Here is a 72,089-nt window from a genome sequence, read left to right as displayed (position 1 = left end):
TCTGTGAACTGACTGAGAGTGAGCTGAAACCACTCAGCCAAATCATTGATGCAGGTACAAAACAGGACTGACCCCCACACTGAGCCCTGGGGAGCCCCCAGAGTGGCTGAGTGCCAGCTGTGTTTAGTTCCATTCACCACCACTTCAGGGCCTGGCCAGCCAGTTTTCCACCCAGCAACAACTGCACTCATCCAAGCCATGAGCAGCCAGTTTCTCCAGGAGAATGCTGTGGGATGTGGCGCCAAACGCTTTACCAAAATCTAGTAGGCAGCACCTGCAGCCTTCCCCTCATCTGCTGAGAGGGTCACCCCGTCTGAGGAGATCAGGTTGGTCAACAGGCCCTGCCTTTTGTAAACCAGTGCTGACTGGGCCTGATTCTCTGGTTGTCCTGCATGTGCTGTGTGATGGCACTCAGGATGATCTACTCCATGATTTTCCTTGGTACTGAGATCAGGCTGACAGGGATCTGCTCCATGACCTTCTTGGTACTGAGATCAGGCTGACAGGCCTGTAGTTCCCCAGATCATCCTTCTGACTCTCTTACAGCAGGATACTAATTAGCTAATTTCCAGTCAGCTGTCAACCAGGACTGTTGGTAAATGACTGAAAATGGCGTGGCATTTTTTTTGCCAGCTCCCTCATTACTCTTGCATCCCATCTGGACCCATACACTTGTAGGTGCCTAACTGGCATAACAGGCATAATCCTTTCTTTCTTCCCCATCACTAACTTCCAGCTCTGGGAGCTTGGTAACCTGAGAACAACTGGTTTTGGTATTAAATACTGAGGCAAAGAAGTCATTAAGTACCTTAGTCTTTTCCTTATCCTCAAATGCTATGCTACCCTCTGCATCCAGCAAAATATTGAGCTGCTCCTTAGCCCTCGTTTTGAAGCCAAAGTATTTATAGAATTTTTTTTTGTTTCTTCAACCACAGTGGCTAAATTGAGTTCCAATTTTATCCAAAAGGCTGAAAAGAAGCCGAAGTATTTTGAGAAAGTCTCTAGAGTTTTAAAGAATACAGATATAAACTAGAATTTATTTCCTTCTACTCAGAAGGCAATTTATCTTTGTGACAGTGAAATATTTTCCAAGATGTGAAGGGAGGTGTAAATCTGCACATTCTTAATAAACACATTTATGTTTATTAATTTATATGGCTTGCCTGAAAACACCCTTCACAGTCAGTCTCACATGAATAATTAGATACACCCTCAACCTGAGTCCTTTGGTATAGGGGAAATACAGAAAATCAATCCTGAATCCTTAACAGGTCCTACCTATCTCAACACTATTCTAAGTATTTCTGAAATACTCACTATTTAGAAGCATAACTCACTTCAGAAAACTCAACATCATCTTCATTTGAAGAGTCAGGGAGTTCCATAAATGAGACAGCTTCACTAGTAGGTGTGGTTCATATATGCAGGAAGATCATGTGTACAGTAATATGCACAGGATCTCTTCTAATCTCTTCTATTGCTTTCACTAGGGACTCTGTATAAGATATGACAAATTCAGGTGCAGATCACTGCTTGGTGAAAACCTGAAGATATATTATTTAATACAGAGCACCCATAAGTACACATCCACCCTTGTGAAACTGATCCAAACTTGTGAAAATCAGTTTGAGTAATGCATCCAGCTCTGGAGTCCTCAGACAGGAAAGACATAGACACATTGGAGGAGGGCCACAAAAACAATCACAAAATTAGAATATGTTTCCTATGAGGACAGGCTGAGAGAGCTGGGGCTGTTCAGACTGGAGGAGAGAAAGTTCTGGGGAGATCTTACAGCAACCTTTCATTTCTTGAAGGGGCCTTACAAGAAAGATGAGGACAAACTTTTTAGTAGGGTCAGTAGCTACAAGACAAGGCATGATTTTAAACTAAAAGAGGGTAGATTAAGGCTAGGTACAAGGAAGAGTTTTCTTACACTGAGGGTAGTAAAGCACTGGAACAGATTGCTCAGATTAGGGGTATATGTCCCATCCCTGGAAACATTCAAGATCAGGTTGAAAGGCTCTGAAGAACCAGATCTAGTTAAAGATGTCCCTGATCAATGCAAGGTCTAGATGACCATTAAAGGTCCCTTCCAACACAAAATATTGTATTCTGTAATTCTATAATCCCCCGATTCTGTCCCAACCTCATATCACCACAGCCCCTCATCACTTGAAGAAGGAGGCAAAAAGCTTTCTGGAATCTTTAAAAGCAGCATCCTTCAAGCAAGGCATCTGGGCAATGTTTGCTAACAACCTACCACTCCATCAATATGCCTTGGAAGCCTCTCTGTCAGTCTATTCCTGGCAGTTTCAGTGAGACATCAGTTACTCTGAACACTTCTTTTGCTTACAAGAAATCAACAGGGACTTGGTATCAATCTGTTTCAGGTACCCAAAGGAAAAGTTACCTTTCTTTCATGTACAAAAGCAGAAGTATTTGCAGGATGAAGTCACAGAACTACAAAAATAAATGTTGTTTTCAACTGTTTTTAACATGTCAGCATTTAACCTCTAATCACCCAAATGTAACATCTTTCTCACATAAGAAGTACCTAAATATAAGAAATGATGGTCACTAGAATTATTACAGCTAGCTACAAAAGGGCTGGCAAATGGTAATATATGATGCCATATGGCCTGTATTTCTTCTGCATTATAATTTTATTTCACTTTCAAATTGGTATTGAAGGCTGTTTCCTCCCTAAGAAATTTCTGTACTCATCTACATCAGAGAGAATTTAGCTAGCTTTTCCCTCCTCCTTTTTGCTTCTGAGGAGTTTATGAATTGTCCTGTTCTTTGAGGTTATATGACTGGGAATGAAAGGAATGTGCCTCTGCATGCCCCAGGAGTTACACATGTTGTCTCTATGTTTGCTGACTGTGTTTGACTTGTGTCTTGTAATTCTCTTGTGGATTTTTTGAGTTTTAACATTCTCTTTATCAAAAATAAAGTGGATGCTCCTCCCAACTGATTGACAATATTATCAAGTGTGTATTTTATATATATATATATATATATATATATATATATATATATGTAAAATATTGCAATTTTTGGGCCATTTGTGTTACTGTGCTTATACTGTGCTGTCATCATTGTGGTAGCTCAAAGAGCTTCATTTATAGGATGTCACTGTGACAAGTATTGCACAGAGAAAAGGGGAAGAAAGCTGTAAAGAAAACATATCCTAACAAGGCCACATGTTTAAATTTAAATTCTGAAGATTGGGAGTGGCACTGACTTGCTTTCCCTCATGCCTGCAAGTCCCTTTTCATCCTGGTTGTCCATGGAACTTACATCATCTGGGCACTTACAGCATTCCTGTGACAGGAAGCATAGATGCTATGGAAAAGATCAGCAGTTATGCATATATAAAGGAGACAATTTGAAGGAGACGATGACAGAAATACCAAAGATAGAGATGTTTTATATTGCCTCTCTAAGTCTTGTGCCAGTAAGCTACAATCAGAAAATTAAAGAAAAAATAGTTTACCACTGAATGCTAAATATTAATTCAAAATCTCATCCTCTAGATCACAGCAGGAACTATAAAAGAGTTGTGAAATGAAGAGGAGAAAAATAAGAGGCCGTGAACATGTCATGGAAGTCATTCTCCATGGCCTCATCTCCCCTGACAGAAATGTGTATTGCAATCTGTCAACCAGGCAGTGGCCATTTTTTAAAACACTCTCCCAGGCCGCACACATCTGCAGTCTGTGTGCACAGAACTGCTGCTCACACAGAGCTGGAAGTGATTGGTTTGGAGGACAGAATCACACTGCCCTTGTTAGGACACGTTGAGATGACACAATTTCTCTTCTCCCACTCTAGCTTTGTACTTTAACTCCAGAAAAGTAACCTATTCCAGAATTTTATATTATCAGTTCAGTAAATTATTTTATATTTATCAGTTCAGACTAGAATACAGAATTAAAGATATTGAAAATAACGTCAATTTTTAGTCTGGCAGCTGAACCACAAAATAAGGAAATTACACATAGCTCAAAATCAGTCCAAATCAGAAAATCATTGTATTTTTCAGTTATTAAAAAATTAATGGCTATAAAAGTTGTTTAATGGTACCCAAAGTTCTTTCTTTTCCTTTTTAAAATACTCATCTCTCTTTGAGTGATATTTTAAAAGCAGAAGCTCAGCTTGAAGTGAAAATACTGTTTTGAAACAGAAAGTTTCAGCTTGAAAATAACAAAATAAAATGTTTTGCCTTTTGCAAAACATTTCTGTCGTCTCTTTTCTATCTTTTGATGAATTTAAGAATTTGTTTTGATTCTTGAGAAATGTGACCATATGGGCAGATTTAAAATTTTAGTTTTGTTTTTTTTTTTTTTTTTTTTTTAATCTGTTACCTGTCTGGGATTGGTTCCTGTAACAGTTCAGTTGAAACACATTAATTCATGCATTCTGTCTCCCTCCTTCTCACTGACTAGTTCTCTTTTTGGAAATGAGCTTGTCTGAATTCTTGTGTTCAGGTACCCTTAAACTTTGAAGAACCTTGCAGTTTGGCATCCCTCACTGTTGCCTGATCTCTTAATCCAAGATCTGAGAAGACTCAAGCTTTTGAAAAATTGTGATGCAAACTTAACTCCACAGCTTGATGAGTGTTACCTCTTCATCCTTTGAACTTAATTAGAATTTGATTGCAAGACATGCACTTTACATTCATTTCTTGTAAGTACACTTTGGGTTCATTTTGATTACTTTCCCTCCTATCTAAAAGCTGCCTCTTTTTCTCTCCCTGGTGTGACTCATTGCTTGCTTTGCAATGCTTCACCATAGAAATATGCTCTCTGTATTAAGTTTGATGTGTGATATCCTTTAAGACCGACCCACATTTAATGTCAATGTAAAACTGACACAGAAATGCCATAAACAGACACAGGGTAAGATTTTTTTCTCTTTCTCTGGCTAAATTGTCCCCAAACGCCCAGTAATTTTTTTAAATAAAACTGAGGTTTTCATATAAGAACAGACTTAAGGAGCTAAGGCAGAGAAAGAAGAGATTATTCAGTGAAAGAGGCCTCTTCTCTCTTTCCAATGTTGTTACTATTAACAAAGTCTTCAGTGTCTGCAAATGCATCTGTTTGCACATGAAAAAACTACGACAAGCATTAGTTCAATAGTGCTCTTGCTAATAAGTATGAACACTTACATGCAAATCAAAATAACTATCAGTTTGTGCATGCAATTACTTGATTTATGCATGCAAATGTCTGGTTGAGGCCAGATCTTAACCTGTTGTAAACTGGAATAAGTCCACGGGCTTCAGTCAAACTATGCTGGCTCATGTTTGCTACAGAAATAGTCAATTTTTTTTTTCTGGCAATTTTCATTCTTGTGGAATTATAGACACAGTTATAGATTTGCTTTAAAAAGTTGACTTTTTTCACTCCTGGTAAAGGCAGTGTCTGACTGTAATGATGATCTGGATTTAGCAGTGTCTACAAGTTCTGCATGCTCCCTATGAGCTCAGACTATGCCCTATAACCTGCACTCTGTTTCCAAGTCTGGAGTGAATGCAACTGCAAAATGAAGATCTGGAAAAGGCTTAATTTTTCAAATATTTTTCCAGCTTAAACTCTACCCTAACAGTGAGCAGGCTATTTTGATGTAGATGTTGATTCCTTCTGAGACTATTTCCATTGTGTCACTATGGACCATGTTGCATTTGATCAGGGAATGTTGTGGTCCAAATGACATCAATGTTGTGGTCCGAAAAACATGTTTTTGAGGTTTTTCTAGGTTTTTAGCCTTCTAGAGGTTTAAAGAAGGAGTTTCAAAATCATTGCTAAAAGCTTTGCTGTTGATGTATTGCAGAGCTCATAAAACATAAAACGTCATTTTTCTTGACATGAGATAAGATTAGTCTGACCCTAAAGAATACAGAGATGTTCCATTGGCACTGTTGGGTGGAGAAGCAGGCCTTTTAAACAAAAGTCAGTTGTAAAATAACCAGAATATGATATAAGCTCTCATTTGAGGGTCAGCTGTAGCAGGTAATTTGGTTATGGCAAATACTGCTGGCCAATAGATACACAGGAATTCTTCTCCCTCTTCAACTATTCACCATTCTAAATGTGCACCCTAAACTGCTGCCCTGGTCACATTTGTAAGCACAGTCACTCCCACCCAGGGAAGTGCATGTCACTGGTGTACCATGGACCCCTTGAGAATGGTTTTCTGTGAAATGACTGAAATAACCTGCTGAACCTGGCATTGAGATGGCCAGAAATGGGCCCCCAGAATAATCATGAGTACTGGGATACAAGAGTAGGAGACATACAGGTAATTATGGACAAAAATTATTATTTTTAGCCAAATTTGCTTGTTTGATCTTAGGTAATAGATTTGGCAGAAGTAAGGATGCAAGGAACAGCATGGAAAGCAGGCAGTGACAACAGCCTCAGAGACACATGAAGAATGAAGCCCAGGACACACTGCCAGAAATGTGTAGAAATGCTTCCTATTTTCTCAAGCAAGGTCTGGGTTCAGAGAGACTTTTGGCTGTGATACTCAGACACCCTGAAAAAATCGGGACTTTATGCATGTTGCAGTGAGATTTTTCTGTAGCAACATGCAGACAAGACCTGAGGAATAATCAACTTGACCTTCTAAAAGATCTGATGGAAGCAATGTTAGCATCCAGAGGTGACTAAATATATCTTTCTGCTCCCTGGCAAATGAAACAGCTATTTTGTCCATGAGCTCTGCTTCTTAAAATTACTACTTGATTTACAGCTGTTAAGTCATTTTAAGGACCTGATTAATCATTTGCTCTTGGCAGGCAGAGTTACAGCTGCTAAAAATAAGAAACAATGTCTTGTGTCTTAATCAGCAAAATGGGGATTGTGGCCAAACAGTGGAGATTCTTGCAAACCTTCTGGGCACATATATGTATGATGTATGTTGGGAATAAACATAGAAACACTTACTGCAACATGTTTGGTTAGTTGAGCCAGTTATTAAAAGGAAGCTGAACTCCATTCCCACTGCATTTTAGTGTCATGATTGGTCAGGGAAATTGTGTGAGAAGACAGTGTTCAGTTTACCTAGCAAAGGTTTCCTCTGATTCTGACAGGTGCACCAAAAGGTAGGTAGTTAGCAAATGCTTCAAGTATCATTCTTTACCATAGAAATTGATACAATAACATTGAACTGGACAAGAGTATAATGTAAATAGGACTATTTACTAATAATTTGGGTTTTGTTTTCAGTAGTGTGCTTGACAATAACCCACTCAAGTAAGACTTTAAATTCTATACACCTGAGCAATGTTCATAGAATTTCTCCCACTTTCCTATAATGAAATCCATGCAAGAAAACAACTGTGTGTGTACTATATTTCCTTTTGCATTTATAGGCACTCTGCCATTTTTACATACTCTACATAGGTTATTGTAGTAGCCTTTAGGAATAGAATATAACAGGTAAATTCTAAAGGGGCTGGATAAAGACAGTTGCAAAGTCAAACACCTCTTAGGTCATGATCCCTCAGCGGTGGAAACTGAAGCTGTCCCAATTTAAACAAGACTAGAAACTACTTCTTCTAAATCTTATTCTATTAAACATAAGAATTATCTGCAAAACTTCAGTGATTAGCAAAGAATTATTAATGTAACAGAAAAAACATTTGGTTCCGAGTCCCCTAATTACAATTCTTTAGTACAAAAAATAAAAACTTGCAAAAAAAAATGATACTGATTTAATAACTCACTGAAGAGTGCTGGACTTCATGAATTTTATACAATTCTCAGTCACAGTCTTGACAGTGGAATAGAGAAGGGAAGAAAATACTATATGAGTGATAATTTCCAGATTGAGAATGAACACTCAGTATAAAATTTTTCAAAGCATTTGTGTTGCAAACTCTGTAAAAGACATTGGATTCTAATGTGCATTTTGAAAGAACATCATCAGTGTGACAATATGGACTTCATTAGCTCCAGCTTCAACTGCAGAAATAAATTTGCGTTGAAGACACAGTCTAACCTCTCTATAACAAATCACCACTGAGCTCAGATAAATATTTATGATTTCAAACTGTTCAGGGTAACAGGGTTTGGCTGTTTGCTACATTAGAAAAAATGGAGAAACTTGCAATTTGAATTAAAGATTTATATATAGTACTTTTATGGAAATTGTTTGCCACTCATTAATATTTAGATGAAATCTTAAAAAGGAAGCCCAAATTAAATGAGAATGGAAATAAAAAGGATATTTCTAGATCATGTACAACACGTATTGGGGAAATTTTTTTGTAGGTTTATATTAAGATTAATTTTGCTTTTTTTTTTTCCTACAGACTGAAAAATAAAATTAGTTCACTCTTGCTGTTAGGAAAATTAAAGCAGAATGTTCAGTTGAAAGTTAGGATATCAATTCAGGAAAAAGATTATGTATACATTGAGTATTTCCATAGGAAAAACAGCAGTAGAGTAGAAACACAGAAATAGAAATCGATTATATGTAGCTTTGTTCAAAATACGCAGTCGTCACAGTTTTGCTTAGACCTCACAAGAATACTTTGGGCTTATCTACACTGAGTATATGTATTTAAAATACATTAGATATATATATAGGTACATATTTCAGTCACAAGCAGGAAATTTTTTATGCACAAATTTTTTTTGTGTAATACTTTTAAGGTTTCTTGACCATGGCTTTGACTGCTCTAAGTGAGATTTTCTTACTGCCAGTTTTCAGTTTCTCCCTCCTGGATCATCAGTCTTCCCTATTTTATAGGTATGTGGGGATCCTGGTGGACCACAAGGTGGGCGTCTTGAGCAGTGTGCCCTGACAGCAAAGAGGACACCAGCACAGGGGACATGATTAGTGAAGGAGGGCAGTCAGCAGGTGGAGAGAGGCAATTATTCTGCTCTGTTCAGAAACTGGGCACATGTGAGGAGCTGTCAAACCCTTGGTTTGGGCTTCCCACTGCAAACAAAAAAGGCATTGACATTCTTCAAGTGAGCCGCACAGAAGGCTACAAAGACAAAGAGGGCTCTGGGAAAAGCTGTATGAGAAGTTACTGAGATGGGGAGGGAAATGTGTGCTTGGTTTGGAGAAACCAAGTACAATGATTGCTGTCTCCAACTGGGAAATGGGAAGATCCAGAGCAGCTGGAGCCACATTCTTGTCAGGGGTGCATAGTAAAAGGATGATGGGCAGAAGATGCCAACTACACAAAGGAAACACTGACTGACTAATAGGTGCACAATATTCACAGGGGAGTGGCCAAGCAGTAGCTCAGACTGTCCAGAGGGGCTGTGGGTTTGCCAGCTCTAGGGATATTCAGGAGAGTGTTCAAGAGCCCTGAGTAACCTGACCTTGTTTCACAGTTCTCTCTGCTTTCAGCAAGGGTTGGATCAAATAAAATCACACAGCAGTTTAGGACTGGGGCTGCGAGTCTCTCTGTTGAGAAATACTTCTGTTTGCACTAGGGGATGCTAGAAAAATGAATGATTTATCAGTGTAAATACAACAACTGGAAGTTGCAGACTCCAGGAATTCACTTTTAGGGGAAAATAAAATGAGCAAAAGCTTCTTATGTTCCTGAGACATAGCAAAGTGTACTCCTGGGAAAACGTATTCTCAAGTATACTGTAAAAGCTCAGTCATTAATTCTTCATACTTTCTAAATGGGAAATGTGCCATATATGTGCCATATATGTGCTAGGACTCAATACAACATTAAAAAACTATGTAAAGAACAACTATTTTGAGTAGTAGAACCCATTTATTCCTTCCCTGAATGAAGCAGGAGCACATTCAGGACCATTTTGAGCTCAGTCATATTCTTTTTAAGCTGAGGGATTAAACACCAGGGAAGTGATGGCAATAATGTTTAATAATCAGTCTGAGAAACATCTCTAACTGGTATTTCCCTGTGTTATGGATAATCAAAGACTGTTAAAGGTACTTAACATGTTACTTTACTGAATTTATTTTTCAATTTAATTATGGTAATAAAGGTAATTACTTTACACCTTCAGCAAGTATGATGCAAAACAGAGGACCAGGCCACTTTCAAACTGTGGCCAGTGCTCACAGAGCAGTAAATGATCCTTCACACTTTAATTTTATTATCTTCAGACATAAGAAATAAAAAAATAGTTTGAAATTACAGTTATTTCTACATTTTTAGGATAAACTGCTCTTAGTGTTGTCTTCAGCAGCAGGAGGAATCAAACAGAAGGATCCTGAGGAAGCAGAGAACAAGGGTGAGGATACAGGTATGAATCATTTCATAATGCTGCCTCAGGACCACAAATAGCAACAGAATCCAACCTTAATAAATGTGCTGTATCACTGACACTAATTTTAGTAAAGGGAAACAGTCCTCCTGATCAGTACAGAAATAGTCTTGACGTGTTCTTCTGAAGAAATGACATCAGTGTGAAAGGGGAAGTGGTGTGCAGGAGCTCTCACCAGCTGTTGTAAGTTCACAGAATCTTGCTGGTCAGAAGGAGCCTCCAGAGGTCATCCAGTACACCCTGCACCCAGAGCCTTCTGCCTGGGGCTCACTGCTTGGAGCTTCACCTGCTCCAATAATGGAGATTCCACAGTTACACTGCTTGGCAGTTATTTATTCTTTCCATATTAGTTGTTTTAGGGTTCAGTGAGATCCCTGGACCTTTTAGCCTGTGTGGTTCATTACTTTTTGCAGGGTTTATTCATCATCTTCTTCTTATGGAGCATGATTTCTCTTTTGCTCTATTTGGCTTCAAACTGTTGATACTTGATCCAACCTTAGGATCTTCTGTGGTCACTGGTTCCTCTAGTAACATCCATTCAAACCAATTCAAAGAGGATAAGACAAGAAAAAAATTCAACCAGTCAGAAATGTATTGTGTGGGTCACTGAAGCTCTGAAAAGTGCGCTGATTTCTCTTTGTAGTTTCACATAAGTATGCTAATATTCAGTTTTAGATTTATTCATCTCACCAAATTAGCCTCACTTCTAAAAGCTATTTCTTATGGGACCTGGTGATCTTAGATGTCTTTTCCAACCTAGCAATTCTATGATTCTATATAACACTATAAAAATTTCCCTTATTCATTAGAAATCCACATACAAGTCTACAGTATAGAAAAAAAAGGGCAAACATGTTTTTTAAAGTCCTAGGAAAACAGTACTTTTTTTTCCTCAATGGGATTAATTCTGTTAATTAATTAATTAACCTTTGAAAGGTTCCTACAAGTATCCATTGACTACAATGATGTAAAAATTCCTTAGCACTTCTTCAAATTACCAAGTTTGCAAGCAAACAATAGATTCTTATAACCATTGACAACTTTTAATTCCATTTCCTGGAATTTTGTCAAATTCTTGCTGAAATGCTTTTGGTGGCTGCTGCAATTTGCAAATACCTTTTTGTCAGTGTCTACAGTCTACCAAAGCTAATATTAAGTCAAGTAGAGCCAGATTTCACCCTTAAAATTTTGCAGTCATTTTCTTTGTGAGTCCTAGTTTTAGCCACCTTTCCCCCCACAGTTTTAGTTCTAGACAGTATGCCTGAAAAACCCTGGCCAGAGCACACTGACAGCAATGGCAGAAATACACCTACCAAATACTTCCACTTGTACTTTTCATTTTGCTGTTAAAGGTAGATCAGTATGGAAAAAGGGTCCAAACTGTTAATATTTCTGCACAAAACAAAAGATGGAATGTTTTCTGCATCCTCTTGGTTTTGGCTTCAGTTTGGCTCCTACATACACATAGGGCTCAGAATTACAGCCTCAGCTCTTTACAGCCCAGTCTGAACAGTGGAAACCTTCACCCACACTTCTAACTGAGACTACAGGCAAAATTGTTGCCACGATATTGCAGAGAAATGATATAAAGAGATGCAGTGTTATTTGGAGGTGAGTTGATTTTGATATCTCAGTACCAGGCAGCACTGACATCACAGCAACAAGGGGTTTTCCTGATGATGGTCATGATGCAGCTGTTAGGTCTCTATGTCCACGTGTCTGTGTGTCACTTCAAAGCACATGCCAGATTATGCTTGAATCATGGGTCATTTTGTATTTTGAAGGTCATCTGAGACATTAAGAAATTTGCAGAGTCACAGTGGTCCATACAAGAAACCAGCATTTGTAAAATTGCTGTGTGACAAATGTATCTATGCATGATCATATTTCCAGCTCCCATATCTAAAATATGGCTCAGTAGGGATTTGATCCATGATATATCTAGCCTGCATACTATGCAAGCAATAAAAGCAATGAAAATCAACGTACCTGTGAGGCTACAAGCGAATAATATGGCTCCTTTTTCTCCATCAGCTTTGTGTGCATTCCTATTTCAACCACTGTGCCATGCACAGTGTCCACTGTTACAGCCACAGTCTGAGCAGTGGAGAGCCAATGAGCAATAATAAGAGTAGTTTGACCTCGTGTGGCCTGTAAACAAAACACCAAACTGTAATTCATGTCCCCTGTTGTTTGGTAGTTTGAAGTAATTCCTCTAATTTGTCATACTGATACTTTTGTTACATCCCATTGATCCCATCTGCTGAATATCCGTATAATCCATTATTCTCTCCCAGCTAACTTAAATGACAACCTGCTCCTTTCCCTGGCAGACTGAAGTCATCACCTGTTCTCTCTTTTGGTTTATTGTCTGCTCCTGCTTTCCTTGGAGTATGCTTTTTAAAATGCTGTTGAAAAGCCCAACCAAGATGTTTAAAGTTGGGAGCATTCCCACAGAGAATGGCTCACTGGTGAGAGACACGTCTGCTCCCAGTGTCTCACACATTCTAACAGCATGACACCAGTTATTTGCCACTGCTAAATGTTGCTCAGCATTATCTGGTTGAAGGCAATGTTTGCCTTAAATAGGCAGCTTTGGGCTTCTTTTGCCGCACAAAAAAATATAGAGGTTATAATTTGGCAATTTATGGAGGAAAGATATTCACCTCACATAAGTGCAAATGACGAATTTCCAGGAGTAAACAAACATACAGGTTAGTACCAGCAGACCACTTATATAACCAAAGAAGAGAGACAAAGACCTTTTCCAAAATGCATCTTACTCAGTTTTCTTCCTAATGAGTTCTTGGGAATTAAATGCTCAGTGCAGTTAAACTGTCTGGGGTGTTGCAGTGAGGGTTCCTCCCGTCTCAGGGCCATGATGCCAGCCCAGCCCCCAGCTAGATGAGCCAGGTGGAAATCATTATTGCAGTGGTGGTGAGGTGGAAGAGATGAGAATATTGTCACAGAAGAACAGTAGGCAGCTTTTTGCCCTGAATGGGAAATAATCTTTGTCCTTGTTACAAACCTGTCAAGGAAAATGATAACTGTCACTTATATCTTCTCTCTGAATTTAAATTAAATTCATGATTGGAGAAAAGAAAAATGAGAGACATATCAATGACAAAGCAGTTATTTTCCCAGTCCAATAGTGAGCTAGCAATGTCTCACTTATATCTAGAGCAGATGCAGGGTTATCTAGTAAGAGAATTTTGGGACTGTACACTAAAGCTCAATCAATAGCCAATTCTGGTTTCTGAACACTGATTTCTGCAGATTTCTTCTTTCAACCAAAATGATAGCACATTTTGAGAAAAAGGGTACAATATCTATCACTTTTTGCACTGTGAACAAATAATGTCTAATAGGACCTAATTGAGCATTAAAATCAATGGCAAGATCCCCTTTGATTATGCAAAGTCCAGGCTGCAAAGGAATGGGATCTAAAAGTAATGTTTTCTTGCTAGGTAACATTTTCTCCTAAAAACTGAACATCAGTGAAAATCCACCCTAATTCAGGGTGTTTTCCCACTGGCAAAACTCCTCATGTGTGAGCAGGTCTCCTGGCAGCAATAGTAACATTAATGAGCTTTAAGTCCCTTGGGTGCAACACCTTGCTGAAGCAGGGCACTGGGCTTTCAAAAACAGATTTTGAGAGCTGCATTTTCCATTTTCGACACAAGGTGGCTGCAGAAAATCAGTTTGTGGCCTTAATTCCCACACACGCCTCCTATCCCCCTGTGTTTTACTGGATTTGCAGAGAGGCAGATGTGACCCACTTGGGATTGGTATATAGCTCTCTTTTCCCGTCCGATGTCCCTCCAACATTTCTACTGCATTTACATTCACTCAGCCACTCTGTAGCTTTGGACTTTGTTTTAATTACCTAGCTGATCTTAATTTCTCTATTCCCAGTGTGCATGTAAACCCCTCTGTTTTCATTTCATTGCATGTAGAGAAAAAATAGAGATAAACTGGTTTATAGACAAGCACACAAAACTCCACTACACACATGACAAAACCCCCAGCTCCTATTCAGTACTGAACTTCATTTCAATTAATTTCCAAGGAAGAAATATATTTGAATGTCATAACAGAAGATCCATTAAGTTAACCTAAACATGTTCTTCTGTTGTTCTAGTTACAGCTTGTCCATACATTGTGTTTTCTCGGCCGTGACTTACACCTGTTTTATTAGTTGTACAAAAATGATGGCTGCCTGTCTGACCATGCCTATGAGATCTCAGAAACTTCTAATACAAAATGTTTTTTAGGTTATGTTCCTCCAGGATGATCTACAGAAAACTCCCCACTTTATCAAAGTACGAGATTCTATTTTATGACCTTTCACCTCGGGATCAGGCTGATATATATATATATCATAGGGCAATCTGATATCAGAATAACAAGTCATTAAGTAATGTTTCCTTTAGGTAGGTGTTCAAATATGCCTGCAAATAGTTAGACATCAAAATACTGGATGGATGGCTAAAGCTAGGTAAAATAATGCCCACATGAATTGTAAAGATGATTAAGTTTAAACTAAAAATGTTTTATGGGCTGAAATGTTAGAGACTGGTAAATAGATTGCTTTCAGGATTACTCATCTCCTGTGGAGAAAAAGTGATTATCACAAAAAGACAACAAGAAGGTAATTCTTAAATATTTATCAGCTTAAAAAAGTAGTTATTATTACAACAAGTTTTACATTGCCTACATTGTAAACATCACTATTTGATCTATAATCTTGCATCAACTAGCAAATCAAGCTTCACTTATGTATGTGAACGTGATAGCTATTTCCAAAAATTGTTTGTCTTGTATAGTAATACTGGACCATCCATGTCTTTTTGTGTAATTTTCCCTCAGTTTATCTGTTTCAAACATCCAGGAAAGAAGAGTTTAAAAGCCTGAATGGAAGTTCCCAGTTTTGTCATGCACTTCCTTTATTCTTCCCTCAAAGGGGAAATACTATGAATGAGTCATCTCATACAATAGACACTTTCTACAGCCCTCAAATATAAAGGCACACATTTCTGCTGTACCAAAGGGCTGCAAACATGAGGAATCACACCATATATAGGCAGCACAGCGTGAAGTTTGAGAGGGTTTTCCAAAGGCATCCGGAATTGCCCAGGGATGAGCAGGAGCTGTGCAGCAAATAGCAGCTACAGATAATTTCAAGAGAAATATTAGTTCAACTGCAACCAATTTCCTGCTTTTTGCCTTGGGACACTATCTTGCATTAGTCTATTTTAAACTTGGGTTATTTCTTTACTGTGTTGTGGTAGCTGCAGGCGCACCGCCTTCAGTTTGTCAAAGCAAACATTAACTTGGAAAAATGGACTTATTCAGACTGCATATATACGGAGAAATAATACTGTTGCCTTTTATTTTACAAGCAAAAAATCACAGCAAAAGACATGTTAAAGCTGGTGCGAAATATTTTGAAAGTGAAGTCTTAGGCACTGATAAGAAAAACATAGAGAAAGACCAGCTTCTCTGGCAGATACAGCCTGTTATGCCATCCATGCCAAGAAAACCCAATTTAAAATAAAATCCTCCACCCAATAGTGTAAGGGGGCACTTCCAAAGATTGCTTCTTTGGCACCCTGAGCCTCTGCTGCTGACAGGAGTTGAGGGTCCCTAAGAACTCCTGAGGCTGTCCTGTGACAATTTAAATTTGAGGGCTGAAGGATCCCTTGAAAACAACCTCTTGAGACCATTTGCACCTCCAGATCTGCATTTTCTTACCTCTGTATTTTACCTCTAGAAGCAAATAAAGCCACAACACCACTCCACAGCATTGTTTCAAGGAGTATGTTTATGCTAGTTGTGCTAGGAGGCCAGGGGCTGCCACCAGCTGACTGTGAGCTAAAAAAAACTGTGAGAGGTGTAAGGGTGAAGAACTGGCAGGGCTAAGCAGGTCAGTACAAAAATTGACAAGAAAAACTGGTACATTTCTTGCTTCCAAGTCTACTGTAGGGAAATGAGCATGGGATGGAATCTCCAAGACAGAGGATAAAATGTGGTTGAAGATACTTTTAAAATATATGACAATACCTAACCCATGAACTTCACCACTGAAGTACTGCAGATCCATACCAAGACAGAAAGGAATGTAGTCTTGAAAAAGTTTTCTTGAATTAATTTTAGGATGATTGGCAACACAAAGTTAGCAATAGATGGGATGTTTTTAAAACTTAAAGACGGATTAATTTTCCAACCATCCTATGCCATTCCTCCATTTAGTTCACCTGTTATCAGGATCATAAATATGCTAACTGAAAAAGTTTATTATGAATTTGTATTCAGGTGGATTGAATATCCAGCAAAGTCAATTGGGATATAGAGGTCAGAGACTTAATTTGAAAGGTTCTATTCAGAAGAAGCAAAAACTAACAAGAGTTAAACTGCCTTAGGCCAAATACTCATCTCAAAAAAAAGAATACAAGTGAACAAAGAACCTGAAAAAAAGGGAAAAATATATTTATCACCAAATGTAGGTTTATTTTGGATGTCAGGATCATAAAAATGAAGCTTGAATAATGTCAAATCAAGCAGACAGAGGTGCTGCAAAAAAATTAAACCAAATATCAAGTAGTTCTCAAGACACAGAGAGAGAAAATGAAAGGAGCAGCAAGGCCATTGCGAATAATTGCCTCCGCCACGACTGCATAATTTAGGCATTAGGTAACTACAAAGTCATTACCTTGTCTCAGCTTCCCAGGAAGCTGATGATGTCATGGATGTGGGAAAGACAGAATCACAAAGGGGTCAGACAGCATGGAAATGGAAATGACCACGGTCAGGGAGCTTGTGGGCTCAGCTTGGATAATCTCTGTTCCGGAAAGGAAATGACATCTGTGATTCTGCCCAGAGGCAGCCACTTTGGGACAATCTGGGTACAGCAGAGGTACATTGCATGCTTTACTTGGCAGAAGATATCACAACTTTTTGTGGATGTGAAGAAACTGATTAAAAATGACTGAGTCATATTCCAGGCTTATGCGAACAGTTTAGGCAATCCTAAATTTATTTTACTGAATAAATAGTATGTGTAAGACAAATCAAGGGAAAGTACAATTTTTATTCAAATTGATGACCAGTAATTTAACTTAATGAACTCTTCCCACATCAGCAAAAAATTGAATTTTAAATCACCAAGTTAAATAAAGAGAACTTTCCAATATGTAGAAGGAGTTTTTGTACAAATTTTCTGTGTTAGGCCAATGATGAGTATGACCTGTAAATCCAGAAAAAAAACCCTTTTTACTGCTGTAGAATAAAGACTGGCCACTGCCACCAGCATTCATAAGACAGGACAAAATAAAATCTGTAACTCCTTTAAATTCATTATATTATAGCTTATGAAGTTCCTGTTTAAGGCTAGTGATTGATACCACTACTGTTGGATATAAAACAGATGCTCAGACCAGAAATTATTATTTCACTGGTGCTTTTATCTGGTATTAGAGCACCTCTAGGACTGCTAATGCATAAATGCACACATATAAATATAACAACATAAATGCTGCAATTCACATGAGGTGTAGAGAACACAACCTGATTTACAAAGAGCTATGGTTATAAATACACTCTTCTGAAAAATGTTTCTATTTGAAGTAGTGGAGTCACCATCCTGAAGTGTTCAAAAAATGTATGGATATGGCACTTGAGGACACAGTTTAATGGTGAGCATGGCAGTGGCACTAGATTGAGAGTTAGACCTGATGATCTTAAAAGTCTTTTCTAACCTTAATGATTCTATAAAAATTTTGCGAATTACTTTAACCTACTTACACACTGCTATGTATTTGCAATGAAATAAATACTACCACATATTTATGATACACTTTTAGGACATGTAAATATTAAACGAACTAAATGAGTCATTGCATATGGCATATGTATTTATACACCTTGTATGTGCTATAAAATTAATATTTTCTTCTGTCTGAAGATTTGTTTCTCCAGGAGTACAAAGATTTGGGTCAGTATATGGTATTTTCTTCATGAATTAATAAAATTCTTGATTTTAGAGTATAACTTAAAATAAGAGCTATGATCTCTTTTTTCATGTTGTGCTTATAGGCTTGCTTTTGACTAATGAACATTGTTGTTTTTGCACTTTTCCTTTGAAATACCAGCAAATTATATTTCTTTTCTGAACAGATTCCACACAGACCTTTCCTGTCCCTATCCCCAGGATTAATAGTCTTGACTCCTAGAGCAATTCTGCCAACTCTTCAATTAATGTATTGAAAGGGTTTTCTTACCTGTGTTTCTTGGTGAGGCATTTGAACCTGAGCATATAATCAATAGTCAGCTAAAACATAAGTTCAGTGGGATATCTTCTCAGTTTTATCCAGAAACTTTTTTGAATTAAAACTTTTTACTTTTCTTTTCTTTTTCTTTGTTTTCTTTGGGTTTTTTCCCCCCTTTTTTCCCCTCTAGTTTTCTTCTTTCTTTCTTTTTTTTTTTTTTTTTTTTTTTTTTTCCTGGGTTAGTGAATTTACAAGAAAATTCTGATGGAAGTAAACATTCCCATGCTGACAAAAATGAATAAAAAGTTCATGACCATACACCATAAAAACAAGCTTCATATTTTAACATATTTAATTTGAAACGATGGAAGGAACACGCCTGAAGACAGCTTGGAGCCTGGAGCAGGAAGATGTTTTCTGAAACAATACAATTATTTTTAAATGACAAGCCCTTTTTTTCCAGAATTGGGAAAGCTGCTATACTTGGATAAAGGATAGATATGATACATTTTGGAGAAGATTTGTTATTTAGGACATTTCTCCTACAATTTTTTTCATCTCAGCCAGACACGTGTGTAAGCATGGCTAGAGAGGGACCCTGTGTTTCAACCCTATAAAACAACATTCTTTGCAGAACATATTGGAAAAAGCAAAGGAATTAACAAAATACAAGCACCCAGAGTCTATTCCAGCTCTCCAAATTCATCACACATGTCAAAACCTGTCAGGATTTCATTTTAGGGACAAAACCAAAGATTAGGACTTCTTTCCATGCCTAGGCTCTGACTAGTAATGGTGAAGTCATGGGTTTGATGCTGTATGAGCCATTCACTTAAAACTCAATGATCCTTGTGGGTCCCTTCCAACAGAAAAAATTCTGTGATTCTGTGAGTAGTAGTTTTGACACCTCAGGAAAAGCCACCAAGTTAAATTTGGAGCAAAGTAGAGAACCTGTTGGACCACCCTTTTATTCTATGGGGTCTTTTCTCTGCACACTTGTCTCCATGTTACTATTTCTTTAATATTAATTTCACTGGCTGGTCCCCCTAATCCTCATGTTGCTGATGGAATGCTTTGCTTGATGGCTCCCCAGGCAATGCTGTGCTGGAAAGCTTTGTCAAGGAAGGACATGTGTGCCAGAAAGAGGCCAAAGAGGGAACAAGAAGGGTTTTTCTGAAGTCCAGCAAACTGTCTTTTCTGCCAGATATTGCTGGTTTTGCTGCAGAGACTTTTAAAAGCCAAGTTTATCTGCATAATTGATGAAGAAAGTATTGCAATTTAATGAACATCTTATAAAGAAATAGAGGTCATTAATAAAATACCTTGCTCACTCTGGCTTCTTCCCTTTGCTTTGTAATGGTGGATGGTGGATCATCTAATCTGTGTGTGTCATTGTAGCTCCTAAAACAGTGACTCAGTTTACAGTCAGGATCAAGAGCCACGTCTGAATTCACAAATATAACCACTTATGAGATCTGTAGAAAGCACTCAGATATAAGCAATATTTTAATATTAATAAGAAAAAAAAGAAGTGAATGAAGCTTTGTGAAAAGCTGAATTTGCTCTCCCTTGCCTTTCTTTGGTTCTGGCTCCAGGGAATCCTCAGCAAGTTGTTACCTAGCAGGATGATCACTCATGGAAAGAGGGAAAAACTTGATAATACCAGGGGGTATTATCATGTCCTGCATGCATACAACTTTTCACTCAGGACAGCTCTGATGCCACTGACAGCCCTGACTGCTTGGTGGGGGTTTTTTGCATTGCTATGCAGGAAAGCTACTCTCTTCTTCCAAAGGCAGAATTTGTCTCTGCTTGGGCTCCATTTTTTTAGTCATTAGCAGTAAATGCATCAGTTATTGCTTCTCCTGAGAAAACAGCAATGGAAATCCAGTCCTCTTACTGTGCTCGCCTTCGCTTCTTTTGGTAGAGAAGATTTCCTGAAGTTCATGATGTGCAGTCTTACTCAGCTTAGGTTTCTTTACAGACAGCTGGCTTGGAGGTGAGAAACCTAAAACTCATTTATATAACAAAACTTGTCAACACTTTATTACCAGAGACAGGTAAAATGGAAAATCAGTTTTATAGGATCTCTTCTCTTTTTTCCCAGATTTCTCTGCTGACAGAAGCAAAGCAAACCAATGTTTCTTGATTTAAGCAAATAATCCCTTAAATTTTCCCATCTCTTCTGATCCACGTGGTAGTAGGTGAATTCCTTGCAAATCAGATAATCAGAAAATAATGTCAGTGAAAGAAGTCTCAAAAAACCCTAAAAACCTAGCAGAATAGAAGATTTGAACTGACTCAATACTCCTAAAATACTAAAGCACACTTTATTCCAGGAACTAAGTTTATCTTCTTGCATTGAATTACACAGTGATTATGTAATTATGGGGAAAAAAGAGGAAAGATAACCAGAAGCTAATATCTATTAAACCACATACTCAGCTAAAACCATTATTTTGGTGTCTCAGTAAGAAGGCAGTTTCAGTTAGAGCAAACCTCCAAACACTCAAAGCATGCCACCCTAAATGAGAAGAGTTGAGACTACAATGATAAGCAAGAAATAAAACCACCTGCTTATTGTCCACAGCCAGGCAAGGAGCAGCAGAAAAAGTCTCCAATGCCCGTGTGCTAACTATTGCCTTGACTAAAACTCCTTTCTCCTCTCAGTGAACAGGCTTATTGACAAACAGATGTACATCTGACTGCAAAATTCCCTGGGATTCTTCCTCAGGAAAGTTATTACTGTGGTGCAAATTTTGCTTTTTGAATATATGGGCATGGCAAGTCAAGTGATCTAAAAACCCCAACCCAGAACTTTCAAAATTCAAAAGCTAATAATTACCTCTTGGGGTGGGAAATCAGAAGGTTGAAAAACATTGCAGTACCCTGCAATGGCTGGACTTACATGTAACCTCAAAGATTTTACATCTAGAGGGACTAGTTTTACTAGCAGTCTCATTTCTAACTTCCTGGCCCTTGGAGAAGCACTGGGTTTCCAAGAGAGAAGAGATTCTTGAAGTCTTTCCCCAGAATACAGCATTCCCCAGAATTCCCCAGAACACAGCATGTTACAAGACAATGTTGTTGCTACAAATGGATGTTTACACAAATAGAAATGTCTTAAAAAAAAAAAAAAAGCTGAAAAGAGGGGGCCCACTGTGAGTGGGGGTTGCAGAAACATGGACTCTGCAGTTCATACTGTGCAAAGGGAATAAAGGGAATAGGCCATTCACAGTCTAGACTGAATTTTTCAGTGTCTTACTGGCAGGTTATCCCAGGGGCTGTTTGCAGGGCAGCTCTGCCAGTTTGTGGGGCTGTGCCCTGGAGTGGCAGAGTGCTACTGCAAGTGTGGGCCATGCACTCACAGCACTGCTAATGCAGCTAAAAATATTGCCACAGAATAAACGAGCAGAGATCAGTACACAGTTTGTTTGCCAACAGATGTCAGTGTTACATATCTTATGTTGCTTTACAGTTTTGGCAAATGCTAGCTCTGCTGGGAAAGATCTGTGCATGTGTCCTGTTTTGTTTCATGGGCTCTTGTCTAGGCTTTCTTTTTTTGCATTTAAGCCTGTCCATATGACAAAGAGCAAGTAAGCTGGGGCATCTGCTGGCTGGTTCTTCATCAGTTAGGTAGCTATAAATAAGTTTTATCTGTCAAATAACAGTAAAAGCAGACTTCTTTCATTGATCTGATTAAATTTGCAGGCCAGACAATTAGCAATACCATCTGCAATCCTGTTGCTAATCAGACTTCAGAGAGAGAACAGAGGTGAAATGGAGGAGCTGCAGAGCTGCACAGAGCAGCCCACAGCTGCTCTGATGGCTCAGTTGGTGCTGCTCATGGGCTGAGTTGTTGTGGGCACATGTAACTGAGAGCAGGACTTGGCATGTATTTTTGGCAACCCCTGGGTCTGAGTCATGCTCTAAGAAAAATACCAGAGCACTCCTCTGCTAAAGCACTGGGAAAAGGTGCCTCTTCCTCACTGGACACATCAGCGGGAGACTCCACTATGCAGGAAGGAGAAATTTTCAGGGGTTTTTGTTCTCTCACCAGGGGCTTGTTTTCCCTTACTTGCCACATCATTCATCCTGGCCAATTCCTTTCCACTGCAGCCCCCAGTCATGCTCCTGCATCAGTGGTTATGTAGCAGGGGAATCACAGAAAATGTTACTATAATTAATGTGCCACTGCAGGATCCTGTCCTGCCTGTGCTCTCATTCTTGACTAGTGACTCAGCCCTTCTTTTATTCCCCCTTATGGCAATCAACACACATCAGTGCCTTTACCCCAAATGGAAATGTTTTGATGAAGGACAGCTGGTGCACCCCTTGCTCGGCAATGCCAGGTAGAACACAAGCAGATTTGATACTACCATCACAGCAGAAAATTCTGAGATTTTTGGGCCTCCTGAATTTCCTGCGTCTCATTAGACTGTCCAGTGCACATCTGTAACAGTTCACAACCAGGCCTGTCAGCACATGGTTCATTAAAAAGCCAGGGCTGGCAATTTCTTTTGGCTGAAATCCTTCCCTTCAGCAGTAATACAAACACTGCTCTGTGCACTGCATACCTTCCTGGGAGCTTGGAGGGGGGGAAAGCAATCTCTTATCTGCCAGTTCACTTCTCTGTGGGGGGTCAGTGTGTGCTCATGTGCAATAGCCTCTGCTCTCCTCAAGAGTGGGGAAGTTGAAAATCCCCGAAGATGAGACTCTGACCTGAGGAAGTTGCCTTGTAAATTACACAAAAATGCCCTATGGGTGAGAGGTTTTGTTCTCCTGAATTTTTTGTTTGTTTTCCTTTTCTTTCCTCTCCCCAGTCATATTGTATGTCATGCAACTCACAACTGATATACTCAAAGATAAAAAAAGGAAAAAAACAGATGAAAATTTAAGTCAGGGCTATTATATCCAATTATCCTTTTCTCTGTCCAAGTTAAAAAATCCTTTCTGATAAATTATTGGAATTTAATTTAATTATTGGAGCATGTGAGCTACTAAACTTATGTCAGAAGCCAGAATTCCTTAAGCTTAAGCTGCCTTGAAACCTTTCTCATCTCAATAACAAGACCCGGACGTGCAGACTGAGTATCATCACCTTGCCCTGTTAATGCTGCTATTCTTCAGGAATCTCAGATATATCCTGCATTGAGGATCCAGACAATTTCACATTAAAATGTAGCTCAAGACCTATTTTGGGTAAAAACATTGATTTATGGCAACTTAAAAATATTTGACTGCCTGCTGAAGCATTAAAAGGCCCTGAGAGTTCTTGGACCTATGTTAAGGAAGGAGGAAAGGTGGCACTTCACCAACAGGAGGAAATTGGGTGTTGGTTTTTTAATAGTAAAAGTGTTAAAATCCGAAAATCAAATGAAATCAGGATGAAAGCATAGGTGACAGCTTTCCTGCCCCAGACCAGGGGCAAGGCTTGCTCAGAAGGTCCACATGGGCACTGCCAGCAGCCTCCCATGGGAGAAGGGCGGGGAAGGAACAGCACTGTCCCTGGGACAGAACAGGTGGTGGCTGTGCTGGGCAGGCTCAGAGGGGCGCAGAGACCCTCATCATGACAAAACCAGTTTTGGTGTGGTGAGCACTGGGAGAGGCACACTGAGGGTTATTATTGTGTTTCTTGTGCTTGAAAGTGTTCTGGCAGGACTGAAGCTGGACGGTGCCAGTTGTTTCACAAACAACCTGGGGAAATTCCTCCCCCTCTCTTGACATGCTTGACATTTATTCTGAAGCAAGATAGGACAAGAGAATATGATGAGCTGAAAGAAGGAAGGCCATGGGAGAGATGGATGGCTAATGTCCTTGCAGAACATAATTTACGCCTCAAGCCTCATGAAATATTTCCAGAAAACACCCACATCTGACTATCATTCAATTCAACCTTGAATGGTTGCCAAGTTTTTTTTAAAGGTTAAAATAGTGCAGAGTCCTGAGAAAGAATTGAAGACACTTCTGTTAGTGTGTATTTACCTATCCATGCCCTTCAAGTATTTAAGGTTTGGGGTTTTTTCCTGTTTTATTTTTTGTTAGATTGATCTCGTTTGGGAGAGGATTTTCCTTGCCTCATCAGAACAAGGCTGGTACATTTTATAGGCAATTGTCCAAATAATAAATATGGTAACAATTATAGTAAAGTCCCATCTGACCCTGACTTGCCATCAGACTAGGTTTACATGCAGTAGCTGCATCTCAGTACTGGAAGTTCCCAGACATTTCCAGTTCTAACTGTTGATCAGGACATCTTTATCTCCCTGCACAGTAGATAAAACAGAGCAGGTCACTTTTTGTGAGCCTCTCTTTCCAGAGAAACATTATTTCAAGTAATGTCTAACTAAATGGGGCCATGCTAGTCTTAGTGAAGGATGGAGCTACCAGGATACCTTAGTTTCTTCCTATGTGGCACCTTTTGCCACTGAAGCACTGACTAAAACCTGGGGCACTCTGAGAATAAATAGTGGAGATGAAGGAAATTCCATCAGATTTTGGGGAAAACAAATAGAGCTGCTGGTATTAAAAACACCCCAAATGCCTATATATGTAATGCAGTAGGTTGTTTTTAGCAATGTTCTGCTATTTACTTTTAATCAAAGAACACAACCTTTTATATCCAACATTAAAAAATCAATGTCTGTTCCTGTACTTTGTGGTTTTTTTGTAAAAAATCTGAGTTTCAGACAAGATGTGACTAGTGTTAGCACAAGCCTATTATAAAGACCTGTGGATGTTTATGCAAATATGCCACTCCTAGTAGCATTACGATTGAGTGTACTTAACATGAAAGAGGATAAAATGCAGTTTTATGCAAACTATGCTCCCCCTCAAGATGAAAACAAGCAAAAGAAGTCACAGCAAAAGCTGAACTTCAATGAAATGTATTTTAAATATCACTACACAACACATTTCTTCACTGGTGCTTGGCAGCGCTGTGTGATGATGACGACGGTGAGATAAGCTGTGCTGCCATTGGCTTGACACAGTCTTTAAGGACACTCAGTGTGAAGGTGTTTGCTGTGGTGGGTGGCACTTCTAGGTTCCTTCTGTGCTGAGCATTTTCTAACATTGAGTGGGGTCCTGAGCAGCTGCAGGGCATTTCTGTTCCCCAGTTGTTCAAGAATGATGTGTAACTGTAGGATGGATGGGAAATAATGAAATATGAAGCCTTCACAGGAAAGCTATGCTTTCTGGAAGAAAAGAAGCCTCTGGCAAAGCAGAGAGATGAGGAAAGGTTTAATTTTGCTGTAAATATTTTCAGATAAGTTGCTTTGAGTTGTGTAGTCTTTTCATAATACCGTCTCTCATGAAAGCCGGGGGCAGCTGGACAGACCCTCTGCTGCTTTCATAGTCTGAGCTGTCTGGGCTTTTCAAGTGCAAGGGGTTTAATTGCTTTCTCAGGAGGCACAGCTAAAAGGCCTAGACATAAAACTAACAATGGTTCATCTACTGAAAAATTGAATAAATACGTGTGAGTCACTGGCATCATGCGGGCAAGTGCAGTATGTGAGTCAAGGGAGAACTTAAGAGTCTGACTAAGCTGAAAAGAGAAATTGCATCATCCAAGCTTGATGAGAGAGGTTTGCAGGAGAAAAAGATAGTTTTGACTCTGCAAAATTGAACTAAAATGCTGACAGCAAATGGAAATTTCCCATTATTAATTTGATTTTTTTCCTGGATAATTTTCAAACTTCTGATTATAAAGGAATCTACAATGTAAAGAAGTATACAGTAATATATATTTTTTATGTATAGAACTATATAACCTTTTAAGTATACTCTCGTATATATTTGAAAAATTTCAGCTTTCCTTTTTTTTATAAATGGGGCAGATTAGACATTTTTCTGTTAGAAAAAGCATATTCATAATTGTGTTTATTTGTTAAACACAATTATGAAGTGATAGATCCAAAGATTAAATGGTGGTGGTGAGTGCAGAGAAATTTATCAAAATCAAAACACACTATCACTGTGTGCATCTAAATTTATGAGTGTAAATAATTGAGGCCCTAAGATATACCCTAAAAAAAATGAAAGAAAGAAAGATAGATGGAGTGAGAAAGAAAAAGAGAAAAATAAAGTAAGTATTAAAACATGACACTGATTGAGTCCCAAAAGAATTGTCATCAACTCATGGAAAAAGTTTTCCCAGGTCTCAAAGTATATGTGATAAAGGAAATTGAAGAAATAATGTAAGCTTTTATTGGGAATCCTATTTATTCAAACTAAAACTACATTACTGAATACTGAAAAGCAAACCAAATTACAGGTATCTCTTCATATTGCTCTGGTATAATAAAAGTCACCCATTATAATTTTGTTTCCATATTCAGTGTTGCTGGTATACACTTCATTTGAAGTAAATACATATAGTGAGTATGTAACCAAACCTATTAGTGCTGTATAAAGTGATAATTTTTTGCTTGAGTTTGAAGAAGCATACATGCTGCATTGTCAGGGATAGGTTCATATGAGTAACAGATGTGAAAATAGGAACTCTACTTATAATTTTTAGTGTGATTTCATAAAAGGCATTATATGTAAATGTTGGAGACATCAGCAATTTTGATTCCTGAAAATGTTAACTCCTTGTTTAAAATTTTCCACATGCCATCCAAAAGGGAAACAATGCAGATTCTCCTAATTCAGTCATGGTTAAAAGTTGGTTTGGGTTCTTCTGCAACCTCTATGTTTCCTTTCCATTTTTACACTTTCTGGACAAATATTTCCTGGTTCCTGAATGTTCTTCCTTCACTCCAAAGCTTCTTGCACAGCTAATATCTAGATGAAGAAAACTTGGCCTTGTTTACTGCACTTTTGCTTGAAGCACTTGGCTGCAAGACTGGCCTCCCCAGTGTCTTATCTGGAGAGGCCTGGAGATCCCAGGTAAAGATCTCCAAGAATTATTTGTGGGAATGATAAACTAACCTAGCCATCTCTTTAAGAAAGATAAAACATTCGGAGTTGGACTCCCTTCACCTGACGGAAATGTAGATGCATACTCTGACTAAAAACTGATACCCTTCTTTTCAATTTATGGTAAGAAATAGGCACTTCCCTGACGTAGTTCACTGTCTGTTCAGGCAGACATTTGGGAACAGAAGAGTCATGTCCTAGAGGACTTTAAAGGCAATCTGACAGATTGCTTCAGACCCAGATGTCTGCAGTTAAGTGCTAAATGCCCCACAACCACGTGTCTTCCCCCTTGCTACCCTCTTGGTAGAATAACATGTGCATTCTCCATGAACGCTGCTCACATTGGATCAAATACTGAGGATATTCTTTTCTCCTTGGGGTGAACTTGAACAATTATTTCCACAAAAATAACATTATTCATATAGTTGTTCTTTCAGACTTCAAGGACCATAACAAAAGGGACTAATGCAGTGGTGATTGACTGCAAGGTGGTTTTGCTTTGGATAACATGGGGGAGAGAGGGCAGTAAAAACACATTCTGTTCATAAGGATTAGAAAGAAATGAGAATGTTACTCCTATGGAAAGAGCAGTGCAATGAAAAGTATGTTGGTCAATTTATGCAAGTCAACAAAATCTATTTGTTGAGCAAACATGACTTTAAAACATCTTTCTGTGAAAGCATTCAGTAAAGACTGGCATCTTCAGGAGAAATACAGGAAGGCTCAGCAAGTTTGCTTTGGAGCTTGTGATACTGATGTCACTGAGCAGGCTGGGGATAACTCCAGCGGAAGTGTGAGCTTCCCTAAGGGCAAAAAAAAAATAATTATGTCCAAATGGAAAGATATACTTCAGAAAATAGTTTCTGGACTTAACTGCTGATGAACCAGGTAGGCAGTAAAATGCTAAAATGAGCTAATTACTTGGGTTTCAGGTAGATGGGAGCTGCCTGCACTCTGGATAACAGAGCACAGCACAGACGCAGATGAGAGCAATCCAGTGTAAGTGATTAATTTACTGAATGCAGTGACCAGATGAGAAATTTTTGTTACTTTTAGAAAGTAATCCTTTAGCTTTGCTATTGTTTTTGTCACTTCCCCTATAAGTCTCTGTGTGTGTTTTGCACATGGTGCTGCATCTGTTGTGTGTGCTAGGCAGGGTGCTTGAGGAGGAAAAGCAGCCCAGGTAACTGGAAGAGAACAGTCAAGGAGAGCCATAACCCTGGAAAATGTCAGGGCGATGGTCAATGTGTAGTGAAGCTTATATATAGGGCAGCTGGAAGGTGATAAATGATAACAAGGCAACTGGATTCTTCCACCACTGCATCTAAAACTACCAGTCATTTACAGGTACCTAAGGATCAGGACTAAAAAAAAATAAACGCTTCAAGTACATTTTGTAAGAAGAAACTACACAGATGCTGTTTGTGGCCTTGTTGCCCAGCTGTTTCTCCTCTTTACTACATTGATGATCTTAGAAACACTTTAATGTCTCAGACACGGAGAAGATGCGTTTTACAGAAGTCTGGTTTGTTTACATGCAGCAGCAAGGACACACAGAAAGAGCAAAAGCACAGGCTTTTATCCATTGTTTTGTCCAGTTTATTTGCAATTTGGGTATAGTTCTAGTGATTGCCAGACCACATTCCTCTAATATTATCCAAATCCATTGAGGAACAGAAGAGTTTGGAAATACCTTGGAAAAGCTGGCACTGTATTTCCTGCTTCAGCAAGACACAATCACAGCTCCAGATGAACTGTGGTAATTTTTCAGCTCTCCATGGAATCAGAGGTTGGTTTGGATTGGAAGGGACATGGAAGACCATCCAGTCCCAGCCTCCCCACCATGGGCAGGAACACCTTCCACAAACCACTTTGTTCACAGCCCCATCCACCTTGGCCTTGAACACTTCCAGGGGTGGGGCATCTGCTCTTCTCTGGGCAGCCCATGTCAGTGCTTTACCACCCCCACTGTAACGAATTTCTTCCTAATATCTGCTCTTAATCTACTTCCTCAGTTTAAAACCTTGGCCTACCACTGCATGTCCTTGTAAAAAGTCCCTCTGCAGTTTTCTTGTTGGTCTCCTTTAGGTAAGCTGCGTGTTTCTCCCTGGCAGAGTGCCCATGGTTGCAGGTAGCAGATGAGCCCTAAATGGGGGCCGAGCTGGAGTATTGCTACAACAAAACCACACTTACTTGACCAGAAAGAACTTCTTCCCAGAAGAAACTGTGTTTGCCCCACACCCAGCAATGATGATGAGGTGGTAAAGAATAATCTTTGGGTCCTGGCCAGGCCCCCTCCTTGCTGCTGCAAAAACTAACCCTATGCTGGCCACATGTTCATAATGACATTTTTTTTTTTTTTTTCTGAAACGTTTGCTCTGTGCTGCTTTATGTTCCAGGTGTCAGAATTAAAAGTCTCCCCTAACCTTGCACAAGGTGTTCTCCAAACATGCCCACAATATGGTGAGTCACTGCTGGTGTCACTGGGGACTTCAGCCCTGAAATAACTACCACAAAAATAGGGGTGAAGGGAACATATTGGCCTGTGCTTGTCAAGGAACACCAAAGGCTTCATTCATGACTAGAAGAGAAGTACTTAGCTCAGAAACTTGCTTAATGGCAGCACTGATCTAAGTCTTCTAGGGAATTATTAAGATACAGCTTCCCAGAAAAGAGAGTGAAGACTTCAGAGAAAGCATTTAGAAGGCTTTTTGAAGGAAAAATTGTGTGTCTACTTAGTAGAGCCAACAAATCCTCTGTCAACGTTGATTCTTTTGATCTCTGTATCATATATAGGCCCTGGTCCTGAAATAGGTGCTTTGACATACATTTCTCCCTTAATTTAGGTCTGCTTTTAATGAGTTTGCAAGCTCTATGGGCATACCCAACCAGGAAGGTGACTTGGATGGTCTGAAACAAACTATCAGAGCACAGAGTTTACTATTAGTGCCTAGAAGCTGAACATATTTATCTCTTTATATCTCATGGAGTCAGTAAAGTGACCCAGCTCAATCTGTGTGCCAGTGGGCAGGCACAGCAGTGTCCAAGGCCTAGGTGTTTGCGCTGGTCCTGCTCCAAGGAGAGGGTTCCTTCCATGGCACCAAGGGTGCTCTCTGCTCATGGAGCCCCCGAGGCAGAACAAAAGAGCTATCAAAGCAGCTTACACCTCCTCAGCCCTTTGGCCATTGATGCAGCATCCTCAGATCCCCGAGGATCAGGCTGGCTGTTACAGAGGTTGAGGTCTGGTAAGATCCTCAGAATGGGGAGCTGTTTCCAACCTCCACTACTGGAAAGCTCCAAAAAAATTGAGACTGGTAATGGGAAAGGGAATTGAGCAAAAATTACCCACTGCTAAGAAAAGTAATGGTTATTTCCCATTTTTATTTTCAAAACTGTGAATCAAAATCTAGTGCTTGTAATTTTAACTGCAGTGCAGAAACAAAACAGGGAAAAGGGAATTAATTGGAGCCCACATTAGATAATTGGAAATGTAATAAGGGCAGCAGTTCCATAGCATGTGCCTATCACAAGAAAATTGAGAGATCACACAAGAGGGATGCCTGAATGAGTAAAAATTCCTCTTGAAACAGTCTCTGAGAAAAACTGTGAGGGAGAACAACTGTATTTATTTTGGCAAATCTGAGATCAGATTTTTTTGTGTGTGTTTTATTCCCCTTGCAGATCCTGATAACGGAAAATAATTGAAATGAGCAAAGGAGCTGGTAATTACTGTAAGTTTGTCTGCTGCAATCTGGAAATTATAAAGTACTGCAGGTTGCTCCAGGCTATAAATCCTAACCCAAAGCCACGCGCAAAGCCTTGGAAAATTGAAATGCTGCAATTGGGTTTAACCAGCCAAAAAACCCCAGCTGCTGAGTCACTCTGACTACATAGTACATATTCCTCAACAGTTAAAGGAGGATGTCTTGCAGCACCCTGAGGAATATATCAGAGGACTAAAAAATTATTAAAACACATGTATAAACAAGCTTTGCCAATTCTTAATTTTTTTGAAGTTATTCATAGAATAATAAACTCATTTAGAATGGCAAAGACCCTTTAAATTATCAAGTCCGAATGTTAACCTGACACTATCAGGTCCACTACTAAACCATCACCCTAAGTATTATGCCTATTAAAAAGAAAGGAACTTATATTGAAAGCAACTTTTCCTTTCATCTTTATTTTAAAGAACAGCTGTTTACATGGCTGACAAGATTCCACTCCAATAGATGCCATCCTAGCTCCCCACAAAACTTTTGAAATTATCTTGATGGAAACAAAGAATGACTAAATTCTGTTAGGTCAGCATTTGAACAATACTAAAGAAAACAATGGTATCTTTTATGCAATTTATTTTGACATGGAAAGGTTGTAACTATTATAATTATTGTCTGAATTAGAGTACTGAATATCCAAGAAATGTGTGAAGGACAGTAATATGAGAAATGTGGCAGAAAGCAGGGGAAAAAACCAAACCCATGCATCAACATCTTTCTCTTTAATGCATTTTTTTTTGGAATCTCAGTTTCTTTAACTAAAGAAGCCTTTATGACTTCATCTGGCTGATGAAGAAACCTAAAGAGCAACCACAAGCACCAGCTTTTTGTTTATCCATGATGCTTAACTGCTGTCATACTCTGTTGTCACCTTGGCCTGTGGCAACTGCTGTGGGCCAGGGTTTGGGGGGACAGGGAGAGCACGGCACCCACCTGAGCGGTGGGTGAGACTACACCAGGTGTGACACCCTGCAGAGCATGTCACACACCAAACTGCTCAACACATTCAGTCCCTAGGACTCCTCTGTGCCCCTTCTGTGACCCAGCGCTGGGCATGCACTGCTCATCCCCATGGATGTATGGACCAAGGGCTACACTGGATACAGCAACCAGGCTGCAGCACAGCTCCTGCTCAGTCAGCATAAACACAGCCACAGTAATCCTCTGTAGAGATTTTAATGTCTTCCCATTAGAAAATCCAAAACAAAGTAAAAAAACCCAACAACTCAGTAAGTCATACTAATTAGAGACTTGTGCATTTACAAGGGCATAGTAGTGTCCTTCCTTGGCCAGCAGCTGGCTGTGGGTGCCCTGCTCGACCACCCTGCCATTCTGGATCACCACGATGATGTCGGCTGTCTGCACGGTGGACAGGCGATGAGCAATGACGATGCAGGTCCGACCTTGCCGGGCGTTATCCAGCGCTTTCTGGACAATCTGTCCACAGAGAACACAGCAAAACTGTTAGCACCTGAAAAGCCTTCCCTTGTCCGAGGAACTACCTTTGATTTCTCACTCTCTTATCGCCTGAATACATGCCCCACAGATATACAGGTCAGGGCAAACAGGAGACCTTTACTCAACAGGATTGCTCACTGAGGTCAGTGAGCCAGATCAAACAAATGTGAGACCATGGAGAAGTGGGTTCTTGGGCTCCCAGCTTGGGTCAGAAGACAAATTCAGTATTTACCATCAAATACATCTGATAGGAAGACAACTGACGCATATCAGATCAATGTGGAGTTTTATACTTAAAGTGTCAGGTTTTTTCTACTTTTATTCAGTAAATATAAACATCTTTCTAGTATAGTTCAATTCAAACCTTTCAGGTGGAAAAGCTACTGTGATACCCCTGGCTTGTTTCACAATTGAGCATTTGTAGCATGTTTTCTTTAATTTTATTCTACAGAAAGCAACTAGCCATGTACATAGGCATAAGTATTTCACAAAGTAATCATTATTCACCTTTTCACTTTCAGTGTCAAGAGCAGAGGTAGCTTCATCCAGAAGCAGAACAGCAGGATTACGAACCAAAGCACGGGCAATTGCTATTCTTTGTTTTTGACCTCCAGAAAGTTGTGTCCCTTTCTCACCCACCCGTGTATTATATTTCTGGGTGTTAAACAAACAAAAAAGATCACCAGTGAATACTTTTAGAGAAGGAAGATTAGAAAAATAAAATTTATTCACAGCTATAAAATTAAGCATTTTCATCTTGAAAGAAAGAATAGTGCAAGTGGTTTTAAGAAAGCTAAGGCTTTATAAACATCTCCAGTACAAGCAATTATATATACAGCCACACATACTTATAGCCAGTCTGAAAATTTACTCCCTCAAAGGCTGGAATAGGTCTTGAATGGTACCAGAAGTGAGGCATCCAAAGAGCGTACGTTCATAAGGTTAACTAACAATTTAATTCTTACTGACATATTCACAAAGAATTTGAAGTTGCAGTGCCTGTGAATAAAGAATCTCAAAAATTATTAGTAGTAATGAAAATGAAATATTTTTCAGCATTATTGCCTCAGTTTCAGGTACCCTGAACTACAGTGAAAGCAAGATATCAAAGCATTTTTCCTTGTTAAAACCAAATTCTTGTCAGGCATGAATGTCAAATGCCATGCTATTTACTTCTGATTTGCTGCCCCTTTTTGTTTATTAAGAAAGACTTTCTGTGCATATCCATTCAGTTAGAAATGGAGTACTTTATTTTACTGAATTTTTAAAAGAAAAATAAAATGTTTTTATCAGAGTAACTTGGGGAGTTTCTGCTGTCAAAGGAAAAATATATAAAAAATTATTATGAACACTTATGCATAGAACATTCTCTCATTTCCCTCTCCTCACCCCCCCAATATTGTGGGTTATATACCACTGTAATTATGAAAACATTGGCTTTTTTTTAACAAACTACAAGGATTTTAAGCTTGAAACACACTGACATTTAAAAACAAAGACTATTATATTAGGGAAAACAAAAGTGAGCGTTGCCTTGATATCTCTATATCATCCCAAGTATATGATCTCACTGTGAAGAGAAGATCACTGTCTCTTACCTCTGGCAGTTTTTCAATGAAGGCATGAATATTTGCTGCTTTAGCTGCTTCTTCAATTTCCTCCTGACTAACCACCCTACTGTTGTCTCCATATTGGATATTTTCAGCAATGCTGCAGTCAAACAAAATGGGCTCCTGTGACACCAGGCCCAGCCGGGACCTCAGCCATTGTAAATGCAGAGATTTGGTATCAAATCCGTCTGCTAGCTAGAAAAAGCAAGAGAAACATGAGGCCAAGCTGGCTACTGAGCTCATCCACACATATCTGCTGTAAACAGGAAATTCTAAGACAATGTGAATTCTAAGACAAAGCCCATTATGTGTTATTTTAGCAGATGTAATCAGGTAAAATTTTGCATGCTAAATGAAAATGAACCAGCAGAATGGACAAAATATTTTCTTGCATTAGTTTTTAATTTTGTGTTTTGCTTCCATTTGCTAGCAAGCAGAAACAACCTGCAGATAAGAGATGGTTCTTGTGGTCCTTCCAGCCCCACTGACCACAAGAAGCACCAGGAAGCTCATGGGAAATGCTGCCCCTTGCCCCTTAAGAAGCTGAGCACAAAAATAAATATTCTCAGCTGTAGGCCTTTTGATCTTGCAACCTTCAAAGGAGGTTTCTTTCCACCTTTTATACCCATTAAGGGTTGTATCAAAAAGCCCATTGGGACTTCCTGTTGGTGAAACAATGACATCTAGTACATTTGTGTTATCTGAAGCATGTGTCTGTCTCTAATGTGTTAGTTCATATCAGCAAGAAAACTTACACACTGTCAAGCAAGATACATTAGTGTTACGCCCCGTCTGACCAGGGTGTGAGGAGCCTTGGGGAGGAAATGCAGCCAGACCTGGTTGTTCCTTTCCCAGGCAAGACCTGTGACCTGAGGATGCACACTGTGCCAGCATGGATGCTACTGCTTGTACATGTGGGCAAATGCACAGGGCAGGCCATGGCAGGGGTTTGGGGATCAATCCACTGGAGGCACAGCCTCTAACTCACACCTCTGAAAAAAGACATCCCAACAGAGGGACTGCCAGGCTTGTCAAAAGCCTCTGAAACCTTGGCAGATAAAGAGTTCTGTAGCTCTAATTACTATTAATAGCCACACAAATCTATTCTTACCACTTGTCCTTCCACAGGGTCATAAAATCTCTCCAAGAGCTGAATGGATGTGCTTTTGCCACAGCCGCTGCTTCCTACTAATGCCAGAGTCTGTCCTTTCTTAACTTTCACATTAAGTCCTTGCAAAACCCGAACTTCTGGCCGTGTTGGATATACAAAATGGATGTTTCTGAATTCAATGTTGCCTTCAAAATGGCTCTGAAAAGGAGTAGAGAGTTCACATGCTCATATTAACATTTATTAGCCTTAACTAAAACAACACTTGTTAAGACTTGGTTATTATAGTGAGAGACACAAGAAAATTTGGGAAGGTGTTTTCAAAAGTGCTTTTGAAATTCTTTTAAATGACATATTGGACTGAGCATATAGTATCACTAGTTATAGGATGATCTGTAAGTCACTACATCCTTCTGGAGAAGTTTTCTGCATTTCTTGTGTTTATTTTTCACTTAATCTTTGAAAAGAGTATCACAGAAGCACAGAATAAGCTGAGGTGGAAAGGACTCTCCAGGATCAGAGTCCATCTCCTGGCCCTGCACAGCACCATTCCCAAGAATCACACCACGCGCCTGAGAGCATTGTCTAAACACTTCTTGAACTCTGTCAGGTTTGGTGCTGTGACAGCTTCCCTGGGAAGCCTGTTCCAGTGCTCAACCACCCTCTGAAGAAAAGTAGAAAATATCCAGATTTTTCATTTCTAATACATTTAATTGAGATACTTCTCCTTGTGATATAAATGTGTGTCATTTGCTTTCCTGATCTTATCCTGCAGGTAGCACAATTTGAGCAAATATAACACAAGATCAAAATCAGAGATTAAGATAGCAGAGCCAAATTCTTCAGTCAGTTATTCACGAGCACAGAGGACAAGCTGTGTTTAAAAAAGCAGTGATGGTTAATTGGACATCCTAGGCAGGCTGATATTTAAGTACAAGTGGAAGAAAGGGGGACATGCCAAGACTGTCCTGTTCTTTGGGGTATGAGCCAGCCCCCTGTACATGCCAGCAGCACCACTAACACGATGCTCTCACAGCAGGTAATAACCTAATTTGATGGACTCAAACATTTTCTTTGCTAAGTCATAGTCATCACTGGCAGTTAACTTCAGTCTACAATAAAAATGTTTTCACTTAAGTTTTATTTTACTGAAGACCTTCTGCCAAGTCTTTCAATGTCAGAGAAGCCTAGTTCAAGAAAATATGCAAGCATGCTAAGAACCTTAAAGGCTGAAAATCCTATATATAAGCTTGAAGTTATAGAAAACTGGATTATGTCTTCCTGAGTAGGAGCTACTGTCTAAACCTACATGGGAAGTTAATTTTAAATTTAAATGAACCTGGATGTGCCATTGTAATCCTTCCAGAACATGTAAATTGAAAGCATTACATGCAGAAATTTGACAAATGCTGAGGTCAGGCTGCTTAATGACAAGGCTCATTGGGGATTTTTGAGTATTTTCTGATTTTCACTTTTTATTGGTTTTTGCTTGTTGTCTTTCCTCCCCCAACTTTAGAGCAAACTAAATTATTCATTAAGCTTGTTTTGACTTCACAAGAGCACATTTTTAATTGTAAAAGTTTCCACAGATGGAATAGGATGGCTTTTGGCAAAGTGCCTGTCTGTAAAGGAACTAATCTCTCTTATTTACATAATAATTAGAAAAATGCATTAGTATTTTATTTCTCCTATAAACTCTTACAAAGACAACAAAACTTTTATTGGAAGTGACATTATCAGTGTTTTGCTGAAGCCATTTACACTGTGAGTCAGTAGAATGAAAAGTATTTTTTTAATCATTTAGAGAAAAAACTATCTTAAAGGCCATACACTTTTGTCCGAAACCCAGAAATAATATGGTCCCTAAATAAGTGAGTGCCACTATATAGTGTCTGTCTTTTGACAGAACCATAGAATGGTTTGGATTGGATGGGGCCTTAAAGAACATCTAGTTCCAACCCCCCTGCCATGGGCAGGGACACCTTTCACTGGACCAGATTGCTCAGAGATCCATCCAACCTGGCCTTGAACACCTCCAGGGATGAGATATGCGCAACTCCTCTGGGCAACTCATCCCATCCTCACAGGAATCTTTTCTACTTTTTATCGAGTATCTTATCTGAGTCTCCTCTCTTTCAGTCTGAAGCCATTCCTCCTTGAACCATCACTACATGCTCTTGTAAAAAGTCCCTTTCCATCTTTCTTGTAGGTTCCCTTCAAGTCAAAATTATGTCAGTCTAATTCAGCATCCTTTTGGGATACCATAAGAAATAGGCACCTGTGAATACAATTGCTGAAAATAATTATTAATTTAGTTTGTTACAACGTTTTTTTCCTGTGAAAAAAGAACACTCCTTCCAAAAAAATGTACCCAAAACCCCAAAGAAACAGATCTCTAATATCCTGCCAAGCTCCCATGCAAAATAACACTGATCCTTACCAATTTTTCACCTTGTTCACTGTAACTGTCAATTAGAGGTTTTCTGTTCAAAAGCTGAAAGATTCTTTGAGCTGACATTCGAGCTTTGCCATAGTCTGGTGCCATGGAAGAAGACTGCCCAACATTTATAGCTGCAAATATGACAGCAGAGTAGACTCTAAAAAGCAAAGGACAAAGCATGATTCATTCCAGGTTGAACAATGCATTCGCTTCCCGCTGCATAGAACATACCTTCAGAATAAAGCTTTTTAGCATCTGTAGGTTATGATATTTCTGGAGTTCTTCACACTCCAAGATGTCATCCAGTACTAGGAAGGTCAGCTTGCTCCCATAGCTACTTTATAGCTGGACAGCAGTATCATATCACTTTTCTTTTCAACACCCTCTGCCTGGAAGGGACATCAAAGGGCAAAGGCTTCTCCAAAGTAAATGTGCTGCTCACTTTTGCTGTTTCACTGCCCAAAGGAGCACCTTTCCCCAAAACAGCCCTTATGCCCTAAGAAAACTTCCAACCAGACTGAATTCCTGGATTCCCATGCTCCATTACCTCTGTAATTTGATAAAATAATTTGCGTGCATTGAAATCACTACACTGCGTACTAATTTTGATATTTTTTCTTTGTTTGTTTTATAAAGTATACTCACATAAAGACACTTTCAAAGTTGGTCAGACAATTAACAATGAGCCATGCTCCAAATCTGAAGACTGCTGCATTAATAAAGTACTCTGAACTTTGAGATATTCCATAGGTAAATCCATAAAAAGGAGCTTTTCTCAGAGATTTTCTGATAAAAGAAGAAACTTTCCATAAATGACTTGTAAAAGAGAAACAACAGACACTGGTTCGACTTCTGGAATAAAATCTTCAAGCAATCCCGCTCACCCTCAAAACCACAACAAATCAGCCCACAACACACTCACTCACAAACAATCCTTGCCAGACCCTAAGAGCCCCTGGCTTCAGGACATAAAACCTCCGTGAGGACAGAAGGCAATGAAAACCTTGATCCTCAGTCATGTTAAATTGAATCCCCTTCCTTTGCTTTTATAGCACGACAGGTCACTAGAGCAGTTAGTTCAAATGAAATGATTAGTAACTACCCCATATGACCCATTTTATTAAGAAAACAATTAGGCTTAAGCCTGGCCTGAGAGCTGCCTGCAGGCTTCCACCAGCTCATCCCATCTGAGCAGAGCATGGACACATTGCTGGGTATCCCCACTAGAATTCAGACTATGCCATGATTTCTCAATCTATCCCTCTGGAAGCGTTTCATTTTGTGTAGCTAATTGAACACACACCAAATAAGAATCTGGTGAACTCTCTGTCCTCATTGTTTAGGATGCTCTCAGAGGAAGAGGAAATCTCCTTTCTAGTTTGAGCTGTAAATCAGACCTGTGACAGTCCAAGCAAGCATCCTGCCCAAATCCAGGCTCTTAGCAGTTCACCAGACATTGAATTTTGATACTATTTTGGTTAAGGACAGATTGTGGAATACATCACTTTCAATTCCTTCTTTTACATTAGAAGTAATTTCGATTTTGGGCTATTTTATTTAAATAAAATGGAGCTAGAAACATCTGGCAACTGAATTGATTCAAATGCATTTCAGTAGAGAAAAGACAGTGGGATGTAGTGGATCAAACAAGGGAAATGTATGAAGTTCTTTTCAAGGTTCCGAAGTCATGTGGGGGGAATAAAACTTGTGTATGCTATAAAGGGTGTGGTGGAACTGTCAGTTCCTGCACTGACATAGAGTGAACATATATCGCATATTGTAGGCAAACACAATATTCTATAACACATATGCAGAGAATGCAGCTTCTTGTTTGCATTATAAAAGACAAATCCTGCAAATGCTATTTCACTCTACACTTAATAATGTATATTAAAATACAGAGATTATACAATTCCAAAGTTATATGAACAACTATTGATATTCTTCCCAGTCTTTTGAGTATTGGCTAGGTTCCAAGAAAGGTATTTACAGTAAATCTGAAAGATTAAAGTGCACTGTAAAGAAAAAAAACCCACCTATATGTATGATTCAAACAAGCAACATATCTTTCATAAAATGCTTCTTCCTTGGTCAGTGAAGCTACAGTTCTTATGTTTTCAACGGATTCTGTTGAAATCTAAACAAATAAGAGGTAATCTCTTACAACTGCAATCTGCATGATATCTTCTGAACACTTGATTTCTTCTCTAGCATTTATTATTTTAGATCAGAATGTGCTTGTTTAAGAGTAGTGATGAAGATGAAGGAAAGTCCTAAGCAATGCAAGTATTCATCAGCAGTGTCTTCCCTAACCATGGGTTGTGGCCCTCATGAATTAAACCAAATTTAATAAAATGGGGACAAGCACTAAGAATCTGGACATAGCTTGCTCTTTTGCATGGACTACTTCTGTCTCCTAGAAGAGCACTATCAGGTGAGTGAAGGCAGTACTCTGAAACTCTTGAGCACATTAATGGCTTGCCTTTATGACAGAATAGAAAGGTATCAATGCTGCAACACTTCTGGCTGCAGCAGAGCAGTGCAGAGCCACATTGCTCACCCTAGGCACCAGTGCTGGGGCTGCTTCTGCAGAAGCTGCCCCTGTCCAGAAATCCACTATGGAGGCTTTCAAATGCATTTTTATATTCTAATTTGCAGATGGTTTGCGTTATCTGCATTTTGCTTTTCTTGAAGATATGTAAATATTTTTCTCAATACCCTTAATTTATCTTGAACAATTGAGTCAGCTACAGTATAAGTACAGTGTTGTCCTTAAAAGTGATCTCACACAGAACGCTGTAGCTAAAACTGAAGAACTTACTCTTCCAGCCTCTTCCAAAGCTTTTTGGTCTTCTGCAGCATGACCAGACATAGAGCTGGCATTCACAGCATTTGCAACAACAATATAAGGAATGCAGGCCAGGATAAGCAAAGTCAGCTGCCAGCTGTATACAAATGCAATAATGATGGCAGTCACAAGGGTAAAGGCAGTCATAGTCATCAGTGCAAGTCGGCTTCCAGTTGCCTAAGAAAACCCCAGAAACCCCCCAAATATATGCAATTAGATTTTAAATTTTTGTTGCTTAAATTACAACTTCAAATTGCTGTAATCAAGGCCACAGGTTTGGCTGGAAAATGAAATCAGGTGCGATCACATGTGTGGGCATTATGCACCAACTTCTGTAACCATTCCTAGAGATTCCTCACACCTGCCAGCATTCAGGCCTTCAAGAGGTATTAGTAGTCTAGAGAGTTGGACATGATAGTTGTTAAATGAAATGTATCTGGGACTTCGCACTCTACCCAAGTTAGAGAAAATTGTGACCACTGTGAGAATAGGGCGAGTTGGCAGTTCGATGTCCAGCAGTAGGTGAGAGTGGCTTGGTTCTGACAGCAGCCAACCACTGAGACCCTCCACACTAACAGTGATGAAAAAGATTCATCCTCAGCTTCTTACATTGCTGCACTTGAGGTTATGTTCTTAGAGAAAAGAACTCTGAATTAGGCCACCCTGCAGAAATGTTTTATCTCAGTGGGATAATGAGTAGGAAAGACTAACTCTGACTGAAGAATTTTCACCTCCTCCCAGCCTGTATAACCTTTTTCACTAAAAACTTTTTAAAATGAGAGTTTATTAGCATCCAGCATCCGGGTGGGCTCTGATCTGCAGAAAGAACTTCTGCAAATAGTCCTGTGGAAATAGTTCATTTTCCAGACCTTGACATGGTGGTAAAAACAAAACCTCTTTGGGTGGGAAGCAAATATTCTTCTTTCTTTTGCCAAAGGGTTTCCTGCCCTGAAAAGACTTTTCTTGTTCCATAAATTTAAAATATTAACAGTTAAACCAATGCCAAGGTGAATTGTTGCCATATGTTCTAGGGGTTGCACATCAAGATGGATTTGGAAACTTCAACCAGTGCAGTATGAGGCATGGTACTGTCTTACTGGTATTCCAGACATCACAGTAGCTCTGGAGATCCATTCATGCCTTGATTGGATTGTTTTTTGTAGTTAGGGAGCTGTGTGCACCCCTCCTTTTTACTGCTCTGACAGGGCGATAGACTTCATCGCCACTGAAGCAAACAAACTTTAAAAGATGACTAAATTTTGTCAAAGACTATTTCATCCCTGCAAATCCACAATGAAGGTGGGCTGGAGAGAAACAAAAACCTATGGAGACTGAAAAATGTAGGGATTAAAGGATTAGAGATGTACAAATATGAAGGGGAAAAAAATACACTAGTAAACCTTTCCCCACAAGTCCTGCAGGGATTTGCTTTTCCCCACAAAGAGACAGAAATGCTTGGCAGATTGTCAGGTTCTGTGGGTGAGGCGAGAAGTTGGAGGAACTGTGCAGAATTTGCCATATTCTCTCACCAGTGTCCAGTGGCCACCTCTCTTATACCAGCTTCTTGAGTAGTTCCCTTCTTTGGCCATTGCCCTCCATGGCACTTTTAAATTGTTCTAGTCTATTTCTTACTGTTTGTGAAGCACATTTTGTGGCAATAGGAAGAAGAATTCTCTTCACTCACCTTCAGGCAAGTAAGGGTTTGTATCCTCTGCAAATACAACCCCTTTGTGGCATTCAGGGGACACCCATAAAATGATGTAAAAACCTAGGGTCCAGTGACTGTGGTCCAAGCATATATGCAGATTTCACTTTGCACAGCGAAATGCTCGACAGTTGTTATATATTTAGCCCAAAGTCTTGCAGGGAGGTACATTAAAGGTACATGAACATCAGCTGGATTTTTGATAGTTGTAAGTTACCAGCTGAGAAACCATTTCCCATGTGTCTGTAGTATGCTGCGTAAAGGCATCTACCAGTCTGTGGGGTAGATTTCCTACTTTGCTTTCTGAAATAATCTTGGAGTTCCTTGCCAATTGAATTTAATATTTGTAAGGAAAAAGACGTTTAAAAAATACACATAAAAGAATCAACATACGCCTTTAACTTGGGAAGCATCTGTTGCAAGACGAGTTAGCAGAACACCAACAGCATTTTTCTGGTCATCATACCATCCAATCTCCTGCAAGAAAAGATATTGATTTTTGTTTCAAAAAATTACATGAAAGTACAAAACAGGATGTCTAACTGAATATTCTCTCTGAATATTCTCTCCAATTAAACGAAAAGAAAAAGCTTAAAAATATGATTCTTTTGTGGACATCTAATTGCTCATAATCAAAGTGTTCTTGGCTGTGATGTTTTCCTGAACATGCCTATTTAGAAACTTTTATTATAGCCCCCATTTATTTAGACATTCCTTGGTCCTGAAGAGGTTAACTATTCTCTTACAAATTACCTATACCATCAGCTACAGAATCATAGAATACCCTGAGTTGCAAGGGGCCTACAAGGATTTGTACATACAGAAAGGAAAGGAAGATCTTTTATTTGCAAAGGCTATGGTCGGGTTCTCTTTTCTTCCAATCACCAATTTACCGATCCTTTTAGATGTTTCTACAAACAAACAGGTTCTTGTCCACACGCATTTCTCTCTCAATATCTTAACTGCCTAATTCATACCTGCTGAAGTAACGCTCTGAAGGACAAAGAGCGCAGTCTCATTGTTAGGGTTTCCCCAGACTTCCCAAACATGAATCCCTGGGGGAGGAAAAACAGTCACATTTTCTCATCTGATGCTGTAACTGTTTATAAATCTGCACAACAAAAGCAATCACACCAAGAAGCTCAACAAAAACCATCACACCTGCAACCCCCTGTGAATATGTATGGCCTGGGAAAAGCATCATTCATATTCCTGAACCTGAAACTTGATTTTCTCACAGAAAGGAAGTAACATAGCAAAGAAGGCATCTATATATTACACACTTATATCACAACCACCCAAGCAAAGGGAGATTAAACTTTTCTGGTCAATCTTGCACACACAGACAGCAACACTCCAATATAAATCAACCTGTCTAGTGATTGGGCTCCCTACCCTGACTGTGACCAGAAACATTCACTCACAGCAGTCATTCTGATGGATTTTTATGATCCGAGAGCATGCAGTGCTTTCTGCAACCTTTAAGAGCGCAGGAAATTTTGGAATTTACATGATGGTATGAAAAGCACTGTTTGCAATGGAAAGAGTGACTCTGTTTCATACTTACTTTGGCAAGAGCCTATAGACTAGTCAGTGAGAAATATCAGTATTAACTTTGACTAACATTTCCTTCAGTGGATTATTTAAACCAAGAGCAAATATAGACCCATATCTTTTGGTAAACATTAAATCTATGTATCTCAGGAAGACCCTGGCACTTGTGCATATTTTTGTAAACTCTGATTGGTTTTTTTACTTCTCAGATTGTGTTGATAGGAATTATACCTGCAGCCTGCTGGAGAAGTAAGAGCATTTAAGAGTTCAGTGTAGTGACACTTACTTGGATTATGTATGCTGCTAAGATAATCACTCCAAGTAAAAGAAATAGTAAAGAAAGCAATACTGTGTTTTTACTTCTTTTTTCTGGATCTGTCTCTTGAAAAGCCTATGAAAAGAAAAAAACCCACAAAAATGAGTACAGGGACAAACATCCATTACATAAGCCAGCCTTCACCTCAAGAAGCTTGTCTGCCTACTTTAATCTCTTTTAGCAAGTATCCTGGATTCTAAAACCAGTCTGCAGTCAACTTTCTGTTGAGGACCCAAAAGATAGCCTAACTTTCCATTTAACCTACATTGCACTAATTTGTTCTCCCAGATCCAGCAACGTTCCTCCTTTCCTCAGCTAGTCAGACGCAGTTCCACCATCCTCTGCTTCTAGAGTCCCTTCAACATTCTTCAGTGGATGTATTTATATGAGTTAATCCCACTCAAAGACTTACATGGAAAGAAGTGAGTGGTTGAGCATGAAGAAAGCTCAGGACTGCAACTTCCAGTTGTAAAAAAATTCCACCCAAACAAAAAAACAAAAACCACCCCCCACCTCAAAACCCTCAAAGAAAAAAACAAAAAATAAAAACCCACCAACTGAAAAACTTACCCCAATGATTTTTGCAAATATAACAGCAAATGCAGGATGGACTGCACCTATGACAGCAGCAGCAATCACTCCCAGCAGTACATAGAACCACTCAGGTTTGTTCAGAGCCAAGATTTTTAAGTAAGACACAGCAGGGAGATTTTCTTCCTACAGGAAAAACATTGTAAGCTTTCCTTGGAAAGTTAGGGAACATAAAATTCTCCAGACAGTGGGTGTCCATTAGGCCTTGAGCAGTGAACTGTCTTGGTAAAATGCAGAAAGCATTCTCTGTGCACTCGAATCAAGCAAACATGCTGGAGATTTGCTGCTTTGCTGTTTCATGTCCTAGAACATGAACTGCACTGTAAAAATGCGTTGGCAAAAAACTTAACAAAAGGCTAAGTCATGAGGGGAGAGGGGCCAGGACAGTTCACTGAAACTCAGATGGACTGGTCACCATGAATGGCAACTAATATTTCAATCATTATAAAGAACTGAACAGCTCACAGTTCAGAGGACAGAAGAGACCCCTCCAGTCCAGCTAAATGCCAGTGGGCTAGCAGTAGAACAATTGGGTAGAGAGGTCATTTTTCCCTTTGGCAAACTATATCCAATAAATCATTACCAAAGCCAGGAAAGAGGAATTTGTTAGAGTCAGTTAGCCTGTTTGTGCTTTCAAGGCACAAAAAATGTTCTCTCTTGCTTTATCACTTTATTTAAATGCTTATGCCTCCAAAGGGATATTTCTGGAAAAAGTAAATTAGATGTAAAGCATCAGAAATGAGGCAAAATATTAGTCAGGATTATAAGCAATTTACTCTTGCTCCCTGGTTATTTTATCCTGCTTTTTAGATGCTGAATGAAGGTGGCTAAATCTCAACTATAAAAGTGGGCTGATTTTTTTCTGAAATAATTACAACTGCTAGATGTTTGACTTCATTTTTTCTGAATGTGATGAATATTGTTTTCTTGAGCATGAACACCCACGACTTCCTCTAAGGTCTTAAGCAGTATTAATATACAGCCAAAAAGTATATTTTGAAGTTATACAACATTTTATATGAGAATGGGAATGGGTCCAGCTAGTTCTTGCTATTTGAAATATTCATTAGCTGGAAGATGAATTTTAGAAAGGAGGAAAATCTACAGATAAAATCATACTAAGGATTTCATAATTATTTTAAATATTTATTACAGATGAGATCCTAATTTCCACAGACTTAGAAGACTTAATGGTTTTACTTCGGAATTTATTTTTTGGTTCTTCACTTCAAAGGTCTTGAAAGCAGGCAAAAAACCCCAAAAACTAAACAAAAAATGCAAGTGACTTTAATATATTAAATCACTCTTCCAATATGTTTAATGAAAAAAGTACTACAAAATAGAAAACAAAATCAAGTTTCTGTTGAGCTGCTCATCTCAAGTCTGTTCCAGAATGCACTAGAAATCTGCTCTTTTTGATGCTATGAGCAAGTTTTACTCAACTTTGAAATAAAATAATTTTTTAACCCCAAACTTCCTACATGACTTTTATTGATTATGTCAATCAAGTTGTTTTATCTGTAAAAACCCTGCAAAACTGAAGAATATACTAAACCAGAAAGAGTAACATCTCTTTTAATGGAAATGCCCTTCAAAATGTCAAGTATTCAATTCTTTTTTGGTTTTTTGCTTGACATAAATGTAGTATGATACTCTAAAGTGCCTTCAATTTGGGTACACACACTCCAGGGATTATTTGCAACAGTAATATTGCATCCAGCAATATTTGCAACAGCAAGTACCAGGGAGTAAAGAACCTTGCTAATGAAATCTCATAACTAGCTTCAATTAGATAGAATTAAAATAAAGAATTAAAAAAAAATCTGTACCACTGAAATAATTCTCTTAAATTGTACAAAGAAATGTACAAATCAATAGCAATTTTTTTCAAGTTCCACATTAACTCAGTAGCATTAAAATGAAAATCTCTGTTAAGACAAATTATCCTCAGTCTGGTGAGTACTGACTGCAATAGCACCCAAGTAAAGGTTGCATAAAAGACAGCTGTCTAAAAGTAATCCAAGTTGCGTGGTTTTTGTTTATGCTTACATCTTAAAATTCTACACTGAAGTTCTGATACCAACCTCTACCTCCTTTTGTTTCTTCTTTTTTCCAAAGGGATTTTTAGATGAACTCTTCTTGCTCTTATATTTGCTGGATCTTCTTCGTATGCTGCCTTTCTCTGGTATCACAGAGGTTTCAATATTATTTTGAAAAGTCAACTCTTCCACAGGATTTATGTTTTCCTCATATTTCTCAGCTCCTGAGCCTTCACTATCTTCTGATGTGCCACCATCTTGGACATCGCTGGTACAACCCTAGTGAGAATTCAGGATATACATTTACAAGCATTGTGACTAGAAAGAAAGACTTTTTTTTTCCTCCTGAATATTGCTGTTTCAACTGTGTAACTGTGTATTTGTCTATAGGCCACATATATTTCAGTCTGCAATTGCAGGGCAGTAGACTATTTGATTCTGATTTTGTCCCCCTCTTTTCCTTTAAAGCCATCTATGGAATCCACCTGGAATCTAACACCTCTATGGTTATGCATAACGATGCAGTCTGTGCCTTAAACTCACTTATGTTTTTGTCACATTGGATGACATATATATGAAACAGTTTTGGGTAAAACCCCCAAGAATTCCAAACCTGTGTCGGTGCCCAGACTAGAATAACTGAGCAGCTGCCAGCTGGATAACATGCAGGAACTAGAGAGAAAATAACTCCACCAACCATTTGACAACTTTGCGAAATGGAGAAAGAAAGTAAATTTGCCTTTACCTGCTGCATTACAAGGGAATAGTAGACTCCTTTCTGCAGCATCAGTTCACTGTGTGTCCCCTGTTCAACCACAACACCTTTCTCAAATCCAGCAATAGTGTCAGCAGTCCTGATGGTAGACAGTCTGTGAGCAATCACAATGGTGGTACGTCCAGCCCGAGCCTACACAAACACACAAAACCCTGTTACAGTTAAGCTGTTCAAGAAAATAGCACAGAAATAAAGTTATTTTAGTCACCTGTAATATATAGTAAATTCAAACTTTAAAAATACTTTTCTTTCTTTTAAAAGCAAAGATTGTTATTTTTTCCTGGCTTTGTGTCCTTGCTTAGCAGTTCAAGGACAGTTTCATTTGACTAATTTAGACAGAGAAAGCCACATTAGTCTTTTAGACAGGCAACAAGTATTAAAGACCATAATTAAAGTTTATTTATTATTTGGCTTTTATAATATTTGAACTGTTTGAGCTTAAGTTGCTCACAAAGTGTTTCCATGTCCATGTAAGCATGATGGGGAAATGCCATAAGAACAGTTAGATCTTTCTGAAAATAAAGCTTGGATAACAAATATATAAAGAGCAGATATTTTCTTTGTCCCTGCAAACTTTTGGAAGTACAACATCAGCATAATTGCTGACCAGACTTAGCAGGAAAGCATAGAGGAGCCAACTTGCATCAAAAATGGGTTTGAGCCACTCCCTTCTGAAACAAATTTATTTGACAATAATCCTACTGGGATTTGGCAGGAGGAGCCGCTGAATTCTCAGTTGGCAGGTGACATGTTCAACCTCTCTCCAGCACCCTCACACAGAGCAGAGGCACACACAGCCCCCACGCAGCAAATGAGCACAGGACACCTTGTGACTGCTGGAGAGGCTGGCTTCCCTCCACCCTAATGCCTGGAGCAGACGGCAGCTTGGCAGGAGGAGAGATCCAAAGGAACCTCATGCAACAAGTATGTTCTGTGAACCTGGAACCTGCTGGAAGTTTCTTGCTACAGAAGTTGTACATCATGTGGGCGCAGGAACAGGGGCATGAAGATAATGAGGCCATTTGCAGTAGAGGACTACTACCATGGAGGTTTGAATTCTTCCCCCTACACCTGCCATTCTCATGGACCTGATGCAAGTCGCTCCCAGGAAGTTTGCCACAGTGTGGTTTTTATGCCTCTGGCCTAACACACAAAGCCTCACCACTGCAGATGGGAGCTGTGATCAGAACTAGCAAAATGCTTTATAGGGTGCATAGTTATCTAAAACCAGCTGGCTACAAGAAGTTTCACATGAATGCCTTGAAACAGTGAGTGTTCATGTGGTTAGCATCTCTGCTCCTCAGCTGTAAAAATAATGAACAATAGTAGCACCACTTTTTCCACTCAGGGATGTTGAAACAAAATTTGGAAATCTCATTAGGGGACTACACTGATGGACATCAAAATGCTTGAAAACACCACTAAGTTATGATTCAGGGCTCATTTTGGTGTATTCTGAGAACATGAAGAAGGATGAGAAAGAGTTCACTTAATTAAATGACCTCCCTCTGTTATGCACTCAATGAAATAATAAACTTCTGGAAAAGAAAAGTACTTGATTAAAAAATTAAGAAAAAACAACAAAATCCAAAACATGCAGAAGAAAGATTATATGAATATTATTTTTGCATCTACGTGTTACCTCAATACTAATCACTCGAATTACATGACTATTGCAAAGAGCTGCAGTCTACCTCAGATTTAAACTCACTAACAAGTGAAGATGACAAATTCTGTGTTTCCCTTGAGCTGTAATGGTAATTTGTCTTTCTCTGCATAACTACTGAAATGAAAGGCAGGATTTTTCACCTAATTAAAAAAAATATTAAAATAAATATTCGACAAAAGAAAAACATTGAAGCCAAGCCATGAAGTTCTTTTTCAATCAAAGCCTATGGGTTCTACTGTATGTTGATGGAAACTGCTGATGAAGGTGGGATGTGAGAAAAGCATTGTGTGCTGATCAGACATGGGTACAAGATCTGACAGCTCTGCTCTGCAGCAGCACCCACCCTAGAGCCATGGGGCTGCTGAAAGCAGAAAAAGAATGAAAATGGCTAAATTTCTTAAAATTTTGAAGCAACTATTCAATAAAGAACAATTAGTAGGGATATCAATAACATATACTTTTCTAGTAATCCACCTGAAAAAGGCCATTCTGTCCTCATACATGCCTTGATAAGATATCAACGATGTTTTACCAGCAAATGAACAATTATGATTTGAAAAAGGGAGTGCGGGAGACCTAAGTTACAGTTCCATAATTATTAATAATGCAAAACCAAAACCCCTAAAAATCAAAACCAATTTTCAAATAAATTTTTGATGGTTCAAAATCCTTGTTAAAACACTGAAATTGAGCATCCATCCAAATTTTATTTTCCAATGTTCTTGATTTGGATGGAAACCTGCACCGAAAACTTTACATTAAGTTTCCTTAAGTGTTTGTTGCACTTTTTCATGGCAGCTGCTAGCTCCAGTGAGTCCTACCTTATCAAGAGCTGCTTGCACTATGGATTCACTCTGAGTGTCTAATGCAGATGTAGCTTCATCCAGAAGAAGAATCTTGGGATTTCTTGCTAGGGCACGGGCAATGGCTATTCGTTGCTTCTGTCCTCCACTCAGCTGAGCCCCTCTTTCACCCACCATGGTGTTAAATTTCTGATAAAGGAGACAACAGAACAGAAGTTGTGAGACATCTCAAATCCTCACTTCTCAGTGCAACCCTAAGTACTCATCTTCTAGAAGATGTAGCTTCTTCCAGCTGACTCAAGCACAGGCAGAGCAAACAAAGAAGGGCGTCCATCCAACTGGCCCTTAGCCAAACCCTCCTACCCCCACATATTGTGCCTGCTTAACTTTGAACTTATGGTTCTTTAAAGATCTTTATTGATCACTCAGTGCTCCAAACCCTGGGGTTTCTCAAGGCAAGCCTGTAAAAAGGATCTCTGTATTTTCTGAATATTGCCTACCTTTCCAAAAGGGTTGGAATTATAGGGACACACCAATAGTGTGCCTCCCCCTTGGAGCTATGGTTTAGTTCCTACTGACCATATCACTTACTGCAAAGTCACAAGTCTCAAAGTCCACTGTAGTTTTTTATTACATAGCTATTTAAGAGCAAATATGAACAAATCACTCTTCCTGAGAACAAGGAACCTTGGAACAGATTGATGTGTTTGAAATGGCTCATACTTGAGAGATAGGGCCAAGCTCTCTAAAGTAGTAAAAGGATTTGAAATCAAATCCCAGGTGGGCACTTCTCCCACATTTTTTAACTTCAGTAGCAAAGACAAGGACGTATTACCCATTTATGAGGATGTGTTTAGAATGCTTGACCTTGCTTCTCAGCTCCATCCTGAAAGGAGTAAGGCACCTACTGCTAAGAGAGGGCTCAAAGCTGTGAATCTCCGAGGAAGAGCTTTGTAGCTGCTAAAGGGCATACTTATTTACTTCAGGGCATACTTATTTACCTCTTCCCACTCCCTGCTATTTCCTGTGAATGTTCAGACAGCTCCTGACAAAGGGCTCTGGATTTCTGGTTCTTCTTTTTAAAAACCAACTCTTCTATGCCTCATGGGATGGGTAGGGATGGCAATACAGCTGGGAAGCTTCCTTTCTCCTGAGTTAAGGCATTGACATTTTTTCCCAGACTCCAGTACAAGTCCTTTGAGAGCAACCAAAGGCACAATATCTAGTTGAAACACTCTCTGAACTGAAAGCTGCTTTAGGCAATAAGTATATTTTGAGAAGTTGTAGTATAACTTTGATTCCCAAGCTCTGCTCTCAGGACACCAGCCTAAATGGATCTTTTGTTCTTACACTCAAAGTAAATTCATCAACTTACATCAGGCAATCTAGATATAAAGTCAAAAGCATTGGCTTCCTTGGCTGCTTGCTCAATTTCAGCATCAGAAATGTCTTCTCTCCCATAGCGAATGTTCTCTGCTATTGTGGTTGCAAACAAAACAGGCTCTTGGCTCACAATGCCAATATTTTCTCGTAGCCACTTTGTATTAAGGGTCCGAATATCCCGACCATCTAAGGTAATCTGAGAGGAAAAAAGTGTCAAAGAAGTCAAGGAAATGCACTCTATTAATAATAAAGCAATTAATTACTCTTACTTGAATGAAGTATCAGCCACAAGGTCAAGAAAAACAAAATTGTCTTTAATAGAGAGCTATGTTGGGGGAGAAGCTACAATTGCAGTTTTTCCATTTGTTGCACAAGATGGAAAATTATGATGAGTGGCATAAACAGAGAAGACATCAGGGGCTTTTTTTCCCTCCTGTTTGTTATCCCCCCAATAACTGTCATGTCTGAGTTGGCTTAAGAATTTCACAGCTTCCTTGCACACTTTTTATGTGATTCTTGTGCCCCTATGCCAGTTTGTTGTCCTCACAGTTGCAGCTACACAATCATCTCTGTGGCTGTGCATAACACCAGATCAAAGAGTTCAAACTGACTAAAAGGAAAGGGAAAGTTATTTTTAACCTAGGTAATTTGCAGTGTGGTCCTATGAACATTGGCATTGACACAGCAAAATGAGGCATGGGGGCAGGAATGAACAGCCACAGGAAAACTAAGTTTAAGAAAGAACTGTGTTGAAAACAGCTGCCTTGATACCATAAATACTGATAGTTCAATTTTTCATATTTGAAATGTTTACCTACTTTCAACTAGCAGTAGTAACTATTAGTAGCATCCTTCAAATATCAAATTTTCTTAATATTTTGTTTCATTTACCTCATTTTTTTCCTTTGGAAATTTAATGTGGGTCATATTTACCATTTACCAACTGGATTTAGTGTTTAGTGGTAAAACATATACAATGTGTAATGATGGAAACTTCTGTGGGTTAGCAGATAGTGAAAAACAAGCCAAGAAATCAACCATTTAATAGGAAAACTCTCTGCAGGTTTTAGCTTACATTCAATGAAAATGAAGCAAAATACAGCAGGACTCTGTTGGATTATGCTTTGCCTAAAAATGTTTAGGGAATTTTAAAAATCAACAGTTGATAATTATTTTAAATTCAGATCTTGAAAGCCTTGTGTAATTTGCTGTTTTTGATGTAGTACTGTAAGAAGGAGCAGAATAATGAAGTCAAGCCAACAAGAGAAGATAGTTCATTTGAAATTTAAATTGTGGAAATATGAACTATACAGATATATGGTGAAATTCAGCCAAAATAGAAAACAAGATTCAGTCAATATGGGAAATTCATGCATGTCCTAATTGCTCTGAGTTTTTACAATTCCTTTGCAGACACTCACTTCTCCCTGGTCAGGATCATAGAATCTCTGCAGCAACTGAACAGTAGTGCTTTTTCCACAGCCACTGGCACCAACTAAAGCAATGGTCTTCCCAGTTTGAACTTTCAAGTTTAGACCTTTGAGGATCTGCAAATAAATAAAAAAAAAATTAAATATCTGTCTTAGTTTAACAAGTTTGATCAGCGAACAGTCTGTCAAGGTAAGTGTAGCTGTTGCTATCAAGGCAGTAGTGAGGGCCATAGTTTAAAGGTATGGCAACATTAATAATATAATTGTATAATTGTATTATTGACAACAATAATATAATGTACCTGGGAATATTCTGGAGCACTGACAGGAAAAAGTCTTCACCTATGCTTGTGAAATGTATTAGCCTTTGAAACAGGATGGCTGCATGCAACCTGCCTTTTGGGAATGGCCCCTAGATCCTTCTGGCTACCAAAACAAGCCTGGGAAATTGTTGAGAAGATTGATAACTGGAACGGGCCAAGTTCATGCCAAGAAACATTTTAAGAGTTCCCTTGCATAGACCATTGCATTCCATTGCCTGGGAAAATTCCCCAGCACACTCAAACTAATCTAGACACAGCCACACTACTCTGAACTTCATAGCTAATTTTCTTCAATTTGTGTGATCTAGTAGCAGGCTTGGGGTTTTAAATTATCCTGCTGTCTTCCATTTTCCAGGGCATAATAATTATGAATCTCACAGAAAATTATTTTCAGGTGCAAAAAGGTATCACTGAAAACCAAGCCTGCTTTCTTCTATTTTTAAAATATAAATGGCTGTTTTGATGAAGTAATTGCTGGGAAGCCCTTAATAAGTCCCATTCCTTATTTTTAACAGTCTCAGCAATCTGAAGAGTAGCTGCAGTTAATGATATAATTTTTTGCTATTTTCACATTTAGAGAGCATTTTACCTCAAAAGATGTCCATGTCATTACAAGTAATGCTGTGTAGTTGCCAAAATATTTGGCTGCTATGGGAACTCTTCTTGTTTATACCCGGCTGATTTATAAGTTTGCCTACACATGTTTTTGCAATGAGAGATTAAAATAGTTGCAATATTCCTCTCCTCTCGCATTATTACATCCACCCAGTTTTACATCCCCAGGAAGCTGATATCCTGGTGCCTGTATTAGCAAGAATGAACTTTATTCTAGATACCATAATATTTCCACATGCAACTAATTACTACCACACACTAGGCTAGTTCTAATTCTCTTTCATCAGGCAATGTATTGCCAAGATCAAACCAATAGAAACTGTACTCCTTAGAGTTCTTTGGTTTGGTTTTACCTCAACAGGGAAGGGTATAATATGTTGCATCAACTGCTTGAGAGATTGTGGGTAACTTCTACACAGCTTTGCTGATTCCTTTGGTTCTACTAAATAACATTGATGCTCTTAGTAGGGAGAGCTGCTGACTGATTTGGGAAGGATGAGAAATATTTCTTATTTCCCTCCCATTTGGTGTGTTGACCCACAACATAGCTCAGCAGCCTGAATAGGATTTTTAGGAAGAAGGATGAAAACTCTGTTATGTGCCTTCTGATTTCTGAGCCAAGAGGGATAGAAGATGCATTGTAAAAAATTCAGTTAAGGAGAAAGCCCAGCTCTGAATCTGACCTGCAAATATCCCAGTGTCCTGGAAACAGATTTATGCACAATGGGACAGACCTCAGATGACTGAGTTGGGAACAGCCACCTTAAAAAACAGCCAGAGAGGTACAAACATTCCCATGCTCACCGCTAAATCAGCATGTCAAGTTTTTCATTGTTGACATTTGACATCTCTATTTCCACCTTGTTCTTCACCAAGGAAGAAAGTAATTTGCTACTGGTCTTTCTCTTTCACTTTCATCAAGGTGTTTAAAAGATTGTAAGAAAATACTGTAAGCAGAGAGGTCAAACCAACTGTGCCACCACAAAAGTAATCACCATGACATGACGTACACAGGTCACTAATGGAAACTGAACTAGCAAAGAGCAGGCACGACAGTTTCTTGAACAGCAATTTTAGCGTATTTCCAAAACAATGTTTGACTTCCAAATGTACATTTAGGATGATATGTTCACAAAAATACACTATCAATGTATTGAAAGTCCATCTCTGATAATTTTCCACACAGGATGTCGTAACTCCAAAGAGCCAAGAAACTGGAAAAAAGTAATTTTCTGGTTTAACTGCTTAAAGTCTGGAAGCCTTAATGAAAGATTTTGAAAAATCTTATTTGATTTATCAAAACTCTTTTTCATAGAAATTCAGACTAGGGGCAACACATATTAGATTTGTCCTCCAGAAGAGAATGAGTTACACAGTGACAGTAGATCTAGAGCATTGTCTTTGTGCATCATTGGGAGGAAAATTATGTCCCATTCCCCAAAACAGGAATGCATTTCACATTCAAGAAGAAAATTAGACAAACAACATGGACACAAGTTGAATAAGTTCAATAGTCTAAACAGATCACTTACTTTAATATCAGGTCTGGAAGGGTAACTGAAGTGGATGTTTCTGAATTCAATTTCTCCTACGAGTTTGTCTGGCTTGTAACCTTCCTTAGAACTGCTATCTATGAGCCGTTTCTGGAAAGAGGTTTGTAAAATAAATTGGTGGTTATTTCTCTTTTGGAACTGTTATTTCTGCTACATGCATTGGTCTTTACTTTCTCAGATGCTGGTTTACTCTGCATTTTACATTGTAGCAGAACTGCTGCATTTTACCTGCAGAATGCTAAATATGGGGGAACATCAAATTGTAAATTTTACTTGACAAATATAGTGCATTTTCAAAAGCAACAAAATCCATAGCAGAAAATCTATAATTGCAGAACTTAGATGCATTCTCTTGCAACCAAAACATGGGCCTCAGTAATCTGCATATGAGGGTTTTATACTCACATGAAAAAGAATGATGTAGCCATTTCTCCATGAACTTTTGATTCCTACTTCAAAATATTTTATATACACAGATATGCAATTGCGGCATAGCACAGCAAAATCAAGATAATTATATGGAAAACCTTTTTTATAGCAACATCAGCATTACAGATTATTATTGTTATAACTTTCAATAGTGATATTAATCCCCTCTTCACCAATTCCCCCTCCTCAATAAACCCCATCTCAGCTGAATTTGTGCATACATGCATTTTTAAAAATTAGTATAGTGCCATACTACTTTCCCTCTGGTGCTGAAAGTCTAATATTAGAGAAAAACCTCAACTATATATCTCAGACACACATATAGGGTTTTCCAGCTTTCACTCTAACAAAGAGGCTGGTTTTTTAGATCAATGAAAATATGGGTTTCTGTAATAAACATCTATAGAGTGGATTTGGGGCCTTAGAGCGCTTTTGTTACATTTCTCAAGGGAAAAAAAATAAAAAGGAGAAGGAGTGGGAGCTAAGTTGGTTGAAAGGCTTCTATTCTATGTAGTTAGGTCTTTACCTTATTGATAATCTTATATATTTCATAGGCAGCCCCACGTGCATTGGCCACAGTCTCCAGGTTAGGAGCTGCCTGTCCCAGGCAGAAAGCTCCGACAATCACAGAGAAGAACACCTGTGGGAGACAGAGAGGAGCATTGCAATTAATTATTACAGTGCCACCAGTGCCTACGTGGGCACTAGAAAGATTTAAGCACCAGCTCTAGCTTATTCATCCCACCTTACAAATAGAGTCCAAGACAATCCAACTTCTTTGATTAAAAGCAAGATGAATACCATTCAGTTGTTTTATACTGAGTGAGTCTCTAACAACTAATTAGTAAGCACATGTCAGGAAACAGAGACACCACTTGCAAAACTTTCCCTGAAGATACAGAGCATTTTTCAAAGCTGCATTGCTGTACTTACAATTAACACACGGCCGATGTCATAATGTGGATCCTCAGCAGTGAGTTTGGTCCCATACCAAAATGCAAGGGCATAGGATCCAAAGATAAAAAATTGTGAAAGACCCAGGCATGTGTTAGTGGTAATGGATTTTTTCATTCCAACACGTTTAGCCGCCTCTAAGTTAGCATCGTATCTGAAAGTGAGTAAGGAAACCATTAATTTGACAGGTACCACATGCCATTCTGGTTAACACTTCCCAGTGCCCTTTTCTTAATTAACAGTATTTATGTAGGAAAAACAATTAAAATCTCAAAGGGAATACAGGGTTTTGTTTGTTTGGGTTTTTTTTTTTTTGTTTCTTTTTAAGAGAGGACTATTAGGGAGGTAATTAATTTGAATAAATCTACTCTGACATATGCCGACAATATTGGCATATTGTTGTCAAAGACATTCAGAAAATAATGAAGTATCACAACTTCGTTATCACAATGGAAGACACAACAGCACTCTTGAACTCCTTGTTTCCATTAAACCTGAAAGGAAACCTTGAAAAAGTTTTAGCAGCATCGTTCATCACAAAGGTAAAGGTCAGTTGTCCACATTTAAAACAAGCAAAATAAAAACAAAATTCTCCAAAAACCCCAGGCAACAGGAAAGGAGATAAATGAGAGCTCCCTCCAAATGCAAAGCTGTTTTCTTACTGGCCATTTTGGGATGTCAAGTATTTTTCCTTGGGTCAGTTTATTGATTGAAATATATAACCAGTGGACACAGAAAATCAGTATAGAGACTAACAAGTTCAACTAGAGAATTATTTTTTCCAAGGATGGTTCAAATTCATTCACTCATGCATAGTTTTCAGCAAATAGCTTTCATTTACTCAAGCTCTTTATGCAAACTGTAGCCTAGGAATAGTGTAACTTTCTACCCATAATCAACATGGTCAATAGCTTGCACTCTTTTCCCAGTACATATTTTCAATAAAGTACAACCCCATTATAGGAAGACATGCAATTAATTCAGCTGGGAAGCAATCATAAAAAAACCCCTGCATTCATTTTGTTCATGTAAATTTCTAAGATGCCACCAGTGCTGTATTTGTTAGTCAAACACATTAAAATATTTTGACTTGATTGTGCTGTTAAAACCAGGCCCTAAGTTTGAGTCAGCGGCATCATAGGTCTTCCAGGGAAATGGGTACGGCATTTAAGTAGAGTAATAAATACAGGTGATCACTCCAACACTGAGGAAAAGCCAAGCCACTGCCTGCAACTAAAGGTGATTGAAGATCCCTTGCAAGAGTAAACTTTTGCTGCAGTGGAAGCACTGTGCAGTGAAAGGATGCTTTTCCTAACTCTGAGGTCAGCATTCAAGAGCTGTGTAGGAGTCACAATCCACTATCTGAAAAATGCACTCCCTGGTAGGAGCTTGTCCTTAGTAGAAGATATTCCTAGGGGAGCCACTATGTTTGTTTGGGGCTTTTAGATTAAACGGAAGTAGAACTGTAGAGGAGGCTGACTGGTCAATCATAAAAAGGAAAGGTCTTACTTGACTCAGGTATCAATTATTTTGACTTTAGGCAAAGTATTTTGAATTAATATTGACAGGTCCTGTATTTAATTTTCAGACACTGGTAATTGCAGAATATGGGGAGAAGGGCAGGGGGCAACTTATCTGGGTCATCTTAGGGGCTTTGTTTTGCCTTTAATGTGCAAACAGGAACAAATGTCCAAATACTGTTGCATCTTAAAAACAAATTCCAGTGAGCAGAAGACAGGGCTATAAGATAGTCAGAGCTCAGTTTCTGGAAGCAAATACAGGAGCAGACTGTAGGATCCTAAGCTGGGGTGGACACCACCTTAAAAATTCTGCACAAGACTAAGGCAAACATGAGTTGGAAAAGATAGAAGAATTTCGTGGGGCATATGGATCAGGTCATCTGCTTTGCCTTTCCCAGCTGCATGGAACCAGTGATGCCTGATATTTGTATAAAAATTTATTGCTTATGCTTGTTGAGTTATCTGATATGCAGGTCAAAAAGTTTGTGGCCAGCCACAATAATTTCACCTTGTATGTATGACTACGGCCAATGCTGGGCAGCTACACTTGTTGTTTGCAAATCATTAAAGCTGCAAGTCATTGTAAAAGCCAGAAATGTGTTTTTGCCCAAGGCTGTTATCCAGTGTAGTTTAAAAATAAGCTCGGCAATCAAAGTCCAGAGCAGTAGCACAAATGCTCTAGAAGATAAGCAACTGACTGCATGCTTTGCTGCATCTGGCTCGTGGGAAAGGTAACCTTCCCACCACTTCCACATTCAGTTCAACTCCAGATCTCAATCAAAGGAGAAATTTTCATCTCTGCTGCAGTGACAACACCAAGTAGTCTGTATTCACTGACTAGGTCTATTTGCACACCTTCATTTTCAGATTATTTGTCCACTTATAGAAAGACAAAATGACACAAAGGAGAATCTCATCCCTCTCCCCCTCCTCCCCAAAAAAATCCCCACAAAACAAATCCACAACTAAATGTCCTTGCCATATTTTAAATATGGTTATTTATTAATTTTAAAACTTACTTCTCTAAAGACTTTTGCTGTCCATTGAAAGCCACAACAGTCCTGATTGCTGTCAAAATTTCTTCTGCCACAGCTCCTGCTTTGGCATAAGCAGACAGCTCTTTAGCAGTAAGGGATGCCAGGAGCTGTGAAGGTGGAAAACAGCTGTTATTGCAGCCTGCTGAAAGAATACACACACTGTCTTGGTGAATAACAACAATCCCACAAGGTGCACAAGACCAGACTCAGCAACGTGGGAATCAGCTTCTCCCCATGTCCTGAATTTCCCTCAAATAGAGTTCAATTTATCATTGTCTCCTCATTACAATCAAAGGCTACACAAACATCATGAGCTTCCTGACCGATCTGCTCTCCTCCCAAGCCTACAAACTACACTGGGAAGAGTGAAGCAGGAGGTGCTGTAGCTGCTCTGACTTTCTGAGGTGTTCAGACACTAGAACACCAGCCAATATTGAAGTAAGCAAGAAAATAACATTACAGCCTCTAGCATTCTTTTTCTTAGCTTATTTGTAATGCTTCAGGTAGGAAAAACCCCATAAAATCATATAAATAGCCATTCAGGAGTATAAGCCATACACATTAATGTGGCAAATAGTGCATAAGGGGAAAGTTTTCCTGTCTGAAAGGAACACCTCTCCAGCCATTTCACTGATTTATATCACTTCAGTTTTCAGCAGCTGTATGTACCTGCATAGCTGTATAGATTTATTCTGTACACAGCATGAAATTTGGTAAATTATTTGCAAGAGATGTGGTACATGCATGTACAGATGGAAAGAGGTTGAAAGGTATTTGTGCTAGGAGGGAGAAGCGAGGGCTTCCCCAGTGCTTGCCATGAGGAAATTGCTGTGCCAGAAAGATGCTCTGATGGAGATTGTGCTTATGCAACACGGCATAAGGACAGGATGTGCAGACAGAAGGAACAGAACTTACAAGATTGTGCTTGGGAACCCAGAGAAAGGCTGCAGGAGGAGTAGAAATCAAAGTAAGAGTGGGACCAACCTCCCAAATTAGAAACCACATTAGGTTTCTCCCATTCTCTGCCCCTTTTCTGTGCATAGCAATTGTAAGGTTTTTCTGGTTTCTTTGTTCAAAAATCCCCACACACTTACAGTTGACCAAACTGCTGCTGATGCAGCAAGAAGTGGGCTGACTGACATAACCACCAGAGTCAGCTTCCACCCATAGATGAATCCTATAATAAGCCCTGACAGAAACGTGGAAAAAAACTGCAGAAATATACTGATCTTGTCTCCGATGCCTTCACGGATGGTGTTGATGTCACTTTAAATAACAATAATAAAAAGAGATTTGTTAGTATAGAATTACTCTCATTTTGACTCCCTCCCCCTTTTCTTGCTGTGTGGCCTCATGTCAGGAGCTTTGCCATTTCTTAACTGGCAAAAGAAAATTTCTGACCACAGCTACTGAACAGTACCATTTAGGCTCTTCTGTAGCCAAAACACAGCAGAAGCCTCCTGTTTTTAAAGAATAACTTTCTGTATTCTCAACATTCTCTGCTGTTTCTGTGCCATGTCACTAGGTCACCAATGACCTAGTTTCCTCATCTGGCATCCAAATGGAGCAATGTGAGTAAACAATCAAGCAGCCTCTTCATCCAACTTGACCATCTCTAAAAGATTTCTTCTGCTCAGCTCTCTGATGCTTTTTATGTTTGTAATTTTGGCTATTGACTCAGATAAAGAGCCACCTCCATTCCATCATACCATTATTTGGAATAACCTCAATTTTTCTTACGAATTTCCTTCCTTATTTTCTCTTCCCAGAACACACAGATGTTAGAGTTGAGAGTGGTTTCATTTAAGCTTCTCATACACTTTTCAGGACAGATGTGTCCAAAGCTACTATAAAATCCAGAAAAAAAGTATTAAAAAAAAAGTACTGTTCACACATATAATCCCATAGCTAAAGGGCATTACAGTCCTCACCCCTAAATCTATTTAAGTTTATGGAACTACTCCAAAGACTTTAACTGGCTAGATAGAATACTATGAGATACAAGTACAAGCCACACTTGTACAAGTACTAATACTGAAGTCCAGGCTCATTTCCATTCAATGAAGTGTCAGCTTTTGGTGTGTATAAAATAGGTGGAGACAGCAGAACTGTTTGTTTAGCAGTGGCTGAACATGTACTTCATGGACTTCAGAAAGCCGGTGTCAGGCATTTCGTGAAAAAAAACCAAACTCTTCCAATGCACATACTACAAACAGCACAAATGAAGCTGAAAAGGATAATGAATTTCCCACTTTGAGTTGTAATATATCACACTTTAGGTTTGGTAGGTGTTTTTTTTATGTTTTTGGTTTTTTTAAACTCTCTATAGGCTATTCTGCCGAGATAAATGTCAGTTTACTTTTAAGTGCCATACTTGGGTGTGTGTATATGTGTGTGAAAACCAAAACAGAGCCCTCACTCTGTCAGTCTGGTGTTCAATGTTCCTATTTGGGTAGTATCAAACCAAGCCATCTCTTGATGGAGCACTGCAAAGAAGAACTTCTGCCGGATCCTTGCAGTTTGCCTTGTAGCAGTAACCAAAAATGTCCACACTTGGATCATGCTCAGGATCAACACAGCGAAGCCAATTGCCACGTAGTAGTAAGCATACCTGGGATAAAGGAACAAAAGCCCATGTGATCCCACTGTAGCTCATGAGAGAAGTTAGACACACAGAACAGCAACTAGTCTTCATTAATCACACCAAAGCAATCAGCTTCAGTAAATACTGAAGCTTGTGGTGCATTATTGGGAAGGCAAATATGGCTTCTGCTCAAACAGATAACACAGTAAAAGAAAACCCACTAATACATTATTATCAGGATAACTACAGACCCTTACTTTGTCATTTCACCTTCTATATCCACACTTGGATCTGATGGGCAGCTGGAATTGTTTACTGAAGTATCTGTGAAGAGGAAATAAAAAGTAGGAATATTTGTGGAAGTGCTATATAGAGGAACTGATACATAGTAATATGGGGTCATCAGGTTTGGGAATGATTTGTATTTTGCAAGTGGAGTCTTGCAATACAAACTTAAATACAAAATTATTTGGAAAATATACATTTATTTTTAAGCAATTAGTGATAACGGAGGTTGATTGTACTCCCTACTATCTTAACAAAGTCAAAGTACATTCATAAAGTGCATATCGAATGCTTTGGTTTTGCCCTGGTCTAGTCATTAAAGGTGGATTGAAATGCCTGGGTTATTTCCAGCAGGATGAGTGTTGCTCATAATACGCTCCCTTAGATATGTACCATTGAATAGTCTGGGGGGGAAAAAAAAAATCTTAGCTTCAGTAGCAAAACACAGCCAATATGTAGAGAAATTGAATTTAAACTTTTTACCATTGGATTGCACGCCACTTAGCACAAAGCTGTTTGTCATCTCTCCAAAGATAATGATCATAAGTGGCATTCCAGTGCCATTTGCAGCTGCTGCAACCAAACCAATTATCATCAACAGGACATCCACCCCGTCAGCATAGCGAAACTATGTAAGCATTAGAAAGAAAAAAAACAAGAGAGAAAAGTGACATTACACCTGACAGTTCATGTATTTGCTACAGTACAGCAGACTTGCAGAACATGCTTCATCCACATATTCTAAGTAGCAGCACTCCAGTTGAAGGTAAACTCAGTACATAAGGATTTTGTAGTAGTGCAATGCATCTTTAAATTAGTACCCAGGCTGCTAAGAGAATGCTGGCAGGACACAGATTCTTAGTCTGGGAAAAAAGCTACATGCTTGCAAGTGATGATGACCTTTGTAGAATATATTGTGCTTTGTGTTCCGTTGAGTTACATATTTACTAAGATAATGCCTCTACTATGTAAACAAAAGTGAGTTATTGACCAGCACCTGGCTTATACCTACCAGTAGAAAATGTTTTCAGCAGAGGTAGATCGTACCTTAAGACTTGTCGACCCCTGAAGCTTTGTTTTGTTTGGGGAAGGGTGTGAATTTAAACTGCTATAGATATCCCAGGATGTGGTTAATCTGAAATCGGAGCATTTTATTCCTGACTGGTCTGACTTACTCAAAGTATAAACATACATGGAATAAACCGCAGAAGAATAAAACTTTTCTTGTTTCAGAATAATCAAGTCCACATGCAAGAGCTATTTTGTTTGGGAGTAGCTGTGCTACAGAAAACTGCCACAAAACCATTATCACTGGTTCTCAGAGAGCAGGTGTAGAATCAGTAGTCCTCAAGCTTCCTCTCCAATGTTTGTTTGCCTATGAATTGTCATTCATAACAAACTCACTACGTCTAATAAAGAAAAGAAAGTATCAAGCAGATCATTAGACAGGGCACTAACCAGCTCAAGAATGCCAACCATTCGTTTCTCTGGCTTCTCATCTTCCTTCCTAGAGTAAAGTACAAAAGACTAATTAAGATGAGGGTTTTTTTTTAGCAAACCTGTATTAAACTCTTCTCCTCCTTCCCCTGCCCTTCTGATATCCCCATACACCCAGGTAAGTTAAAGTTAAAAAAAATACCTACATTTCCTTCTTGGGCTTTGACTGGTCAATTTGTTCTACATGTTCTTCATGGTGCAAAGAAGGATCATCACACTCCTTGTATCCAGATTCTGTGAAATAAAAATACTTTCTTAGCATACTAATCCATCTATTGTACTACTTTCTTGTGTCTTTCACTGCTGATTCTTTTGCATTTAAAGACTAGTTTTTTCTCATGTTCTTGGGAGGAAGTTTCAAGAAAAATTCACCAGGCTCTGTCTCTTCAGTTCATCTTTATTTCTAGAAAAAGTTTCCATGTCCATTTCTGGGATGGAAACAACATTTTATAATTACAATGTATTTATCCAGAAAGATTATCAAAGACTAAAAGAAAAAGAAAGTTAATTCTTCCTTCCAATGCCTGCACAACTCAATGCAAATTAGGAGAAGTCCTCACAAAATTGCTTATAGTGAAGGTTATAATTGCTGTAGTTAACACCGGATAGGTGGGAGTTAACTAAAGAATCATGTCCTTGACTCTAATAAACATCTTCACTATTCAATTGCAGCAGTTGTTACATGTCCCATTTCCTTTGTGCTGGCTGGGAGCTCCAGAAAGTTAGATGAAAGCATAATCCTCCCCAGGAAGCTTATAGTTCTAAATACATCAAATAAGACATAAAAATATATTTAAAGAAACAGATGAGTAACCACAGTGGGGAGCCACCTGTAAAACAAAAAGAGACAGGGTGCTCCCCATACCAGCCACGCCCAATTTATATTTATCTTAACTTTTGCTGCTGAATCACAATGAAAATAATTTTTTACCTACTGTTTTAAGGTTAGTTGGCCTACAATGTGTGTTTGAGACAACAATTTGAAAGCAGTAACATTCTTCCAGCTTACCTCAGGTGAATTTTCATGCCCAGGCTAGGACCCTCCTGAACAATTTTACAAATACAAATCAATTTTGTTGAACTTGAAGGAATGATTCACACAAAAAATATTTTATAGGTGTGGCTTCAATTCACTCATTCATAGGAAACTCATGTTATCGCCTACAAAATCACTATGGCAATCAGGAGAGCTTCACAACATTGTTTAGTTCAACTCTGTGGAACATATTCTTCAAACACACGTGGTGTTCCTTCTTACCAGGATCAGAGAGGTTCTGTTCTTTGGAATTTGAAGAGTAGTCCTGCATTGTTCTTTTTGTTGCGTGCTTATGAGAGAGTCACATTAGAACCTGAAATAAGCCCCCCCCCAACAAAACACTTCGATTTAGTAAATATTTAAAGACTTCAAATCTGTGGGTTTTTCCATTACTCATCACATTTTGGTCTAAACATGATTCTACTTAAATAGAAAGACTAGAAAAAGAAAAAAAAGGTAACAGTGTGAAAAAATAAGTACTCTTAGTGAGATATTAAGAACAGTGCACAGTATTACTAAGCAACTTAGGTCAGTAGCCTGTTTTAGTAGTCTGTTATGATAAATCCTGAAATTACCAACATAAAAGTTACTGTAAGCAATCTCTTTCAGAATAGATGATTTCCCTCATTACCTTATGTTTATTTAGAAATAAACGAACAGCCATAACATGGTCATGAGTACAACGATAAGACACGCAGTTTTTAAGCCATGTTATACTAGGATGCATTTAGAGGCCGTAAAGAACCGATGCTCTTAGTTTCCCCCAGGCTCCTCTTCCTAATCTATCAAATATACCGGTTAAAAAGAAAAAGAAAGAACAACAACAACGAAACCCCTAGCAAGAAGCTGCACATGAATCTGATGAAGCCTAAAACAACATTGATAAGAAAATGCTTAATCAATCTCAGATAAAGTGGAAAAATAGAGAAAAAAACCCAAAACCCCAAATCCGACAACAAACACCTGTCCGCTTTCTGACTGTGCTTTCCCCCTCTGGTTATTTCAGCTCACCTTCACAGCCCGCCCGCGGTGGTGCTGCAGCCCCGACGGCGCGGTGCGCGCAGGGCGAGCCCGCAGCGCCCGGCCCGGCCCGCCTTTATAGCGGCAGCGGCACCGGCAGCGGCAGCGGCGCCGCCCGTCCGGGCTTTGTAGCGGCAAAGGCACCGGCAGCGGCACCGCCCGCCCGTCCGGGCTTTGTAGCGGCAAAGGCACCGGCAGCGGCACCGCCCGCCCGCCCGCGGCTCGGGTTGCGGATGAAGGTCATCGCCGCGGCCGGGCAGAGCCGCCCAGGATAAGGGGCCTGCCGAGGGATGCCGGCCGGCTCCTGCCCTCTGTCGCCTTTCAGGAGCCGCCCGAGGGTGTCCGAGCCTGCGAAGCGCGCACGGAGAGCCCATCAGCCCCTTGCCGCAGCACCGCTTCCATCCTTCTGTGTCACTCTCACAGAATAGCTAATGTTAGAAGGGGACCACTGGATGTCATCTGGCCCAACCTTCCTGCTCTAGTGGTCATCTAGAGGGCATAACCTAGTATTGATTGGTACAGATATATTTTGAATATTCCCAGTGAAGGAGGACTCCACAGCCTCTCTGGGAACCTGTTGGAGTGCTTGATCACCTGCACAATGCAGAAGTTCTTCCACATGTTCAGGTGGAACTTTTATGTCTTCCACTTTCTGCTTGTTGCCCTCTACCCTATTGCCTGGCGTCACCGAGCAGAGATGCTCTGTCCTCTTGGGACCAGGTACTCACAGGCAGTGATGAGATATTTCTCAGGCTAAACAGGACCAGCTCTCTCAGCCTTTCCTTGCAAGTGAGGTGCCCCAGCACCCTCATCATCCTCATAGCCTTACACTGGACCTGCTCCAGAAGCTCCATGTCTCTCTTATGCTGAGAAACCCAGAACTGGACACAGAATCTCACCATTACTAAAACTAGATGAATTTAAATCTAGAAAACTCAGCTGCTAAGGAGAGATGAAGGGTTATTTGGAGAGCTGCTTGTCCAGGGAAACATTCAGATTTGGGAAAGTTTTCTGCAAGGTCCTGTCACATTTGTGAAATTGCGTCACTGCACTTGGAGAATTTCAAATAAGACCTAAGATATGCTAGTGAATTTCAACTAAGGATTGTTATTAAATAAAGGCTTTTCTGTTCCACTTCTAAACGACATGACAACTGAAACCAGCTAAATTCAAAATTGTTTTTAGAGAAACTAAGCAACGTGTTTTGCTCATTTGGTTCTCACCTCTTCCCCACAGTTTGTGTGTTTTTGGTTTTTTTTCAGAAATAAGACTTGGTTTGGGCTAGTTGAGAGGGTGGTAGTTGGCTTTGTTGATGTCTTTTTTTCTCCCTTCTGAAGAAATCAGGTAAACAAATCAGATTTTCTGCACAAGCTTAAAAAATAACAGTTTTCAGCTTCCCCACTGGTACATATTATGATCTATATAATTCGCTTTCAGTAGTGCCTCTAGGGTTTGTGATATATAAACTCCTAGTTGTTCTTCCATCCACCAAATGCTGGTATCGCAGAGAAGACTCCCAGATATTTAAACTAGTTATTCAGTTGAAATTTTTCTCAAGTAACAAGTGCAAGACTTGGCCTAATTTAAGTTTCTCTTGGCCACCTCCCACTAAGTATTCAGATTATGTTTGTGTTACCCTCATTGGTCATCATGCTCTGAAAGAACCTCAGAAGAAAATGTTATTGGGCATTGTTGTCTCCTGCCCACTGGAACCCTGTATGTTCAGGTAGAGTCAAACTCTTGCATGTCAGACCTATGACTGTTTCTGTGCTTTTTTATCTCATTAGCATTACCCAGGATTTATATTACTTTCATTTCATATCACTTGCATTACTTGTATATCTATGTAATTTATATTAGCCTATGTAATTTATATTAGGAGAAAAGGAAGTGCAGGGGAGCCTTGTCTTTCTCTACAACTACCTGAAAGGAGGTTGTGGCAAGGTGTGCATCTGCCTCTTTTCCCAGATAAGTGACAGGATGAGGAAGTGGCCTTCAGTTGTGCCAGAGGAGGCTTAGTTTGGATATTATGAATAAAGATCTTCACCAATGTTGTCAAGCATTGGGATAGGCTGCCCTAGGGAAGTTATTTTGTCCCCATCCCTGAAGGCATTTAAGACATGTGCAGCTGTGGCACTTAGGAATATGGTTTAGTGGTGGACTTGACATTGCTGGGTTAATAGTCTGACTCAATGATCTTAGAGGTCTTTAGGTCTTTTCAAACCTAAACGGTTCAGTGATTCCATGGCTCAGTGTTAAGCCTACATAATGCACATACACAGCTGTTCTCTGCTTCAAAAAATTAAGAAGGCCTTTGGCTTCTGCTGCCATAAAGAAAATGAGTTTACAGATTTTTGGAAGAGACAGAAACACCAAGGTGAAATTATTTTGCTGTCCCAGCCTCAGGCTTCGCAATTTTGTGGAGTATTTCCTTCACCAAAGGTAACCAGTTTTTGTCTTACTCACCTCAACAAGAGTGAGAACTACATCTCAGTTTTTTATTTAAACTCAGTTTTTTATTTAAACTTCTCCTTACCACACCTCAGTTTTTTATTTAAACCAGTCATAAACTACTATTTTCAGAAGAAACTATCTTTGCACACGAAATTTTAGACAGAGGGACATCTCACCTGGAAAGCAAACTCCTGGTGTGTGATTGAGAGCACATAGATAGCCAAGTAGATGAATGGAGGTAGCATGAACCCAAAAAAATCACTAGGACTTTATTTCAGAGCTATGCAATACTCAGAGATGGCATTCAGCATCACTGGCAGCTAGGGAGTGTTCAATACCTCCAAAACACAGACACTTTCACTTTTCAAAGCTTCATTATTAGTTATTCACACGCAGTAACAACGAAGTTGTTACAATCACAATTCAGATCCATTGCTCTGTACTCCACAGGCCTGGCAAGAAAGACCCTGGGTTCCCCTGCATAGAAAAGTTGGTCCAAAAAGGGTGTGGGAGAAGAGCAAAGAACTGATCATGCATAAAAAAGAATCACAGGGTCTTGAGCAGGAATTTGTTTCCTTCTCTCTTCCTCCTCTCCCTATTTCTTCCCTTGGAAGGGATGATATGCTCTATGCAAGTTAATGAGCATCTTCAAAGGGGGAAGAATCCCACCCAAGCTATAAACAAAGAGATTAAATAGAAAATTTAAAAAAGAAGGAATAAGAAATGGTCTCCTGGAAAAATATTCCCCATCAAACCTACTGAGAAACATGAGCTTGTAATCTAGTTACGGCTAACCACTCTATGCTTAACTTAAAAATAAATCAGCGTATTCTGATATCCTTGCAGAAGCAAACATTCTGGACTAAAATCACATGTAAAACAGAGAAGACTCCCATCAACAGAAGGGAGAGGAGCCACACAAAAAGATGTAGTTTACAATTTTGCCTTTGTAATTTTGAGATGAACATATTATGATAAAAATATCATAATGCAATTTGGAGGAGAAATACTAATCTTCCTTTATCCAAAAATATCTTCTATCTTTGGAAAGTAATATATGCATCTGAAAAACATTCTATCCCAAATAGCCAATATACACCTATGTCTCCATGGGTTTGTTTCATCTGTCCAAACATTGTCACTGACAGGAAAAGCAACATTAAACACAATTAAATATAATCAATTAACACAACCCATAACAGACTAGAAAATGTATCTACTTAAAATAACTATTATCCATAAGCACACCTTAAAACAAGCAAACAAAACACCCTACCAGAAACACCCTGTTACACAAGCTGAAAATGAGGACTTGTTTCCCCAAGAAACCCATTAACCCTGAAAAGAATGCAACACATGGCATGCAAAACCAGGGGACACCCAACTTTACTGAAACATTTCCTCAAAATGACAGTCAAATAGAAAGAAGGTGTACTGTATTATACAGGTATCATAGCTCCAATCCACCTTGTGATTTCTCCAACAGACCAGAAGAACACCAGCAAGACATCTCTCTGCACTCAGAAGCCACTACCTTAATTGCAGCTGATCACCGTCATATTTCATGCTGGCTTGTAATTCACAGGCAGGACCTATAAAAGACCGTGTTGCACTTTGGTTTTTGTTGCTTTGTGACTTTTGCTTGTGCTACCTGAGATCCAGCCAGAAAGGACTTGACAGAATCACTTTAAGATAAGAAAGTCCTGGTTTTTAATTTATTTGTTGGCAATCAGACTAAAAATGGAAAATTGTTATTGTAGGATTTGGGGATAATTAGTTATAATCCCCTCCCACATATCCACAGCAGTACAGTGACATTTGGATTGTACTGAAGCTCAACAGTAAAACTATTAGTAATCACTGGGAGTAGCTGTAGTCATGGCACAGCGCTTGGAATTAGGAGACTGGATTTTGGTGGGCATAAATGGAGTGTTTTAATTAAGGGAGCAGCCTGTGAAATGTTGTAATTCTCCAAACTGAAACAATGTTGCAGTTATTCTGCTGTCGCACTGGCAACTGCAGAGCTATTGGAGATTTGTGCAGCGAAGGGAGAAGGTCTGGGTAGAGGTGAACGTTGGAAGAACAAAAAATCAGATAAAGAAATATGTCCCAACACTTGAACTTTTCTGAGAAAAACTGAGCTATGTTATCCAAAAGTCCTAATGCTGTAACCAAGCAAAACTATTATTTGTGGTTTCCCAGAAACTGGGGAGCAGGAACACGTCTGATTCTTTTAACTAAACATTAACATCAAAGATAGCTATTTATTTATACAAGTTTCTAAACAGAACAACTTGTAAGAATTCATTAATGCTGAAATAGTCTTACAAGCTCTCTAGTACACATTTTCTCAAAGAATAAAAGCAAGGAAACATATTTTATTCTCGCCTGTGAAGTTTGTAGGTCTATTTTAGGTGACACTTAAGTGATAAATGTGCAGAATTTGGCAGGATTGCTATAATTCCTCTAGCCTTAAAAAGAAAGTCAAGCCAGTGTGATTTATTGCTTTTCATAAAATAGAGATTTTTTAATTCTTTTTTCCTTCTAAGTAATAGAGTGAGATAAGTGGTAAGATCATATCAAGCAAAGAAGGCGGTCATTCTGCTGAAAACTTTGTAGGCAAACTTTGTATGCTCTGAGCAAGACAATTTCATACATTATGGAAATGGTGACTTGAGTCAGTAAAGATCTATGGAGATAGTTGAGGGAACTGGATGTTGTTAAACACATCTTTCAGAAAGACAGGGAGGAAAGAAAGGGAAAGGGAGGAGGAGCTGCCTTGTGTAGGCAGGTGATTAATTCCAGGGCCTTCCATCCTGTATGAGGACAAAGACAGGACAATGAGCTATCAGTTCAGGAGTAATAAAAGGGGCAACAGAGACCAGAGGTAAAAAAATGCCCCTTAAATTCTTGGAAAGTGCCAGGAACGGAATTTTCTTTCAAAAGAAGTAACTGGAGATGGGCATTTCTTCATTTAATCCTGAGAAATTGAGTGAGATCAGGGAAGGAGATTTCCATAAAAGAGATGGTGATATTCTGTAGTTCATTAGAAGTAGTAGTTAGTAGTATTAGTTCATTTTTTCTGAAAAAGAGTAATAACAGAATAAATGAAAGCTTGAATGAAAGATTATTTTTACCCAATAGGATTATTGTTACTCATGGAAAGGCTGCCTAAATGCAAAAAAAGGATAAAAAGAATTGATAATTAATAGGAACTTGTTATGAACTTGAAACACAAATAAGAGAACATTTCATGCAGAAGCATGAGATTTTTGTGTAAGAATAATCTATCAATAAGCAGAAGCTGGGAAGGACTTTGCAGTAAGCTTTTCTACAAAACAGCATCTGGGAGATGTACTGGAAGGAAAACTGCATAGAAGCCAATGCTGTCAAACTGGGATGAAAAAAACTGAAATTCTCAAAAGCGCAGAAGAGTCACATGCGAAACATATGGCGTATCCTTTTCTCTGTGTAGCACTGTCAAGTCCTGAGCTGGAATGCTGTGTCTAATTTTGGTGGTTTCAAGACAGATGTGGGTGATAGGAATTAAGGAAGAAAGTGAAACTGAAGGCATATGAAAGATATGACCCTTGAGGAAAGACAGATGGGATTTGGTTTAGTATAGTGGAAAATATGCTATCAATTCTAGAAAAATCTGAAAGGCTGTTGCAAAACCAGTATAATCCAGTGTCTTCAGTATCTACTGTGTTACTGAAGTACAATAAGAAAGAAAAAATTAAAATGTGCTGGGCCAGACAACTGATGAACCTCTTGGTGTCTAGATTTTTGATTTATTTATTTTTGGTGTTTCTTT

At 39.0% G+C, this 72,089-nt stretch overlaps 1 protein-coding gene across 3 annotated transcripts; it reads right to left on the bottom strand.

Moving 5' to 3' along the window:
• Positions 1-31,611: 31,611 nt before the first annotated feature.
• On the bottom strand, positions 31,612-65,888 carry ABCB5 (ATP binding cassette subfamily B member 5). Of its 3 annotated transcripts, XM_059490702.1 has the most exons (29): positions 65,813-65,888; positions 65,024-65,114; positions 63,912-63,999; positions 63,727-63,775; positions 62,752-62,896; positions 62,241-62,307; positions 61,819-62,010; positions 60,494-60,665; positions 59,382-59,506; positions 56,822-56,996; positions 56,415-56,528; positions 55,439-55,549; positions 52,960-53,085; positions 51,531-51,734; positions 50,174-50,344; positions 47,654-47,815; positions 46,954-47,187; positions 44,849-44,995; positions 44,249-44,353; positions 43,386-43,463; positions 42,802-42,885; positions 40,677-40,880; positions 39,892-39,992; positions 38,501-38,641; positions 37,856-38,012; positions 35,419-35,616; positions 34,296-34,502; positions 33,205-33,351; positions 31,612-32,676 (listed from the first exon to the last, which is right to left on the bottom strand). In XM_059490702.1, exons 2-29 carry the CDS (start codon positions 65,070-65,072, stop codon positions 32,479-32,481), a joined length of 3,951 nt encoding a protein of 1,316 aa, XP_059346685.1. In that variant the 5' UTR covers positions 65,073-65,114; positions 65,813-65,888; the 3' UTR covers positions 31,612-32,478. The 3 variants fall into 3 exon arrangements, with proteins under 3 accessions (XP_059346685.1, XP_059346693.1, XP_059346701.1); XM_059490710.1 differs by lacking the exons at positions 65,024-65,114; positions 65,813-65,888 and having other exon boundaries at positions 62,752-62,841; positions 63,912-63,982; XM_059490718.1 differs by lacking the exons at positions 60,494-60,665; positions 61,819-62,010; positions 62,241-62,307; ... (3 more) ...; positions 65,024-65,114; positions 65,813-65,888 and adding an exon at positions 60,315-60,452.
• Between the last annotated feature and the right edge of the window lie 6,201 nt (positions 65,889-72,089).

This window comes from Ammospiza nelsoni, chromosome 1 (assembly GCF_027579445.1).
Source record: "Ammospiza nelsoni isolate bAmmNel1 chromosome 1, bAmmNel1.pri, whole genome shotgun sequence".
Taxonomy (NCBI): Eukaryota; Metazoa; Chordata; class Aves; order Passeriformes; family Passerellidae; genus Ammospiza; species Ammospiza nelsoni.
This window is presented reverse-complemented; position numbering and strand designations above follow the sequence as displayed.

Bases quoted from the DNA above. Each gene is read 5' to 3' on its own strand.
- ABCB5 (XM_059490702.1), bottom strand. From the start codon at position 65,072: ATGCAGGACTACTCTTCAAATTCCAAAGAACAGAACCTCTCTGATCCT. The intron at 34,503-35,418 runs GTAAGAATAGAT...TGCTTTTTCTAG, and splicing joins ACCCTGTGGAAGGACAAGTG to CTAGCAGACGGATTTGATAC. The intron at 33,352-34,295 runs GTAAGAGACAGT...TTTAACACCCAG, and splicing joins TCATTGAAAAACTGCCAGAG to AAATATAATACACGGGTGGG.